Consider the following 69196-nt stretch of genomic DNA (forward strand, 5'->3'; position numbering starts at 1 on the left):
CTAGATAGAAATAAACTTTCACCTCTGGCCCACAGAGACACATACAATCATCACTTTTAGACACTCAGCACCAACTACTACAAAAGCAAAGTTAATATATTATATATATTTTTAGTGGAACAGTGAGGTGGTAGAAAAGGTGGCATTAAAGTTCTTTAATGTACTTTGACAGCTAAAGCACTATAACTTAACGCTTGGTTAAGAATGAAAGCCCTGGGGCTGGAGAGATGGCCCAGCTGTTAAAGGCTAGACTCACAACCAAAAACATCAAAATGAAAGCCCTGGAGTCAGACAGCGGGGCTCAGACAGACCTGCTTTCCTGTGCAGCATATAGAAAGTTACATAATTTCAACAAAATGAAACTTCTTCTTCTACAAAATAGGAATTTGCTAGGTTCCAAAGAAAGCAAACTATATAAAGCAGGGTGAAAAATATCTGTAACACAGGAGAGGACCTGTTAGCCTACTATCTTCCCTATCTCTGCCTCCACAGCACTTATCAAAGAACACACACATCACAGATTACCTTGTACACACACCTCTAGGTAAGACATGTGTCTGGAGAAAGGGTTACTAACTACAGTAAGCACAAACACACCATGTAGTGAAACTCCTGGAAAGAAGGGGTAGCTTGCATCCCAGAACCTAAATCCAAACTCCTTCACCTTATCAATTCAAACCCCTTTTATGGATCTTTTTCCATTGTGTGTGTCTATATTTCATTGCCTAGCTGTGGAGCACCTTGGATTCTACCAAATGATTTGAGTATAAGGAATGTTGAGTTCAGTCTTTCCAAACCAAGAATAGGTAAGCTAGATTTGAGGCAGTGATGAGCAAGTTTCACAGAACAACCTCTAAGAAAGTATCCCAAGCCTGCTACGGGGCAGTGTTTACCCGGCAGACACCAGGGGGTAGCAATATCTCATTCTCTTGGCTCCTGGTCACTAATTACAAGGAAACTGGCTAGTCTAGCTTGGCTGGAAGGTTAGAAAGAGCTCCATCTCTGTGGTTCTAGCCTATGGGTCACAGGGTTCCCTTGCTGCGATACATTAACCCTATGAACAAGAGGGCTCTTCCCATCCCTATGAATTAAGTTTCTCCCTTCTCCAGACACAGCAGAAAAGGCAGAGTTTCTCCTGCGGCGAGAGGTATCACTTGTCACTGAGGCCCTTCCCTCTCCTGATGTTGCCCGGGCTTCGTCGTCTCAGCCTCATAGGACTGTATCCACACTGCACATCTAAATAAACTTCACCCTCAACGTGACAACGCCTTCATGCCCTCTGAGAAGTGGGTAGCTTTCAGATCGCTTCCCAAACTTCCTCTTTAGGACCAGTCCGCTGTGACTCAGAGGAGTGCAGGGCAATCCCTTGATGTGCTGAGGTCCCCCAAGCCCTTCTTGGAGATCCCACCAGGCCTTCATTCCCACGCAGAAGCTATACTCGCAGTTTGGCAGTTTGTTGGTGGGACAGAAAGGCTGAGGATAGAACTTTTTAAAGGAACCTAGCTCCTTTTGTCTGCAGTGTAAGATAATAGTCACCGCCGAGAGCCCTAGTGGTGGTGGGCCACTGTCGCCCTGCAACAAGAAAGATCTAGCTAGCATCAGTACCAAAGCCTGGGGTCCAATCCAGGAGTTGCTGCTTCCCTTCCTCTAACGGAAAAGCAACAGGGGGATAAGGTTCAGAAAAAGGCAGCGAGGAGCAACTCCGAAAATGTTCTTAGACCTTACAGAAGGATCCTGATCCCGGGGCATGACACCCCACCCCCCATGCCAAGCCTTTACTTCTCCGTAATTCCCCCCATCCCCCGCCTTCCCCAGTCAGCACACAGGAGACCATTGTAGTTGCCTGCAGGCTCGAGACCCAAGAAGGTAGAAGGGGAAGAAGGGCGGGCAATCTCCCAAGACTTGGGGGAATCCCCAACTTTCTCTGCCTCCAGCTCTACCTAAAGGGGACCGTGTGGGTCGATCTGGGCCCCAGGACCTTGCCAAGCCTGGCCACGGACGAGAGGGAGAAGCGTCATGAGTCTTAGAGATCGAAGACGGCTTCTGGGCGCCCGACAGCCTCGGTGCTAGGCGGGAGACCTCTGCAGAGTGCAGAGCTAAGGCTGCACCCGATCCCGCAGAGCCAGAAGACAAGACGCGGGAAACCCGGGGCGTCCTCAGCTGGGCGGTTCTCGGAGGGTGCGGGGCGGGGCGGGGCGGGCTGGCAGCGGACAGCTAGAGGAGCGGAGGCGAGGCTTGCGACGGAGGGGGCTTCTCGGCTGGGGTCCCAGGCAGGGCGGGGCGGTGCAGGCGGCCGTCTCGGCCCTCCCTGGCGGGGCCCCGCGGCCTGGGCGCCCGAGCGAGCGGGCAGAGCCGCGGCCGCGGTGCGAGCCGTCCTGCAGCCAGACCCGGCGAGACGGAGAGCCGGGAGGGAGGCGGTGGTGACCCGCCCCGCCTGCCTGAGAGTCGGACGCCTCCCGACGCCCAGCCATGGTGAGTCCCGCGTCGCACCCCCGTGTCCCCTCGGCCTTGGCGCAGCCCGCTCCGGGCCCCCAGCCCCGTGCCTCCCGTGCCCGCCTAGCGCTGATCGGCGCCCCGGAGACTGTCCACCCTCCCATCCCCCCTTCTTTTCTTCTGTCTGCCTGCCCGCTGCCTGCCCGGTCTCCACCGAGTATTGCCGTGACCCTTTCTTTCTCCCCTGTCGCCTCCCCATCCCTCCGTGGTCTTTGCACTCAGCCCACCCCCGGCCTTGTCAGTCCTTCCCAGTCTTCTTTCCCTGGGCTTTCCCTCCCCCTCCCTACCCCAGTTTTTCACTCCTGGGGACCCTCTGCGAGTTGGTATGGCGGCAGGTCTGGAAAGGGCACTGCCTCGGGTCATGAGAACTGACCTGCCTGGAACCACCATTTTCCATCCCTGTCCCCAGCCCGGTGAGGTGGGCCCACCCATCCGGCCCTGAGGGACTAGTCACAGCTGTGGCCGGGCCAGGGCCAAAGGGCATGTCCAAAGGGAAATTCCCTCACAGAAAGGGGGCTGTTTCGAGGGTGGGTAAGGGGTGTTCCGCAGTACCAGTGGGCGTGACGTTTCCAGAGGCAAAACCAGACTTTTGGGACAAAGTTCCCCAAGGCTTACGCCGCTGCAGGGAACAGAAGGCTGCCCCACAGCACTCCCGCTGCAGGGAGGGAGCTGGATGGAATCCTGTGCACGAGGCAGAGGCTCCGAGGGCAGCAACTCAGGGTACCAAAAGCCCATGTCAACGGGATTGAACACTGAGCCTGGAACTTTCCGGCCAGAAGTACTCAGAACTACGGCAGGAGTGGGCTCTGCTAGCGAGGGCGCCCACTGCCCAGGCGGCTGCAGCCTACCGCGCTCACTGCAGAGTGGAGGATGGGGAGAAAGCCTACGGAGAAAGCCCACGAGGCATCTCCCTGCTCAGGGGGTTGGAGCTAGACAGGAACTAGGCCAGTGAGAGCTGACTCAGTCTCGCTCTGTCTTTTTGGTCCCAGCCGACCAGAGGCCTGGTGTCTTGGGCTCCTGCCCACCTCCGCCTGCTCCAGACCCCTCCTCCCCTCCTGCTGAGGCCGTTTCCTGTGGCTGCGACTCTTGTTCAGCCATGAGCTCACCGCCCCTAATGGGTTGCAGCTGCTTCGCTGCTCAAGCTGTAGCGCCCCGGATCCTAACTTCGGAGCCGAGGCCCACTCAACCTCACCCCTACCCTTTTTCCCACCCACGTACTCAGTCCCGGCAACACTGAGGGGTCTGTCTGCTCGCCCACACCTTGGGGCCGAGTCTGCGCGCTGATAACACAGAATGCTGGTCTCTGGGGTGACTGAATACCCTAATCTTCTCAAACAGCCGCGATTAAGCAACTCTGGCTGGAGAGATTTAGGAGTAAAATAAGCAATTTTTGTCTTGGGGTGAAACCAGGACTGTTTGCAATGGGTAGAGAGCTCGGTAAATATTGCAGAGTTCCCCTTTCCTCATTTACAACAAAGACCTCTGATAAAAGGAACTAAAAAAAAAAATCTTGAAAGACTTGCAAAGAAATAGACCCAAGGAATTTTGTTTAGGGAATAAGGTAAAGAAAGATAGCCCAATGATTCACTTAGAGAAGTGTGTCAGAATGGGACATGGCTTAGTCTTTGAGACAAGGGTCCCAGTAAAATTAAACTGGAATGCATAGCATCAAGATCTCCTCCTCTCCTCTCCAAGAGTTCCGTTTATGCCTCTATCAAATGGCCCCACCCAATTCATTATAGCCAATCAGACAAGCTCTGTAAATGGAAGAAAGGAATACTACAAAGACCTGAGATAGCCACAGTCTTCCTGTCTTTTTTCTTCTCACCTGTCAATCAACCATCTCTCTCTAGGATGCAGTGTTTTGTGGGTGGGCACATCTCTACTTATGAAAAAGGTATCTGGATGATGAGTTCTGGGAGAATCTATTGGCAAGATGGCTTTGTAGAAACCTCATACCCTATCCCTCTACCAGAATTCTTGACCATCAGCTGGCTCCAGTGGTCCAGTGCAGGAGAACTATGCAGTCACCCCAATTTACAATCGTGATCAGAGTTACACATAACAAATTCCCCCTGGATCTCTAAAGCCAAGGCCTCAGAGCTTAAACGGGAAGCCATGGGAAGCCTGTATGTACCAACTGGCCAGGTCCCCACTCCTATCCTGGGCTCGTTCAGCCAGCATTTTCTGATTACCTGCTGTGCTCATATGATATAGGACATAGCTATCTGCAGAGCAGACAACTCCCAAGGAGCCACACTGTATAATCTCTAGTTATCTATAGCTTGGTATTGTCTCTCCCAGGAGCCTGAACCAGTGGAGGACTGTGTGCAGAGCACACTCGCTGCCTTGTACCCACCCTTTGAAGCCACAGCCCCAACCCTGTTGGGCCAAGTGTTCCAGGTGGTGGAGAGGACTTACCAGGAGGATGCACTGAGGTACACGCTGGACTTCCTGGTACCTGCTAAACACCTGCTTGCCAAGGTCCAGCAGGAAGCCTGTGTGAGTGGCTGTCAACCCTTTTCTGCCAGGCTAATTTCCTCTCACTTAGAGACACAGGCTTCCCAATACTGTTCTCCACAGGAAGCCTTAGGTCTCATTTGCCGACCTCCCCCTGATTGTGATTACTCAAACACTAACACATATGCAGGTGTATGCATTTTCCTTAAATATTGACTCTTAACAAACATTGACTTTCCCCGAAAAGACCCTGACTTTTCCAGAACAAGTTCCAAACATTACTCCCCGTGAATGTCTTACTCCCTCAGACTCAGACATGATTCAGAAAACAGTCTCTGCTTCTGCAGATAGACCAACAGCATCTGGGCAACCTCCTAGGCAATGGCATCTGTTGACCAGGTCGTAAGGACCATGACTGGGTCCTTACCTTCCCACTAGGAAAGCTCCTTCCACCAAAGGATCGATGATTTCCATTCTTGCCTCTGCCATGTGACCTCCTTTCCTGTCCCCTAGGGGTTTTAGCCCCCCAGATGTAAGGCCAGCCCTGCCTAGTGTGGCTTTACTCTCGTAGCGCCTCACCCCCACCCCCTTGCTGGTTTCTTCAGCAGAGGCCTTGAGTATAGCCTCTTACTTCTCTCTCCAGGCCCAGTATAGTGGATTTCTCTTCTTCCACGAGGGCTGGCCACTCTGCTTGCATGAACAGGTAGTAGTGCAGCTAGCAGCACTTCCCTGGCAGCTGCTGCGCCCTGGCGACTTCTACCTGCAGGTAGTACCTTCAGCAGCCCAAGCTCCCCGTCTGGCACTGAAATGTCTCGCCCCAGGAGGTGGGCGGGTACAGGAGCTGCCAGTGCCCAGTGAAGCCTGTGCCTACCTATTCACACCCGAGTGGCTACAAGGCGTTAACAAGGACCGGCCAACGGGGCGCCTGAGCACCTGCCTTCTATCTGCACCTTCTGGAATTCAGCGGCTGCCCTGGGCTGAGCTCATCTGCCCAAGATTTGTGCACAAAGAGGGCCTCATGGTTGGACATCAGCCAAGCACACTGCCCCCAGAACTGCCCTCTGGGCCCCCAGGGCTTCCTAGCTCTCCACTCCCGGAGGAGGTGCTGGGTACCCGGAGTCCTGGGGATGGACACAACGCTCCTGCAGAGGGTCCTGAAGGTGAATACGTGGAACTGTTGGAGGTGACACTGCCTCATATGAGGGGAAGCCCCACAGATGCTGAGGCCTCGGGCCTCTCCAGGACCCGCACAGTCCCTACCCGTAAGAGTACTGGAGGGAAGGGCCGGCACCGGAGACACCGGGCATGGATGCACCAGAAAGGCCTAGGGTCTAGGGACCAGGATGGGTCACGGCCACCTGGTGAAGGGAGTAGCACTGGGGTCTCTTCTGACTCACCCCCAGGGGCTGAGGCAGACCCAGATACAACAGTCCTGGTGGCATCTGAGCCCCCAGCAGAGGCTCTGGGGGAGACCTCTGAATCCTGCCTCCTGTCAGGCGAGGCTGGGGGAGGAGTGGGCCAGGGGACTGAAGGACCACCTGGTACTCCTCGAAGAACAGGCAAAGGGAACAGAAGAAAGAAGCGAGCTGCTAGCAGAGCTGCTGTAAAAGGGGAGAGTACTCCGCTCAGCCCCAGGGACAAGGAAGAGACTAGACAGCAGGAAGTCCTTGTCAGTCTGCCCTCACCCAGTGAACAGGAACCTGCAGAATGCAGCCCGGTTAAGGAGGAAGAGGATTCTGGGAAGCCAGAGTCTGAACTAAAAGAACTCAAGCCAACAGACGAAAAAGAGCCTGTACCCCCAGAAGACTGTGAGCCTCCAGAAGAGGGAATCAGAGAGAGTGAACAAAAGGGATTGATCCCAGTGTCTACAGCAGGTGAGATGACAGTGAGCTCCAGCGACAAGGGCCAGGGCACGCTGGGCCTAGGGAAGGGGACAAGCAGAAGCTGTGGTTTGACTGGGAACAGAGTATAGTAACTCTGCTTCTATCTATCTGCACAGGATCCACAGGTCCAGAGTGGCTTCCATCTGACCCCCCAACACAACCCCTGGAGACTGTGCAGGATGTAAAAGGAGACAGCATCCCAGAAGAAACTCCCGAAGTTTCCATCTTAGACCACCCACTTGTAGCTTGGGACTTGATGGCATCTGGATTCTTCGTTCTGACTGGTCAGTGGGCATCTGAGGATAAAAAGAAAGGGGCTGGGGAGATGACTCAGTAAAGTACCTGCTTTGCAAGCAGGAGAATTGAGTTCAGATCCCCAGCATCCACCTAAGAGCTGGGCCATGGCATGGATCTGTCACCCCAGTGCTGGAAAGAGAGGGGAAGGTTAAGACAAGCAGGTTTCTGGCAGTCATTGGCCAGCCAGTCTAGCTGAGTCAGAGATTTTCCAGGTTCCGAGAGATCCTGTCTTTAAAAAAATAAGGTGGACCCAGGCGATGGTGGTGCATGCCATTAATCCCAGCAGTCAGGAGGCAGAGGCAGGAGTATCTTGTGAGATCAAGTCCTGCCTGGTCTACAGAGTGAGTTCCAGGTCAGCCTCCAAAGCTACGCAGAGAAACACTGTCTCGAAAAAATGATTGACAAAGATCTTACATTGACCTCTGGCCTCTACACACATGTATACATGTGTACTCACACACAAACAAGGACACACACGGTAGCTGGAAAGGGGCTTTGGGAAAGTGGAGCAATCCAAGTGGACTTGGGAAGGAGGAAAGGTGGAGGGGAGGTAGTCAAAGATTGCTCCCAGCCAGGACAGCCTGGCCATTTTCTGTCTTCAGGGGGCATCGATCAGACTGGGAGAGCTTTGCTGACGATCACACCACCGCCTCCATGCCTTCCTGAGGAGCCCTCACCCTCCCAAGAGACACTCAACACTGCTCTTCGTTACCTCTACTCACTGCTCAGGTGAGCATGCCAGACTTCAGCACCCTGGGCGTTAGCTTGTACTCGAGACCTGCTTTCTTTCTCAAGGCACTGGCCTACTACTTCCACCCTCAGATTTTCAAGCCATCGACCTTGACCTTAGCAATTCTGACTCCCAGGTTATCTTCATGATCTTTAAAAATCAACACTGCTGACTCTAGGTACTCCACGATATCACCCAGATTATCAGTGCACAGACTCATTCACCCACAAATACTTTGTGAACACTGAGTATCTATCAGACAAATGCTCAGGCCTTGAACGTATACCATTCTAGCACATAGAGTTCTAGTCCTCTGACCCAATAGCTATGTCAATGTAGGTTCTTGATTGTTAGGTTGCCTACTGGGCACATGTCCCAGACATCGACTGTTTGCTCATTGCTTCCCAAATATAGTAGTACTAATGTCTAAAGACTGTTAGCACTAGGCCAGAAGATCTGTGTTCTTTCTTCCTTGTTCTCTCTTTGCTGTCTCCCCAGTGCCCGTATGTGCAGACACACAGAGATATAAACACACACACACACACACACACACATACACACACACACACACACACAGCTTTGGCTCTTCTTGCCTCCACAGGCCTGATTTGCAGTTATTGGGGCTCACTATCCTGCTTGACCTTCGCAAGGCACCCCCACTGCCTCCAGCACTTATTCCTGCCTTGAGTCAGCTTCAGGTAATCAACTCCTTGAAACAGGCATGTCCCGTAGGCCCCCACTTTTCTCCAGTGGCAGCCATTCCGGGCCATCCAACTGTACAACGTTTAGGGGTTTTCTTCTTTGCGCTTAGGACTCAGGCAACCCTCCGCTTATTCAGAGGCTAATGATTCTCATTCATGAAGAGCCTCCAGCTGAACTCTGTGGATTTCAGGTAGGTTCTCCCACCAGCCCCCTGTCAGTCATGGAAAGGGGAGGGAAAGCTTGCTGTTCTCTCATATTGGTATGAATCACAAGAGGCCTGTGCAGAAAACTCCAACTTTTCATGTGTCTCCAGGGAGCTGAGTTGCTGTCAGAGAAGGACCTAAAAAGAGTGGCCAAGCCAGAGGAGCTGCCATGGGACTTAGGAGGTCACAAGGATGTCTCCCCCAACCACTGGGTAGAGATACATCAGGTAAACTCCTTCAGCTCTTAGGAACCTGGCAACTGGAAATCTAGGAGAAAAGACAAAGACAAACATAACCATGGGGCTGGGAAAGGTACAGTTCCATTCAGTTCAGAAAATAGTTCCGACTCGTGAGCCTTGAACAAATATTGTTAGCCATTGGGAAGATGGGAGGAGTTTGTTAAATTCTTTTTTATTTTTTAGCTTATGTATATGACTGTTTTGCCTGCATATATGTATGTGCTTTGCATACATATATTTTTGGGTACATATGTGCCTGGTCCCAAAAAGTCAGAAGAGGGCATCAGATCCTCTGGAACTGGAATTACAGAAGGTTACAAGCCATCATGGACTGAGAACTGAACCCCAGTTCTTTGCAAGAGCAACAAGTGCTTTTAACCTGTGAACCATCTTTCCAGTTACCACCCGAATTTGTAATATTCTTTTAAAATTTTTTTAAGGTTTTATTTTTAAGCATGTATATATGTCTGTGTGTCTATGTGAATAAATGCCATGTGGGTGGATGTTCTTAGAGGCCGGAGGCATCACAACCCCTGAATCTGGAGTTACAGGCAGTTGTAAGCTACATGTGAGCACTGGTAATCAAACTTGGGTCCTCGAAGAAAAATGCTTACTCTTAACCGCTGAGCCATCTTTCCAGATCCTTGCCCCCTGAGTTTGTCAAATTATTAGTAGGACATTAAGTGATGTGTGCTTTCCAGTGGGAGCCCTTAAGGTATCATGAAAAGGTAGAGAAGGGTTTGTGATAGCTTCGTGGGTTTCTAGAAAATGATGAGAGTTGAGAGGTTGGCTCCATGTGGCCTGGCAAGTTACTTTCCCTCACTTCTGGCGATGGTGCCCTTGCTGGATCTGCTCCCTACACCAGCATCCACAAGCATAGGCTTGTCACTCACCAGATACACCAGTTGTGCATGGTCTCTACAGAGCTTCCATCACTTACATGCTTCTACAAACCTAAGTGTAGTGAGTATTTAGGAATGGAGCAATCAACGTGGTCACAGCTGACTACAAACAGGAGTCCCTAGCGAAAGCAGATAGGGGGAGCTGGAGGTGGGGCTTGGCAAGGATGAAGACCAGAGGCAAGAAGGCAAAGGAAACTCACATACTAAGCTGTACCGTGTGCCACAACCATGCTCAGTGCCAGGCTGATATCATTTCCTTAAATTTTACAAAATCTTCTTTCATCCTAACTTCACTGTTAAATAAAATGAATTTTAGGGTTTGTTGGCTTGTCCGATATTGTATGACTTAGAAGCAACAAAGTCAGAAACTAAGCCACCATTGTTTTCACAAGTCTCCAGACTCCCATCTCCCTCCTGTGGCTGACCTAGCTTGCGCTCTCTCTCTCTCTCTCTCTCTCTTCTCTCTCTCTCTCTCTCTCTCTCTCTCTCTCTCTCTCTCTCTCCCACTTTCAAGGCAGGGTCTCTTTTCATAACCCTGGCTGTCCTGGAACTCACCATGTAGACCAAGTTGGCCTCAAACTCAGAGATTCACTGCCTCTGTCACCCGAGTGCTAGGATTAAAGAAAGCCCACCACCACCACCACCACCACCACCACCACCACGCCAGGCATATTTCTTATCCTAAACCCTGACCCTTTAACTCCATCTCTGTACGTGACTTTCAGGAAGTGGCAAGGCTGTGCAGCTTGTGCCAAGGCGTGTTGACCTCTGTACGTCAGGCCATTGAGGAGCTAGAGGGAGCAGCGGAAGCACAGGAAGAGGTGTGGAATGAGGTGGACTAATGTCAGGTGTGAAAGGGATGGGACTGGGTGGGCACCCTAGTGGAACTCCAGATGTGTTTCCTTGTCCCAAGGAGGCGGCAGGAATGCCTGAGCCCCTGCAAAAGGTGCTGGCTGATCCTCGGCTGACAGCACTACAGAGGACTGGAGGCGCCATCCTGATGCGGCTGCGATCCACCCATAGCAGCAAGTATGAGACGGGTGTGCAGGGGCAAATGAAGGGGAGATAGCGGAGAGCTGTCCTAAACCTTAAGTGACAGATAATTCTTACTCTGTACTTATCTGGGCGAGATACTGTGCCTTTACACTTATAAGCCTCACAGCATCTCCATGTGCTAGTTATGATTACAGATGTGGACTCGAGGACCAGAGATACTAAGTGTCTCAGCCAAGCTAATTCATTGAGGAGAGTTACAGTGCAAGTCTGATTCTCACTGGCATGCCATCTCTGATGTTTGCATCCCTGAGCATACAAAGACAGAAGTAGAAAGCTTGACAGGGGCAGAGACTAAAGGTAGCCTCTTTTTCCCCAGGCTAGAGGGTCCAGGCCCAGCTGTGTTATACCAGGAGGTAGATGAGGCCATCCACCAACTCGTGCGTCTCTCCAACCTACGTGTGCAGCGGCAGGAACAACGCCAACGCCTGCACCAACTCCAACAGGTGAGGAGATTCCCCCCATCCTTTCAGGCTGGGAGTCTAGCCCCTGATTAGCAGCATCTCTGCTGATACTAAGAGAGGATGGCATCCTTCCAGCTTCCCTGGTTTCTCCCCTAGAGGTTTGTCATAGAAGTGTGAGATTCAGCATGAGGGCAGGAACATCTCAGCACCAGCAGAAAGAAGCCTGGAGGTCAACCTTCTGCCTAACTTTGATCAGGATCATTAGATACTATGGGAAATGTTCATTACCCAAAGGGAACTCTGGAATCAGCTGGGTGGCTCAGGGTACAACCTCCTCAGTGTAAAGATAATAAATGTTTTGTTTTTGTTTGGGAGTTTTCTGAGACGGGATGTGTTATAGCCCAGGTTGGCCTGGAACTCACTATGTATCTGGCGCTGGCCTTGAAACTCCTAGTGCTCCTGCCTTCAGTTCCAGGCCTAACCGTGAATAATAAATATCTATTGATAAATTTCTATTGATAGAGCTCTTTGGCTCCACACTTCTTATGCATTATCATCCTCGGAAATGGAGGCAAAAAGGCTCGGTCTCCTCCTACATTGCCAGTCACTGAGAGGAACCACGGGCCTCTTAAGGTTCAAGAAGCAGACTGGCCTCTCTGCACCTTGATTGTCTCTTCTGAACTTCAGCCCTGTGGGAGATTGTCTACTCACTGTTAAGGGAAGGGGGACTTTAGAATCTGGTTGTTTTTCCTTAGCCCCTGCTGTTGTGAATGTATACCTCACAGACTGCATGTGGGTATGAGAAGGGTCATCCCAAAGTCAGTGCCAAAGAGGAGCCAGGGCTTTGTGTTCTGGGGCTGCCAGTTGGCTTCTGCTGTTCCATCCAAGGGGCGTCTCCTACTGAATAGATATCCCTGCCGGCTTAAAAAACGATTTTAAAAACAGAATTTGGAGGTTAAAGTGCTTAGCTTTGAGATCTAGCTCTGCTGGGTATTAGATGTTGCTGCTGAGTTACCCATTCCTATGCAAATAGTACGACACACAGGTGGGTAGGATGGGAAGTGAAGTCAGCAGAGGACTCTAAAAGTGGCTATTGTTGGCACTGCCTTGTAGGAACATTCTGAGACTTCTCATTTTCCAGCTGCTCCACCCAAGCTTCCAGACTTTTTTCAGAGGAAAAAATTAGTCAAACATTTCAGAACAAGTAGGATATTCCCTACAGTAGGAAACTTGAACTGGATATCCAATCACACAAACACCATCTCCTGGGCCATCCTTTAGGCCTGGTGCCTAAGTTTCCTGCTCACCACTCGGCAGGGCTCATCGGATATGGAATTTCTCTCAGTCCTGTTATCCATGTTACTTTCATCCTCCTTTCTTTGGTTCATGTCAGTTTTATCTGTTTCCTCATCCTGGCCTGGCCCTGGCACAGTAGCCTGTGTCTCCTGCCAGCTCTGTCCATACGGCACTTTACCAGAGATGGAATAATACCCAGTTTCTCATTTGACCCTGTGGGAACTGTTGTCAATCCCTCAGCACCAGTGAGACAAGATTGGATGACCAAGGTTCTCAACATTTGGGGTGATGGCAGCTGAGTGGATCTTATCCACTTCACAACCTCTCCTTTCCTCACAGCCTTTTACTCTGTCCCAGGTGTTACAGTGGCTCTCTGGCCCAGGGGAAGAGCAGCTGGCCAGCTTCGCCATGCCTGGGAACTCACTCTCAGTCTTGCAAGAGACAGAACTGCGATTCCGGGCTTTCAGCACTGAGGTGCAGGTAAGGACAGAGAGGAGATGGGGGCGGGGTCACTGGGAGAGGACCAGGTCTGAGCATAGACCCTTCTCCAGGAGCGCCTAGTCCAGGCCCGGGAAGCTTTGGCCCTGGAGGAGGACATGGCCTCCCAGAAAGTTCTGGATATCTTTGAGCAGCGACTGGAGCAGGTTGAGAGTGGCCTCCATCGGGCTCTGCGGCTCCAGCGCTTCTTCCAGCAGGTGGGTGCAGAGCATCCTGCTGAGCCCATATTCTGTCTTCAGCCTGGAGCAGTTACTTGATCAGGCAGTTGCTAAGAGTGGTACCTTAGAAATCCATCTCCTCGGCTTTAACTTTTAGCTTGCTCAGGCTGAATGACCTGAGACCTGAGATAGGTCCTTTGTAGACATTTGCACATCTGCTGTGAATGTTAGATGAGGCACTGTGTGGAAGCAATTAGTACAGCCTGACTCAGTGCTGTGTGTATAAGTACTAACTCCACTGCGCTCATGCCCTCTCCAAGTAACATGGTTATACTGTGATGCTGGGTCAGAGGAAGGACAGGTAGGTGATGACCCCCGGGGAGCCACTGGCCATGGGATACGTGTTTGGGAGTGGTATGTGTCCTCACCATTTTTCTCTGCCTCCAACCTGTTTGGCTTTTGTAGGCACACGAATGGGTAGATGAGGGCTCTGCTCGGCTGGCAGGAGCTGGGCCTGGTCGTGAAGCTGTGCTGGCAGCCCTAGCCCTACGGCGGGCCCCAGAGCCCAGTGCAGGCACTTTCCAGGAGATGCGAGCCCTGGCCCTGGACCTGGGCAGCCCAGCAGTCCTTCGAGAATGGGGCCGATGCCGAGCACGCTGCCAAGAGCTGGAAAGGAGGATTCAGCAGCAGCTGGGAGAGGAGGCCAGTCCTAGAGGCCACAGACGACGACGGGCAGACAGTGCCAGCAGCACAGGGGCCCAGCATGGAGCCCATAGCCCTTCGCCCAGCCTCAGCTCCCTGCTTCTTCCCAGCAGCCCTGGGCCACGGGCAGCCCCATCACATTGCTCTCTGACCCCATGTGGGGAGGACTATGAGGAGGAAGGCCTTGAGCTAGCTCCAGAAGCAGATGGAAGACCCCCACGGGCTGTGCTGATCCGAGGCCTGGAGGTTACCAGTACAGAAGTGGTAGACAGGACGTGTTCACCCCGAGAACATGTGTTGTTGGGTCGGGCTGGAGGACCAGATGGGCCCTGGGGAATAGGTACCCCTCGAATGGAGCGCAAACGAAGCATCAGGTGAGAGTTCAGACCAATCGTTGTCCAGGAGGCAATCGGGAAAGAACTGTTGGGGGTAGTGACTCTTTTCCATGCCAGAGTGACACCTCTGCTACTCTGCCGTACCTACAGTGCCCAGCAGCGTCTAGTGTCTGAACTGATTGCCTGTGAGCAAGAATACATAACCACTCTGAATGAGCCAGTGCCACCACCTGGGCCCGAGCTGACTCCTGAGCTTCGGTGTACCTGGGCTGCAGCCCTGAGTGCCAGAGAGAGACTTCGCAGCTTCCACGGGACACACTTTCTACAAGAGCTTCAGGGCTGCACCACCCATCCTCTGCGCATTGGGGCATGCTTCCTTCGCCATGTAAGCAATCGCTAAACTTCCAAACCTGCTCCCTTCCTGTGTTCTGCCCTATCCATCACCCCCCACACACACACACACTTCTCTGCCTCCTACCCCTCTCCCTCTTGTGGTCCCTCAACTTGGCCCAGGTGAACTTCACTGTCTCTTCAAAAAGCCTTTATAATCCCTGGCAAGTGGAATGCTGGAATGCTGCCTGCTTATCCCCCCCCCCACACACACACACGTGGACAGTGAGGATGGGAGAAGAAATGTGTCCACAGGTTCCTCACCAGGGACACTTACTGCCTCTTCCTTACTGGCACAGGGGGACCAGTTCAACCTCTATGCACAGTTGGTGAAGCACAGACACAAACTGGAGAGTGGTCTGGCTGCCCTCACCTCCTCGGCCAAGGTAAACTTTTCTTCAGCTCTCAGAAAAGTGGGTGGATGAGATGGCCTAGCAGATAAGGATGCTTGCCTCTAAGACTGTCAGCTGAGTTCCATCCCAGAAACAATATGGTACAATGAAAGACCTGACTCCTGCAAATTAGGTGTTTTCTGACTGACTGGGGTGGGGGGTGGGGGGGGTGTGAATACACACCCCCACACCCCCACACACACAGAATAAGAAAATGTTTTTTTTTAAGAGAAAGGACCAGGAAGACCTAAAAACTCACCCCACCTTGAACTCTCAGAGAAAACAGTCTTTCATGGATGTACCTGGGAACATTCACCGAAAATCTCCAGTAGCCTCTCTGGCTGCCATCAGAATCTGGGAATCAGGAGGGTCTCCTAGCATTACAATGAGAGCCAGAGGAGGCTGGGCTCTTACCCAGATCTCCACACAAGGGAATCGGGGTAAAACTCTGATTCCTTGGGCCTCTGTTTTGTTTTTGTCTTTACTTAGTTTTGTTAGGATTTATTTATTTTTGTTTTATATGTGCGACGGTCTGCAGGTATGTATGTGTATTGCACTGTGCCTAGTGTACAAGGAGGCCAGAGGAGGACTATCAGATCACCTGAAACTGGAGTTAAAGACACTTGTGAGACACTGTGTGGGTGCTGGGAACTGAACCCAGGTCCTCTGCAGGAGCAGTAAGTGCTTTTAACTGACCAGCCATCTCTTCAGCCCCTAAGCCTGTTTCTACATATGGTAAACAAGGGCAGTATGAACTTCGTCCAGCTCCCTGGGAGCTTGAGAGCCAAAGGATTTCACGTGAAAAGATGTGAAAGTGACTATAAAAGCCAGAGGGAGCTGGGCATTGGTAGCACACGCCTTTAATCTCAGCACTCAGAAGACAGAGGCAGGCAGATCTCTGTGAGTTTGAGGCCAGCCTGGTCTCCAGAGAGAGTGCCAGGATAGACTCCAAAGCTACACAGAGAAACCCTGTCTCGAAAAACCAATTAAATAAATAAATAAATAAATAAATAAATAAATAAATAAAGCCAGAGAGCATTAGCTGTTATTACCTAGCTCCCTCTTCAGCCCAGGATGGCTGCATCTCCTAGGGGTCCCTGCCTCTGTGTGTGTGTGGTGTGTGTGTGTGTGTGTGTGTGTGCCAAGCCTTTAAGGACAATTCACAGGAGCTGGTTCCCTCTTTCCACCACCTGGGTCTCATGGATGGAACTTGATTCCCAGGCTTGGTGACAAGTTATGTTAGCTTCTGGACCATCTCTTTGACCTTTGCATTTTTTCCCTTTAAAAAAATTTAAATTTACTAATAATAAAAACAAACATTAATAATAAAAAGCTAACACACACACACACACACACACACATATTCATGCACACTGGTGTCCCTGTGGCGGTCAGAGGAGAAACACCATTGAGTCAATTCTTTCTGCCATGTGGGTTGCAGGGATTGAACTCAGGTCATCAGGATTAGTGGAAAATCACCTCTACCCACTGAGCCATCTTGCAGGCCCCTTTCTTTCCCTTTAAGAGTACCTGGTCTTCCTCTGTTCCCCAAAGCCTGTACCCAACCTATGACATTCCTGTCCTCAGATTTTGGCCCCTACCAGCCCTAGCCCTCTTCTCATCCCAGGCTATGGTTCCACCCTAGGGTTCCATGGAGAGCAGCCCTTGCCTGCCCCGAGCCCTGCAACAGCCCCTGGAGCAGCTGGCTCGGTATGGACAGTTCCTGGAGGAGCTCCTGAGGGAAGCTGGGCCTGAGCTAAGCTCTGAGCGCCAGGCCCTCAGGGCTGCTGTACAGTTGCTCCAGGAACAAGAGGCCCGAGGCAGGGATTTGCTCGCAGTGGAAGCTGTGCGAGGCTGTGAGGTAAGGTCCTGGCTTCCACTGACTCTTGCTCAAACTGTGTAACTCTGTGGCCTTAGAAACAGTGTAGGCTGGTGACCATAAAACTAGACCTGAAGTCTGAGGGCTCTAGACTCTGTCTAGCCCTTAGTTGCCTCATCTAAATCCAGCATCCTGTGTTCTTCCCATGTCTGCCTTGTGCTTGTCTGTTTCTTTCCTAATTCTTCCATTTCTGCTTCTTCCTTTCTAGCCTACTGTATTTTCCTCAACCTAATCTCTTCCTGACACTGATTCCAGATAAGGCTGGAATTGTACTCTCTCAAGATCAGTGGTTCTCAACCTGTGGGTCGAGACCCTTACCCTTTTATGGGGTTGCCTAAGACCATCAGAAAACACAGACATTGGGGGCTGGAGAGATGGCTCAGAGGTTAAGAACACTAACTACTCTTCCAGAGGTCCTGAGTTCAATTCCCAGCAACCACATGGTGGCTCACAACCATCTGTAATGAGATATGGTGCCCTCTTCTGCTGTGTAGGCATACATGGAGTCAGAATATTGTAAACAAACAAATAAATAAATAAATCTTTTTTAAAAATTTAGAAAACACAGATATTTACATTATGATTCATAACAATAGCAAAATTACAGCTATAAAGTAGCAATGGAAATAATTTTATGGTTGGGGGTCACCACATCATGAGGAACTGCATACAAGTGTCTTGGCATTAGGAAGGTTGAGAATCACTGGTCTAGATGGACCTAACCACGTTCTTTGCTGGTTCTCTTTCTGCATCTCCAGTATGCAAAGACTTCACCGTGGCAGGCTGAGTACCAACTACACAGTGCATCTTTCATCTTTAAGGAATGACCACTGCTAGACAGTTGTGCATGAGAAGCAGTGGATAGGGTTAGGGTGAGGCCCTCCCTGACTTCCAGAGCCTACCAACAGCCAGTACATTGGGTCCCTTTCCCTCTCAATCTCATACATTCCATAACTTCACAAAGGCCCCCTGGACCAGCTTTCCTTTCTCCTCTCTCCAGATAGATTTGAAGGAACAGGGACAGCTCTTGCATCGGGACCCATTCACTGTCATCTGTGGGCGGAAAAAGTGCCTCCGCCATGTCTTTCTGTTTGAGGACCTGCTCTTGTTCAGCAAGTTCAAGGGCTTTGAGGGAGGATCTGAGACCTTCGTTTACAAGCAGGCTTTCAAGGTATACGGCATGGTGTGGGGATATTGTGCCATGTATGACATGAGAACTCAGTATGTTCTGGAAGTTCAGCCTCATCACCTAAAATAGGTTTTGGCCTCTAATTGGTCATCAATTTTAGGGTATCGGAAAGTGAAAGAAATCCCTGTCCTTGGTCAACTCCTTTGGGTTTTCCATATAATTCATGCAGAACACTTGAGGCATTTCAAGACAAAATGGGAAATGACCTTCCCAATGAGAACACACATGCCTGCTGGACAGTAGGGGCTCACACCTTTAATCCCAGCACTCATGAGGCAGAGGTAGGGGGATCTCTGAGTTCCAGGCCAGCCTGGTCTACAAAGCCAGCCCCTCAGGACAGCCAGGGCTACGCAGAGAAACCCTGTCTAGGAAAAAAAAAAGCAAAAACCAAAAAACCCACCCGTCTTTTGAGTTAGAGGTGGTCCCATGTATATAAGGAGAAAGGACACCACACACACACACACACACACACACACACACACACACACACACACACCTTAACTTCACTGAACTAAATAGAACTTGCTTTGGGCATCTAACCAGAAACAAACCCACAATCCTGGATCAGGTAGAATGATAGGGAAGGTTTCCAAACTGTCCTAGTGTTAATTCCAACTCTGCAGAGGTAGAACAGAGGGAGGGGTCTGCGTTTGGAATAGACATGGGTTTGAGTCCATACTAAAACTCTGGTACGCTCTTGAGAAAGCTGCTTCTCAGAGAGCCTCCTTTTCCCTCTGTAAATCAGGGCTGTTGTGCAGACTGTGTAGAGCACCTGGTATCTGACAGATGCCGAACATCTACCAAGCTAAACAGTGCTTGCCAGTGTGGTGCCACCTAACGAGGACACCTCTATCTTCAACCCTCTCTCTTGTGCCATTCCTCAGACTGCTGACATGGGGCTGACAGAAAACATCGGGGACAGTGGACTCTGTTTCGAGCTTTGGTTCCGGCGGCGGCGCGCACGAGAAGCATACACTTTGCAAGCTATCTCACCAGAGACCAAACTAAAGTGGACAAGTTCTATCGCCCAGCTGCTATGGAGACAGGCAGCCCACAACAAGGGTAATGGGCAGATCATAGAGGGGTTGGTGCTTGGGTTGGGTTACAGGAGGTTTGCTGGAGAGTATGGAGATGGAAGGAAAGATGCCTTAAGAGACAATTCAAGGTCTGGTTCAAGAGATATAGCTGAGACAGAATTAGCCAGAAGGAAAGAGAAAGCTCCAAGGTCTGCGCAAAAGAGTTGCAAAACTGCTTACTGGATTGGGCTTTAGGAGGACTGGTGCCACTTACCTGCTGTGTGACCTGACTAATAGCTTTTCTTTGTTGTTAGTTGGTACTGGGTTTTGATTTGTTTTGTTGTTGTTGTTGTTGTAATTCTCTGAATCATTCTATTAATCTGAAAAAGGCACAGCACTTTCTTCATCTGTGTGATAGGGAGGCTGGAGTAGGTCAATACATACAGAAGCACTTTATAAACCACACAGATGTGCAAAAGCATGACTATTGCTCTTAATGTCCATGACAGAGGGAAACTGAGTGTTACATGAAGTCACTGGCCAGGAAGATAGCTCACTGGGTAAAAGTGTTTGTCACGCAAGTGTGAAGACCTGAGTTCAAATCCCCAGAACCCACATAAAAGCCAGCAGTACTGTAGAAGTAGAAAAAGTAACAGGAACATCTGTAATCTCATCACTGCTACAGAGCACATGGGAGGTGAAGACAGGAATTTCCCCTAGAAGCTTGCTAGACAGCCAGCCTGGCACATGCACACCAAAATGACCAAGAGGTCAGCCATAAAACAAGGTGGAAAGTGAAGATCAACCAACACCTAATGTGTTCTCTAACCTCCAAATGTCCATGCCTACCTTCACACACATCAGTTACACACACTAATCAGGTGGTTAGGAGGCCAAAGCAGGATGAAATATATAGCAGAGAACTGATGCATGTCTGAAGAGGTCAAATATCACCCTCACAATCCATGCCATGACAGTCAAGGAAGGGGAAATGCCATAAGAAGGGAGGCGTGATTAAGAGTTGGGAAAGAGAATCAACAGGGATGTGCTAACACTGAGGCAGGAGGGCCAAGAGAAGGTTGCAAACAGGGTCTCTGTTCCCTAGAGCTCCGAGTGCAGCAGATGGTTTCCATGGGCATTGGCAATAAACCTTTCCTGGACATTAAAGCCCTGGGGGAACGGACACTGAGTGCCCTGCTCACTGGAAGAGGTGAGGTCCAGGGTGCTGGGGGGGTGCTCCCAGAAGTCAGGCCTTGACTAATGATATAAAAACAATGGGGAGATGTCAGGAAGGATACTGAGTGCTGACTGGGCATCTCTTCCCAAAATGGGGACTCCCTGGGAAGCCCTTTGTGAGCTATTCCAGGGAGCCAGGAGGACTTCTCCACACCAGCACCCCACCACCCCAACTCCCCACTCTCTGCAGCCGCCCGCACCCGGGCCTCCGTAGCCGTGTCATCTTTTGAGCATGCTGGCCCGTCCCTTCCCGGCCTCTCACCGGGAGCCTGCTCCCTGCCTGCCCGCGTCGAGGAGGAGGCCTGGGATCTGGACGTCAAGCAGATTTCCCTGGGTGAGGCACCTCTCAAGGGGTGGCCCCCAACCGCTGGGTCATGGTGATGTTCAGGCTGCCTATTGCTGAGCAATTCCTGTTTCTAGCCAAGTAGCCCAGTTGCCATGACAACTACATACAGCTTCCCCATTGCTAAAAGAGCCTTCCATCTGGTTGCTAGGGAGATGCTTACAGCAGCCTTTTGCTAAGAAGCACTTATTCTGTACCTTTCTCTCTAGCTCTCCTTGAGTTTCTATGGAAACTGCCTCAGCTTCCTGTTGTACCCTCCTGGTTCACCACGGCAATTCTTAGTTTCCTGTCGCTTCTCCCTGGTTGCTCTAATGATGCTGCTGACAATTTCCTGCCTCTTGGTAGGGGGGTTCTCTTGCAACTGGATTGCTATGGTGACTCACAACTTCCTGTTGCTATGGAGCTTCTTCTTCCCTGCCGGAGGAGCTTGGTTATTTAAGGTAATCTGGAAGAGTTTTATACCTTAGTCTCACCCTAGCTTCCCCTCCAGCCTCAGAAACACTTGACTCTTCGGGAGATGTGTCCCCAGGACCAAGAAACAGCCCCAGCCTGCAGCCCCCGCACCATGGGAGCAGCACTCCCACCCTGGCCAGTGGAGGGATCTTAGGGCTCTCCCGACAGGTAAGTCACTGCAATAAGGCTGGGAGCAGGTGGTCTCTTTCTGGGTAGGCTTTTCTGATCATTTGACAAACTGGGGAGTAGAGGAACTAATTATTACAACTCTCAGCTGATGCCACAGATTGGATTTATTATCCAGTCTGCCTTTCTCCTCTCCCCTAGGCCTGGCTGAGAAGCATCAAGGTCAGAGGTAAAAAAAAAGCCTTAAGAAGCAGGGAGAGACATGCCCAATAGAGAACATGTCTAAACACACTGCAATTTCTGTGTCCTCAGAGTCATTCCCGAGCCCTGAGTGACCCCACCACGCCTCTGTGACCTGGTAAGTCAGCACCCCGTCCCCCCACATCCAGCATGCCTTCCCCTATTTTGAGGACCTTCTTTCCTGACCTCAGATGCATGCGAGTCAGCTTCTTGCCTCTCCCAACCCATCTCCCTCTTCTCTCCTGGCTTCCAGAGAAGATCCAGAACTTGGCTGCAGCCCCTTGCCAGCACTTTTAGGCTGGTAAGCCAATGGGACATAATGGAGGACTAAGCTCTCAATTTCCTCCCTCTACTTCCTGGACAGAGAGGAGGGCAAGGACCAGAGAGCGTCCCCTGTCACTGCTATCTCTAGCTCTCCCCTGCTTGGTGCCTTCTGCTGCAGGAACCAGAGTGGCCCTGTGTGCTTGCCTTTATGCCCTGGGGGCAGGGACCCATCCCTCCTCCAGTCCCCCCCCCATCCTGTGCTGCTGCACAACCACAGGACGCTCACTGCTGACAGCCTGCTTCTCTTCCCATCCCCTGACTCTCCTGGAAGATTCATCTCTGCCAGGTCGGATGGAATTCCATTCCGGGGTATCATGGGACATGACGTGTTCTAAGCCATTGAAGGAGATGGGGTGGGCGTTGCAGACTTTATATATGTAATTACTGTTGTTATACTATTGTTATATTAAATGTATTTACTCTCACTGTGCCTCCCAAGGGCCAGAGCAGGCCTCTGGATTAAGGTGTCTGAACGAACTTGAATACTTCCCTACAACCACTAACTAGGACTCAGAAAATAAAACCAAGGCCAGAAAGTAGCTGTTCTACCCTTTCCTGGCCCAAAACTGATAGTGTATGAATGTGGGAGGAGGTGCCTCCCCCTCAGAGGCTCTAAGCTCAACGAACTCTTTGAAGTTCCTTCTCCATTTTGCAGCCACTTCTTAAGGCTGAGATGGTCAGACGGGTCCAGCATAAGGCAGCAGTTGTCTAGTGAGGTCCTCGGGCTGGGGGGCAAAAGAACCCCTTAGGCTACTTGTTTGAATGCTAATTCTTAGGGCCCACTCAGAGTTACCTATGAATCTGAAGTCTGGAGGTAAAGCAAAGTTTTGCATTCTTATCAAGCTCATTGTGACCAAGTGCCTAGGGAGACCAAAACACAGGCAGACACACAGGGCCTTGTGCCTCAAGACACCTGTTTATTGGGGACATGACTCTTCAACAGGGATGACAGGAATCGTACCAAAAATAGCAACGTCTACAGGGCCCCTGATAGGGCTAGAAGGGTACAGTGCCCCCCACCCCCACCCCTTATACAAAAATAAACTCTCATGCCTATGGACCAGCAGAAACTGGCAGAGTGGCTCCTCAACGGGAACACATCCTCTACCAGCCCTAGGACCCCGTTCTTTGACCCTCACCTCTGCCACTTCTAAGGCACTGTGACTCCCCTGGGCTGGGTGGGTACTGCTTGCCCCACCCTCCTTCACCCACTGTCCACTTTACCTCTTGGTCCACCTTGGGCTGGGATACGGGTCCCACACTGCTCCCTGCTGGCTGCTCTACCCAACTACCTCTAGCACTTCCCCGCTCCTGCGGGGTAAGCTTACTAAGCTAATCACTCCTAAGGGGGCTCCCTACCGTTCTTGCCCCCCAAGACCGGCCTCTCCAGATCTAGACAGCCCGGGGCTGCCCTCCTCTTCTAGTGGAGGGCTGGGAGGCGTTTCTCCTGATGGTGCTCGGACATAGGGTGGAGATGTATCAGCCCGGGGCTGCCGGCGGCCCCGAGCCCGACGGCTGTGGTGTACTTGCAGATGCAAGGCCATGAGCTCAGGAGCTCCGGTGGCAAAGGGGCAGAAGAGGCAGCGGTGAAGGGCACCCCCTGACCCGGCTTCACCTCCCGGGCCTGCCCGTAGGGACAGGTCCAGGGGTTCGGCCTCACCACCTCTCCCGTTGCGCAGGGTCCTCCCAGGGCTGGCAGGCTTCCTACGGGACCCTGCTCCGGTGCCGCTCGAAGAAGGCCGGGTACTTGCAGTGCCCTCCACCCAGGTGGCAGAGGCCTGAGTTGGCTTAGCTCCTGACTGCGGCTGCAGTGAGGCTGCGCCCCGCGGGGAAGGGGGCGGGGGTTCTGGAGGAGGCCCAGGACCTGCACTGCTCCTCTGCTCTCGGTGGTGACGCTGAAGGTGATACTTGAGTGAGCCAGACTGGGTACCTGCATAGTCGCAGTGTGGACATTTGTAGGGACGCTCACCTAGGAAGAGTGGGTTAACATAGGTCATGGGGGTCACTATCACTGCGCGCGCGCACTGGCATTTTGCTCAATTTGCAAACTTCATCCCAAGGCCCAGGAGCAAATGCTGATTCCCCAATAAGTGATTTATATGAATCTGAAAGCTGGCCAATCCGAAAGCTGCCCAGCATGCCCTCCTGCCTTCTGGTTGCTCTCACCTTTCTTCTAGCCCCCCTCCCCCACGAAGAATACTTCCTCACCTGTATGTACTCGAAGATGCACTTTCAGGTGATGTGCCGAGCGGAACGATTTTCCACAGAAGGGGCAGTCCTTGCCAGTGGCCCCACGGCCCGCTTCGGATCGGGCCCCTCCAACCAGCAGCCCATTTTCTTCTGGAACACGTTAAAAGGAAGTTATAGGGTCTCACTGTCTTGTCCTGGCCAGGTACCCATTATACCCATCATCTCTCCGGGCTCAAGAGGAAAGAGGTTTGGGGGAACATAGATTTATTTGTTAAAGAAATAACACCCTTAAGAAGCCACAAGGCTTCCCAGTAGGAAAAAGAAAAGCCCAGAAGACATCCTAGACAGGTCTTTTAAAAAGGAAACTGCAGGAGTGGTGGCCCAAGTGTTGCAAATCAAATGCAGGCAACCCAGAGAGAAAAACAGTGCAGACATACCTTGGGTGCCTGTAGGTCTTGCCTGGGCCCCTACGGCAGGTGCAGATTGTCCTGACCCCTCACCGGGGTGGGGGTGCAGGGAAGTCAGAGTGCCCAGCGACCTGCCCCGGGCCCAGCTCTCCTCTTCCGCCTCCACCACCTCTTCTTCCTCCTCTGGTTCCTCTGTACGGTGTCGCCTGGCCCGATTGGGAAGAGCTGAAGGCAGCGGGCGGAATCCTCCTCCATAGCTTCGTCCAGCTCCAGGGTCGGCACCCTCACCATTGGGTCGTACTTCCCCAGCTCTTACACTCAGGTAGCCTAAGAGGCTCGGGGGCTCTCGGCGCTCAGCTGGGGTGGGTGCTGGGGCCAGTAGGAGTGCAGGGCCCAGTGGCTCATAAGCCAGCAGGCTCATGTCAGGAGGCTGAGGGGCCCTGGCAGGGGTAGAGCCAGGCCCCGGGGCACGCAAAGGACCCAGCTTGCTGGTGTGCACCTTCATGTGGTTCTTAAGGAACCAGGGCTCCTTGAAGCAGCGACCACACACGGGGCATGCATGATCAAAAGAAGCCTTGTGCTTGCGCATGTGACCCTTGAGAAACCAGGACTGTGTAAAGCTCTGGCCACACACCTGGCAACGGAACTCAGGTGGCGCAGGGGGTTCCTCCGGGGGTGCAGGAGTCGGGGCAGGGTTCGCCTCATGTTCAGGCTCAGGCCTAGGTTCAGGTTCTGGCTCAGGCTCAAGGGCAGATCTGGGTTCTGGCTGGGGTGGAGGCTGGGGTTCGGGCGTCGAAGTAGCCGCCAGAGGGCGCTCGGAGGCCCCGTGGGCCGTCAGACTGTGGTGCAGCAGCTCCTCCTCCTGGCTGGAGCCAAAACTGCACAAGCTGCACTTCCAGGGCCTGTGCAGGATATGCAGGTGGCGTTCCCTCTCCGCTGAGGTGCGAAACTTGCCTTTGCAGAAAGGGCAAGGGAAGGCAGACGAGGAAGGAACCTGAGGGCGCGCCAGGCCCTCTGTGGCTGGGGTGGCCTGCATGCCCCCTGAGCTTCTGGCTCTTCCCAGTTGGGCTTCACGTAGCAGGGCGCGTTCCTCCAACTCCAGCAACAGGCGTGCAGCAGGGCTTCGTGGACGCTCGGGCTGGTGTGTTCGGAGATGTGAGCGCAGCAGAGCCCGCTGCGCTGCACGATGGCCACAATGTGGGCACTGGAAGGCTTGGGCGCCGGGGTGGGCTCGCAGGTGCAAAGCCAGGATGGAATTGAATCGGAAGCGCTTTCCGCACACAGGACAGGGGAAGCGCCGTTCGCCTGCACGAGTCTCAGACCAGCCCACTGCTCCCATTCCAGGCGACCCGGTGCTCACACCTGGTCCGTTGGAGTAGTGCTGCAGATCCAGCTCGCCGTCGAAGGCTGGTGGGGAAGGCTCTAGGTGGCCGACCAAGATGCGGGGACGTGAGCCCTGTAGGGAAAGATGCACGTAGAGGAGAGGGTGGAAAGGGCCTTTCTATGGAAAATGCAAAGGTATCGAGGGCACGAAGAACGGAAAACGAGAGTGTGTAATAGGCTGGGGCCTGACCTGGGTACACTGGTGCCTCTCACCTCCAGAAGTTGTGGGATAGACGGAAGTTAGATACTGGGGCCAAGTTAATAACATATATTACTATAATAAGAAGTAAAAACGTAGACAGGAGAGGGAGTACCGTTGAAGGTACTTGCAGGTCAAGGACAGAGCTTCACTCACCTCCATGGACCCCCTTCACATTCTTTGGTTCTGAGGATTGGAAGGAGGAGGAAGGAAAGCTGCTAATGAAGGCAACAGGTGCGGAGGTGCTAAAACAAGACAGATTGATTGGAGGAAAGATGAGCCCTGGCTTTCAGCAGTCAAGTCACCCCACTTTGCAGCCTGTATTCTTAAAACCCATCCCTTCTCCCTACTTGGATCTTGAGGTCTCGCATGCTTCCTATTTGCTGTCCTCAAAACTTGCACCCCTTTATCAGCCAATTTGTATGACAAACCCAGAATTCCTCCCCCAAATGATGTTTTAAACACCTAGTCCAGAAACACCATCACCGCGCGCGCGCGCGTGCGCGCGCGCGCGCACACACACACACACACACACACACACACAATCACAATGTGGGAGGCCATTATAGTATACCCCTCTTCCACTTGCATTGGGCTGTGCCACTGGATAAACAAATGTGGAGGGCTAGCCATACTCCTGTTATCCAAGTGGTACCAGCTCCTCTCAGACCCCGGGCCAGCCAGCCAAAATCCCTCCAGGTTCCTCCTCCTCGCTTTTGCCGGCACCCAGTCTTCTGGTCTTTCCTCTTCCCCCTCCCCCTTCCTGGATTCCTGATCCATTCATTTCCATTCATTACAGAGACTCATTCATGCATGGGAGAGAAACACCTCCCAGCAGCAGAGTCTGGAGACGGAGGGGGAGGGGCGTGAAGGGAGAGCCAGCTACAGAGGGAATGAAGAGAGTTGGGGGAGGCGTGGAAGTTAAGGGGCACTACCAGCCTAGGGAAGGGGTTAAAAACTGCAGATCCCATTTAGGTTTCACCCCGTTTCAAACCTTGGAGCCAGTGGTTTGATGGGGCATCTCAGCCCCTTTGTCCAGAGCTGTTCCGAGGCAGGCTTTCCTCCTCTCTGCAGGGGAGAGGCTTCCTCACACAAGAGGAGGATTACACTGGCTCTGAGCTCAAGAGGCTGGAGTGAGGGACGGGGGGCGGGGCCTTGCCATCTGCACAGATAGGGGGATCCACACATGCTCTGAGCAGGAAGGGGTTAAAATTCTCCATCTAAAATTCCCTATCCCTGACAAGTGCTGCACAGGGCAGGGAGGAGGAGAGTTGAGGGAGAGGATGGTAAGGGGCGGGTCTCCTGACAAGGTCATGGAATTAGACTTCAGTGGATGGCCAGAAGTCATCCTCTCTGCCTTCTTCCCTCCACACAGAACTGTATCTTGTTCAGGCTAGATGAACTTGGGCCTAGCTTTTTTTTAACCTCAGACATAATATTTGATAAAGGACTTCCTTACAATGAGACTTATGAAACTGAATTACTAAGAAAGAAAAGGACTCAAGCATTACTTTACTTACAAATCTTTAATTGAAGTGAACTGGGCCAGGAGTGAGCCCCGCTTATCAGCAGTGATTTAAAGCGTCTTTAATTTTCAACATCGAATGGATGTGGCAAGACTCTATGAAGGGGCAAACACCTGTTACACGCAGACTCTGACCTTTGAGAGCATTGTCAGATACATTAACAAAATGTCCTGCTCAAGTGTCACTGGACAGCCACTGATACTTAATATGTGTGTTTCTGTGGGTCCAAATTCAGGCACCCATTCTTGTCCTATGGATCCTCCACATAAATTGGGACCAACAGTCTGACCGGGCTCACTGAAAACTGCATAAAGGTGAATTAGAATAGAACTAAGGGGTACAAGGCCATTGTAAGCCTATGTCTTACATCCCTGAGTAAATCACTGAATCTCTCAGTTTGCCATCTCTGAAAATGAGTTATAATAAATTTACAGTTAAAGTCCCTGCCAACTTGAAAGTTGCCTGGTTTTAAGTCACAAGACTCTTCTGGACCCCAAGAGATGTTAAAACAAATGGTCATTCCTTCAGTACCATGGAGAGTGCAGTGGGCTACTAGAGCCACCACTTTGGCTACCTCAGTATCACAGATAGAGCTAGGAAGTGCTAGAGAGGCCACATTGGCCATTTTAGCACCAAAGAGAGGACATGGAAACTAGCGGATGAGGAAAAAAATCCTATTTGGGAACTATGGGGGCGTATCAGAGAAACTATGGAGGGGAGGATACTTTGGCCTTTTGGACGTCATTGAAAATAGAATAGAAAATACACATACCTAGAAAAATTTTAATTAGCTATACAGAATGTCATAACAGTTACAGTTTGTACATCCTGGAATGAGTTACTGAGGCATCGTATTTGAGTCCATCACATTCTGTTGCTTTCCTGGGGATTCCCGGAACATCCTGGTGTACAGCCAATCTGGTATATTCAGAGGAAGCAGATGGCCAGGAGGGGGGTGTGTGTGAGAGAGAATACTGCATGGTCATAGCTGACTAACCTATGGGCACATATTCTGATCCTGAGGAGATTCTAGGGCCTCTAAAATTGCTTGGTAAAACACCACGCAAAATGTCTCAAAGGAAAATGGCCTAATATCTGAGGCAAAAAAGGAGCAGAAACACAGCAAGGCTTCCTCCCCCGAACAACAACAGATCCCACACTTTTTGCATGTAGCAGTTTCCAGGATGGAAAGCTGTGATACCTAAGAAGGCAAAAATGTAATCTGAATTTCTCCTCAGGGGAAGCTTCCCAGAAGGTGGCCTAAAATCAGTAAAATCCACCGGGGACCTCCTAGGCCCAGTCAAGATGGCTTCCGTCATCTTTCCATCAAACCAGGTCTCAGGCACAAGAGCTCATAAATCACTCTCAATAAGGGAGAGCACCAACAGAGTGTCTGTGACCTGGTTTGGAACCTAAGTCAGACATGTATTGTCTGTGGACAATCCTCACATTTTTCTATACTCAAGGCTTAAACACCACCCCTGAGCCTTGGCCAGAGAGTAGCACTGACCTACTTTCCACGCCCAGTGGGAATCAGGGGTTATCTTGCTCCTGTTTGTATTTCTGCAGAGATGCAGGACCAGTGTTACAAATTAGGAATATTTCCAAAGCAACAGGCCAATTACTTTTGCATGCTAGGAGAGCTGATGCACAAGGCGTGTGGACCACCAAATCGTATGGAGGATGAACGGATGGTGAAAAGACAAAAAAAAAAAAAAATCAGCTAAATGAAGGACCGAGAAGATTCTCCCACCCCCACCCCCACCCCAAATCTTGTGATTCGAAATATTTTAAGGTCAAGTGTTCAATAGCAAAGAATCAGGGTCTCTGGGGCCTAGCTGTAAGTAGGCCTCTGCCTCTGGTCATCCCCAACACATGATTTTTTTTTTTCCTTTTTGGCAATCTCCCCTCTCCTAAACCAGCTAATGAATATGAACCACTTCGACAGATGAAATTAAATGGGCAGGGAGTTTATTACACAGTCCAGAGTCAAGACCACCCGGAGAATGCATACATGCCAACAGCTCACTTTTAAGGTCTCTACATGGCTCTGTGAACCTCACTGCTCTGAAAGCTGCTTCAAATCCACACTACACTGAACCTTGACACCTTTTAGAGTGAGATAGGGGGGCATGAAATTTCAGTCATGGGCTCCCAAATAACTATCGAGAGGTTAGTGGGCGGTACAACCCCCACACACAATCTTATCCTAGACCCATGTTCTAGCATGTCCTAACTTGACCCCAATTCTGAAAGTTCTGAGGAGCCTGGATGGGGGACGGGAAGGGGGGGGGGTGCGCACATATATACAGCCTTAAGTCCCTTTAACTAGAGCTGGCCCTAAAAAAGTCAGTGTTGGTGCCTGTAGGAGCCTCGGTTCTCAGGCTGGGAGGTGGGTAGGAACCCCTCTGGCAAAATAGACCTCGCAAAAACTGGTAGGCAAGCAGAGCAGGACCTGTGATCTCACACGGGGGACTCCAACAGCACACCCCACACTCCACCCGCGGAAAATAATCCAGGATGGTGGGGGCAGGGTCGGGAGATAGGGAGGCCAGAGCTCAGCTACCCCGGGCCAGGAGAACAAAAGCAGAGTTACAGCCGCCTCCGCGGCTGCCGCGGGCCGAGCTCTTTGTGACACTTTGTTTGGGACACAGAGAGAAGCACCCCCATCCTTTCCCCTCCCCCCCGCCACCCCGTGCCCAGCCCGGTCCCAGAGAGTTTGGGCTCCTTCCCCCACCCCCACCGTCTGCACCTGGGCCCGGGGAGCACCTCCACTCTGCTCACCGTTCTCCCACCGCGCACCCCCAGGCCCCCAGCACCCCAGGCCGCGGCGCCCGGCCTCACGGCCCCTACAAAGCCGCGCGCCCCCGCCCCGCGCCGCGGCTCGCCCCTCCGTGCCGGGCTCCCGGCTCCCCCCACCCGGCCCTCTCCCCGGACCCCCCCAACTCTCACGCCTGCCCCGCCGCCCCCACCCCGCCCCCGGAGCTGCGGGCGAAGTTTGCCGGGGCCGCGCGGCGCCCCTCCCCCGCCCCCGCCCCCTGCACCTGCTCCGCGCGCGCCCCCTCCGGGAGGGGCGGGGAGGGCGGCGGCGGGGGGGCGCGGGGGAGCGGCTACTCACGAGCCCCGGCGGGCGGCGGCGGGCGGGCGGCGGGCGCGGCGGGCCGGCGGCGCGGGCGTCAGCGTTACGTGGGGCCGGGGGAGATGCGCCGGGCCCGGCCCCCCCGCCCCCGCCCGGCCCCCGCCCCTCCCCGGCCTCCGCCCCCGGCCCGGCCCGCATTGTGTACGGCGGGAGGCGGCCCGGCCATTAGCATGCGGGGGGCGGCGCGGCGGGCTGCGCGCTCGGGCTCCGGGGCCGGGGGACCCCCGGAGCGGCAGGAGGCGGCCGCCAGGGGGTGCGGGTCTTGGGGGGGCCGGGGCGTCGCGCGAGGAGGAGGGGGCGGGGGTGGGGCGCGCAGACCGTTCCTCGAGGGGACTGGAGGAGATTGTGAAAGGTCATCTTGTCCTTCCCCCAGCCTCCAAGCAGGACTGCCCCTCCCACCCTAGACCCGGACATACCAGGGAAGGAGTTGGCTCTGCCGCTGCTTCTGCCCCAACATGCACAGGCTCGGGAAGTTCTTCCTGGGGTTTTATCTCAAAGCCTCTCCCTTACAATTTGTCTCTCTTTTGGGAGAGGAGGAGGGGCGATTATAGAGATAGTTAATGTCTGCCGTACAAGAAACATTATTAAAGTTACTCTTCCGCCTTTGCCGTTCTTGATAAACACTTCTCACTCCTGCCTCACGAATTCTATTTTCCGTTCTTTAAGACACTTTAATGGCTCTTCAATGCAACAATATTTACTGAGTGCTTACCAAGCACCGGGCGCTGTGCTCAACACTGGGGGAGATGCAGACGGGAGGGGGATGTGATACTTTCTCCCGACGCGATCATAGCCCAAACAGTGGCTGCACACTCCTAAGTGGCATACTCAGATTTAGTCAATATTTACTCGATGCTTGTTCACGTATTTAGCAGAATGATATCTTTCCAGTAATCCCCTAATATAAGCTCCCATTTACAGGTAAGAAAAAGGTGCTTGAGATCCTTCCTTCCACTGACCTGCGAATTCAGAGATCCTCATCGCAAGGCCTACATCTCAACCTTGCCATTAAATAGAGCCAACCCTCTTGGTGATTGCAAAGAGAGGAACCAGGCACAAACAGAAGTCTGGTTCCCTTTAAACTGCGATTCCCGGTGCCCAAGAAATCAGCATGGACACAGTGCTCCTGTGATGTTGGCTCAGCAGTGAGTAGGGCAGAAGTGGCTCGTGAGGAAAGCCACTTTTCTTCCCTTTCTGCTGGGCCTCAACTCCCAGGGATCTTCTGACTCAGTTTTTTTTCCCCCTCCGGTGGTTATAAATAATAATAGCCACCTTTTTTTATGGGTATGTGCTGGGTTAAACTAATTCATAAGCATTTTCTCTTAATGCTCAAGGCAACCCCATGAGATTGGTATTATTAATTTCTCTTTATAGATAAGGAAACGGATTAAGCAACTTGACTGAGGTCAGCCAGAAAGATCAGGGACACAAACACAGGTAGTCTCATCTCGAGACCTCAGACTCTTTCCTGTATTTGATCTGTAAAGCAAACATTCTGGCCAGTTGGTTCTCTAGTGTGGAAATAACTTTGGAGTAAGCCCTATAGAATATGGGCAACGAGTAAGTCTGTTTGGCCGTCTCAGCACCTGTAGTGGTGCTCCAATCACCCAGGAATCAGCTACCCTTCAGGGGCATATTGTTGTTAACTCTGCTTTCTCAGGGAATAAACTAAAGTTCAAATAGGTAAATTAATGTCACAATAATGCAGCCAGGATCACCAACCTGTAAAAGTGGCAGAACTGAGGTTCTAGCCCAAGCTACAGGAACCTTTTTCTCTCAAAAACATTGTTGGTGTAGTATCCTTTTCAAGGCTGTACACTTGGGCACCTGGGTGTTCTTCACTGAGTCAGAAACAACCTGCACTATATACAGGCATTTCCCTCCATTTAATCCATTAGTCAATGTCCAATTCATACAAAAGGAAAAAAAAAAAAAAGCCTTCAAGAAAAGAAGGAGCAAGAGCTGAGCTCCGTGGTAAAGTGCTTGCCTAGAGTTCACAAAGCCCAGGGATGGATCCCCAGAAGCAAGGAAGAGGGAGAAACTCCAGAAAAGCCAGGGAATGCAAACTGCTCTGGAAACAGAGTTCCAGGAGGAACAATCCAGATTGTAACACCAAATCTCACTAGGGCAGAACATGTAATTTGAGGAGGGAGCCCAAGAACAAAGACTAGATGGAAATAAGGGGAGATTGAGGTCTGGGATGATTATGTACATAGGGATGAAGTAATCGAACCCTGAAGAAGATAGGGAGAAATAGGGCAACTGGAACTGGGAAGGAAGAGTGAGGCGGCCTGGGTGGCTTGTGGGGTGAATCGAGGCTGATGTCTACGTAAGGCCACTCCCTGGATCCTTAGGCCCTCATAGTGATCTTTGCCCCACCACACCTCAGCTCTGACAGACTATGTGCCAAGAAAATTTTGCACTGAGCTACCAAGGTCCTAAGGAGTACTGGGACCCAGACGAGTTCCAATCCCTTGGAGTGGCTGCTTCAAACTAGGTAGGTGTAACATTCTGGTCCTCAGCTCTGAATTGGGAGTAGGCACAGGGGTAAGTGAAAGAGATGTTGTGTGTTCTCATTTCCTGAATGGTCCCGTGATGAATTTTTTCCAATCCAGGAAGCACCACTCACATAGTCAAGGGAACCATGGATCATACAGCTGACCTGCCAAGGCAGGAGAGACCCAGCCTTCGTCTGGAAAAGCTACAGCACTGGGCAAGACACAGGCAAAGTGGACACCTATTGGTGGTGGCGGTGAGGCCAGGATGCCCTACTTCAGGCTTTGGCTAACTATACCCAGTTCAATTCCAATCATATTCAGTGAATACATACCAAGTACCAGATACAGTGCTAGGCCGGGGGTGGGGGTGGGGGTGTAGAAATTAACAAGGTAAAACCATACATTTCCAAGTAGCTTGCCTTTGGGGAAAACATAAAGGTAAGTAAACTATAAAATGAGGCAGAAGAAAAAAATGGCATCTAATTTTTAAATTTCACCTTTTTAACTGCCTTTTTAAACTTTCCTCTATCGTGCGTTTATCCCAACTACTGGTATCTAAAGGATGAAAACATTGTGAGGAGGAAAGAGAATCTGACAGTCCCCTCTAATGACCCAACTCTGGCCTCCAGGTGAGCCAGCTATGGCTGGCAATAGCCATGGTGCCCTTTACTATCTCAGTTGCGTGCTTGAGCTCTGCTTGTCATATGGCCACAGCACTACCACTTTGGCCTGGAGCCTCGGTAAGATCTACCACAAAGGGTGAAAGGAAGGTCCTGGGAACCCATCTCTAATAAGACTGGAGTTCACAAATTGCCCTTCTCACCATTTAGGGTTTCCTCACTGGGATTATCACCCTTGAGCTTCGGAGAGCACCTTGCATCTGGAAGGTGAGGAAGAGGAGAGAACACAGGCCTGTCCCCCTACTGCCCAACACACACACACACACACACACACACACACACACACACACACTCAACCCAAAGAGCAACTTATCCTCTCAGCTGTTTGTACCTGACCAAAGCAAGAAAGTAAAAATGTCAGAGGCCTGATGGTCCTGTTAGAATGTTAGAAGGGAAATAGCAGGATTTTGTTAGTTTTTTTTCTGCGTGTGTGTGTGTGTGTGTGTGTGTGTGTGTGTGTGTGTGTGTGTGTGTGTGTGCTGTGGATTGAACCCAGAGCCACGTGCACAACAATAGGCAAACACTACCCCTGAGCTAAAGCCCTAGCTCCCCCCCCCCAGTAAGTTTACTCAGTATGGTCTTGAACATATTCTGGAGTCCAGTCAGGCCTAGAACTTTTGATCCTCCTGCCTCAGCCTCCCAGGTGTCAAGGATTACAGGCCTACCTATACCACCAGTCCTGCCTCTGAGTTTTGTTTTCAGCTAGGCTGTAGGTGGAGTCTGAGCTTGGCATGAGTCCCCTAGGCTGGGCAGGGCTGAGCTGGCTCACTGGTAGGTGCGGGCCATGATGATATCCAACACTTTCAACCTGATCTTGGGCTTCATCGTGGTGGTGATCGAGGTGATGAAGACAGCACTGGGGCCTGCTCCTACTGCCCCCTCCCAGGTACTGGTGAAGGCGAAGAAAGGTACAGGGGAGAAGAAAGGGCAGAAGGAAATAGGGATTGTACCCCCCAAAAGCATCCTCACCCTGCTCCTGCAGTTGACAGGGTTGCTGGTGCTAGAGCTCAGCGCTGAGGCCTTCGCCCTAGGAGGAGTGCTGGTCTCAGCATATGCCTTATTCTTGCTGAGCCAGAGGAAGCCAGGATGCTTCACAAGGTCAAGTCTGCACTACCAGGAGCTACAGGAGGTAGGGAGTGCCGGGAGGAAAACATGAAGAAGCAAGCTTCCAGCTAATTTTTCTTCTGGCTGTACTAGTCAGTGCCATTTAAGGGCAAATAGTGAGGCAGTAGGGAAATGAAGGGTTGAAACTGACTGGCTTTCTGGCATTGGATGTTAGTCCCCCAAATGATGGATGTAAAGGAATTGGGTATTTAATGACTGGGACTACACGAGTGTGCAAACATTAGTAAGCTACCTTAATGTATTACTGGAAAGACTCGAAAAGCTGGGTTTTGCTTCTACCTGGGGTTTCTCCTTTCTTGACCCTAAAATTTGCTCACATCTGTTTTTCAGGGTCTCACTGAGGTGGAGGAGGTTTCTGGTTTGGAGAGTAGTCCCGTGGTGGCTAGCACAGGAAACAACAGATGAGTGAGTGGTCAAGACAGGTGCCACTGTCCTCCTACGCCAAGGGGGGCATTCTCCAGACACTTCTGCGTTGTGCCCCTCCCTCGGAATATAACTGAACTCCCCCAAGATGTGCATGAAGCCCGGAGGAGTGCCCTCAGTCTCCCTTCAAACCAGGCCCTTATTGTCAAGCTGCTTCCTCCCTTGCATTCTTGGCCTTCTTCCTCCCTGCCTCTCCATCCAGCTTCACATCTGCCTCATCTCACTGTTTTCGTCTGTTCACCTTTCACAATCCCATCCACTCCGAGCCCGGTTGCTGCACCCGCCAACCCGGAATCCGCGTCGGTTGTGCTCCAGGTCTCCCTTGGATCCGGGTCCTGCCTAATTCACCAGACTACAAATCCCAGGATGCCCCGCTACCCCGTGACCTACTGGAAAATAAAGGGCCTTCCCTCGGCGGCGGGGGCGCTGTGCATCTGCTGAGTGACGCGAGGCGCTGGGAGCAGGGCCTAGCCGAGTTTCCTCGGACGCGACCACTGGCCCCGCGTGCAGGGAGGAGCCGGGCGGGCCGTGGCGCACAGGGGTGCCGCCACCGCGGCCAGGCAACCGCAGCCTGCTGGGGGTCTCTAGCCCTCCCGCCTGCAGCTGCGGATACTGGCAAAGGCAGGGGGCCGGCGCCTGGCCGAGCCGCACTTCCCCAGGTGCTGCCGCCGCGCCCCTCGCGCCAGTGCCCAGGTTCAAAGTCCTGAGACTTGGAGCGCGCGCGAGAAGGGGGTTGGAGATGATGAGTCAGTGGCGCCGGCCCTCCTCGCCCCCTCCCCCCGGACCGGGCGCTGGAGAGGACAGGCTGGCTGGGCAGGCGGGGGTACCGACCTAGGACTTTTCCCGCCTCTAGCGAGCACGCTGGTGGACCGAGCCCGCGTGGCCGCCACCCTTTCCAAGGCGGGAGCAGGACTGCGCAGGCTCAGGCTCTCAGCCGCCCCCGGCGGGCCTTTGATCCCTGCAGCCGTTTGGTCGCTGAAGCTCTGCTTGCACTGAGCCCACACCGCTTATGACCTCTGCAAGTGTACAAAGATGACAGGCTCGGTGGTTTGGGGGAAAGCCCAGGAAAATGGTGGATCCCGATAACACCAGGAGGCAGCTTAGGAGCCGCCGAAAAGTAGAAATGAACTAGGCCTAAGAGAACTCACCCCAAATTCACATAGTGCCCGGGATGGGTGTTCGCCTCACATCATTTTTGTTCCCACTTGAGAAGGCTTCTTTCCCCTAGAAAATGCTGCTTCTCCGGGCTCAGGCAAGCCCAGGTACCAGTGAGGCTAGAGCGCAGCCTGGCTGGCTTGCCTTGACATTGCAGTGGCGCCAGCTGCAGATCCTTTCTGTTTGTGACACCTTGGGAGTGGTAATAGTCGCCCTATGACAAAGTTACGTGTGAGTATTAGTGGGTGGAGACAGTTCTGGGATCAGGCTCTGGAATGGAGAGAACCCAATCTGGGCCTCCCCCATTTCTTCTCTCCCCCAATCAAACTGCAGGAATCATGTGTGAAGGGCTCTGAAAAGAATATTTTTCTTCAAAGTCAGGACGTGGTGGCCAAAGAAACTATAGAGGGAATCAGCAATTTGCTGTCCTCCAGCCTTTACTGTTGTGACCGGTAGCCTGGAAATTGCATTCCGGATCTTAAGAGATGCTCAATGAACGTGTTGTCTCTTAACAATGCTGAATAATCAAGGCCAAGACCCCAGTGGTTTTATTTCTCGTTTATTGTCCAAAGTAACTGGCAAGGGGCTTTGCTCGTTGTAAATTATTAAGATCCCTTAGATGCTGAGGCTCCCTTTTTTATCTTCTTATTGGCTGCCTGGAACTTGCCATGTAGACCAGGCCCTGCTTGAACTCCCATTTGATTCACGTGTTTGTGAGTGATGGCATTAAAGGCATGAGTCACCATGAAGTTTGCACACACACACACACAGTTACCAACAATGTGAACTAAGCTTGAAGAATTGTTCGTGGATTCTGCAGTGGTTTTCCCCAAATGGATGCATGTTAACTTCCATCACAACTCATTGGTCAAAGCAAATCATAAAGCCACACTCAATGTCATAGGAAAGGCAATGTGGAAAATGAAGGGAAGCAGAAACAATTTAAGGAAAAGGTTAGGAATTTGAACCTTGAATCGATAAGTAGTTGGAATGTGTCTATTTAGCAGTTATACCCGTTTCTAATTGTTTAGTTCAGCCAACTTCTACGTGAAATTCTGGATGGGAAAAATTAAGACTGGGTGTCAGGAGAACCTAGATGCTAGTTCTGTTGCTTGGGTAAGTAAAATCTGTCTGGACTATACTTTGTTCACATAGCCATTATAGCCTATTTAACCTCTTTACCTTTCTGATGCACAAGGCTGAAATAGTGTCGCACAAGGAAAAGTACTTTAAAATTAGGAGGCACTTGAGAGGTCAAAAATACGTTGTCTAATAAGGTAGATAACGGTGTGGTGTAAATGAGTGAAGTAGATAGGGACTAAATGACAGGGTTGGAGGGAACGCATGGCACACACTACAGGTGTGAAAGGGTGTATGTACTCAACACCAACTACTGCCTCGTATGGCTGTGGGAATGCCACATTTTTTAATGGAAGTCAGAAATTCTGACTTTATGTGTAAAAATTCTGATTTTAAAATATTAATGAAACATTTTTTAATTCAAGGGTCACATTCAGCCTGGAGTTCTGTAGATTTAAACGTCAGTTTCTGCATTATGCAAATAATGTTGCAAGAATTTGGTTTGAATCCCAGCACTCAGGAGGCAGAGGCAGAAGGAACACTGTGGGTTTGAGACCAGCTTGGTCTACAGAGCGAGTTCTAAGACAGCCAGAGATATTCAGGGAAACCCTGTCTCGAAAAGCCACCACCAACAACAACAAGAAAAAGAATTCTGGATTGGGGTGTACAACATGGTTTGTGTAGCTCTTGTGAAATACAGGAGTGTTGGAGGTGTTAAACATGAAGTTACCTCTCCACAGCGTTTTGCTTTTCAGAAAAGGGTCGTTTTGCCTGCTGGGGATATTTTGCATATTTGAAGAGATTTTTGGTGGTCAGCCGAGGGTGGGGGTGGTAAGGGAATGTGGAGAGGCAGGTACATTGGCATGTAAATCAGGAGCTTGCCACTAACCCCCTCCTCTAGCCATTACCTTCTGCGTCTCTCATGACTTCCCCCCTCCACACTGACTGGCCAGAGTCCCTGACTGCTCTGGAACAGCATTCTGCGTTTCGGTCATGCTCCTAGTGACCACTCCGTCTGCACCGATCTGGCAGCCTCTATGGAGGTCACCCATTTTATTTGAATCAGAACTTAACAAAAAGAGATTGTGACAAGGCCCCTGCTGACGTCAGTTTTTAAAGGTCATGACCCCCCCATTCTCTGCGTTTTACCCATTGAGGAGATAGTTCATGTTGGGTGGCTGAATTCATAGGCATCTTAAGCCCGAGAGAGTTGGGGTGGGGGAACCCATTCTGATGAATGTTACTCTCATTTCTTCGAAATTCAGCCGTTTATTCTAACTTCGAATACACTGGAATACAACGGACGATATTTCCCAACTGAGTTCTTTTCCGTTTCTCGACCTGTTTTTTTGGCTCGGATTTGAAGTCTCAGGTTGAGTCCTCTGCTGCCATCTCGTGGCCTCACGTTGCCTGGGTCGAGGTCTCGCGAAGTGTCTTCCTTCTAGAAATGGCGTTAGAAAGTGGCTTAGCTGGGGCAAAGAATTTCCTCTCCACTTTGTGAAGCCTCAGCAGATTTCCCCACCCCCATCTCACGAGCCACTGGGCTGCGGGGAAACCTGGCCTCAGCAGGGGCTGGTACAAGAGGCACTAGACCTTCCGATCATCCGCACCCCTTTGTGCCTCCGGTCGGCTCTACATTTCTGGCCTCTAGATCAGTAAACTCAGATGTCCAGCCGCAATGGACGGTGGACCTGCCTGTTTAGTCTAAGTAAGGCGCCTGGAACGGGATTCTCCTCCTCCTCCTCCTCCTCACAGTGAGAGCACCCCCGTGTGGTGTCTGGCGCCATGTTATTGTCTAGGACTGCTTATGCCCATGTCCTTCATCTGGGCTGGCCCAGCTGCTTCCGATTCCATATTCTGTCGATGTGCTGAGCAGGATGGTAGGTAGTGGAGTGGTCCCACAGTACCAGTTAGTACAAAGGGGTCTGCAAAGTAGTGATTAAGGTCTGTCACCAGGGAACTGGGAGAGTGCCCTAAGCTGGACTGCAGGTCAATCGTCAATGACTCCATTTCTGAGAGTGGGAAAGTGCTATTTCTGTTTTCATTATAATATTCAGATAGCATCTAAAATGCCAGCATTCAAAAAACACCAGTTGCTGGGGCTGGAGCTAGTGGTTAAGAGTGCTCATAACAGCACATGCATGGTGGCTCGCAACTGCCTGTAACTTTGGTTCTGCACATGGTTCGTGTGCAGGCAGGCTCATACACAGACACATAAATGAAAATGAACAGCTTCTCCCCCCCCCCAAAAAAAAAAGCCGGGCGGTGGTGGCGCACGCCTTTAATCCCAGCACTCGGGAGGCAGAGGCAGGTGGATCTCTGTGAGTTCGAGGCCAACCTGGTCTACAGAGCGAGTGCCAGGAGAGGCTCCAAAGCTACACAGGAAACCCTGTCTCAAAAAAAAAAAAAAAAAAACTTTAAAAAAAAGTTACTAACACAGTCTCAGAACTGTCCCCCGCTGACTCCTCTTACTGCCCATCCCTCATCATAAGCTAAGTGTGGCATTATGGGCCTGAAATCCTAGCACTCAGGAGCCTAACATAGGAGGACCTTGAGTTCAAAGCCAGGTTGGGCGATATAAACAGAAGGTGGGTGTACATGGATGTCTGTCTTACCTGTTTTCTCTTTATAGTGAGAGGAAAGGGCCTGCTGGTGTAATTTCCTAGGCCCCTGGACAGGAGCGAGTAGCCATAACTAGAGATAATTTGCTAGGAATCTTTTGTTTGTTGTCCCACTATCTAATAATACAGAGGTCGAAAAGTGGCCGGAGCCTTTAATCCCAGCACTCAGGAGGCAGAAGTAAAGCAGATCTCCGAGTCTGAATTGAGTTAGAAGCTAGCCTGGTCTACAAAGGGAGTTCCAGGACTGCCAGGGCTATACAAAGAAACTCTTATCTCAAAACAACAAAACAAAATAAAAATTAAAAAACTACACTTAAAAGATAATATAACTAAAAATAATATATCCAGTAGATGGGTATCATCTACTGTTCTTTTGTTTTCCTTCTTTCCCACCTTATTTCTGTACATTGTTAATAAAGTTTCTCTGTTGATTCTTATCCCAAGTTATAATTTGTTTCGCAGCTTCATAATTACTCACCCCCCTTTGTGTACAGTGTAATGTGTCTGCTCCTAAGCCTCAGCATGCATACCAAGCACAGTGCATAAGAGAAACAAGACTTTTGCCTTTGTCAGCTTCAAATTATGCTGAAGAGAAACTGTCCTTCATAAACCTAATATGTGAAGTTCTAATGGTTACTTACTATAGAGAGACTAGTTTTCAGCCAAAAAAGGTAAGAGACAGAGCCAATATCCAAAGAGGGGCTTGCTTTGAATAACACATGGCTAGGCTAGGGTTTGTACAGTCTACTTCCTCATGCATTAACAGATTGTTAAAGCAAATGTTCATTTCTCTTTCAACACTCAAGCTCTATTGGTTCCTCAGTAGTGTTTAAGTTTTTTTTTTTAAAGATTTTATTATGTGTACAGTTATCTGCATGTATACCTGCACACCAGAAGAGGGCACCAGCTCTCATTACAGATGGTTGTGAGCCACCATGTGGTTTCTGGGAATTGATCTCAGGTCCTCTGGAAGAGCAGTCAGTGCTCTTAACCTCTGAGCCATCTCTCCAGCCCTTTTTTTAAGTTTTTAAGAAAGGGTATTATTGCCGGGCAATGGTAGCACAAGTCTTTAATCCCAGCACTCAGGAGGCAGAGGCAGGCAGAGGCAGGCAGATCTCTGTGAGTTAGAGACCAGTCTGGTCTACAAGAGCTTATTCCAGGACAGCCTCCAAAGCTACAGAAAAGCACTGTCTCGAAACACACACCCCCCCCCCAAAAAAAATAGGGTGTTATTGCCCTGACTGGCCCAGAACTCACTCTGAAGACCAGGCTGTCCTCAAACTCACTGTGATCCTTCTGACTCTCATTTCTGAGTGCTGGAATTACAGGTGTGCACTATCATACATAGTTGGTCATTTTTTTAAGATGTGGTCCCACTGTGTAATTCTGACTGGTCTGGAACTCTCTATATAAGCCAGACTGGCCTCGAACTCACAGATATTCATTTGTCTGTGCTTCTCAGGTCCTCTGTAAAAGGAGCAAGCACTCTTTTTTTTTTTTTTTTTAATTTAAAGATTTTATTTATTCATTATGTCTTCTGCCTGCATGTCAGCAGAGGGCACCAGATCCCATTCAAGGTGGTTGTGAGCCACCATGTAGTTGTTGGGAATTGAACTCAGGACCTCTTGGAAGAGCAGTCAGTGCTCTTAACCACTAAGCCATCCCTCCAGCCTAGGAGCAAGCACTCTTAACCTCTGTTTTTGCCTGTTTGTATATGTATATGTATATGTATATGTATATGTATATGTATATGTATATGTATATGTACCATGTGTGTGCCTGGCACCTGAGGAGGCCAGAAGAGGGCTTCAGAACCCCTGGAACTGGAATTATGGATGGTTAGTTGTGAACTGCTATGTGGATAGTTGTGAACTACTGTGTGAGTACAGGGAGCTGAAGCCAGGTCCTCTGGAAAAGCAGCCAGTGCTCCTAACTGTTGAGCCATCTCTCGGGTTCAATATTTTTCAGTTGGTGCTCCCATGCTCTCCAATCAGAATGACTGGCCCTGGGCAAAATTGTAAATCGAGGTGGCTGGTTCTCCTAAAACAGTTTCTCATTTTGACATTACTGTATTTGGATTACAGGCTGCACTGTGCTGGCCCTCACCACTCTCCTCTACCTACTTGCCCCCCCCCCCTACTACTGTCACAAGCAAAAATGTTTCCAAGCTTTGCTAGTTAGTGACCAAAGGAGAAGATCACTCCACCCTGCCTTGCAATGTCATGTCCTAGAAGGATATAAGAAAGATGTTACCGGTCTCAAAATTCTTGGTATGTAAAGAGACATACAAGAACGAACAGTGCATCCAGATGTCTTCATTTCCCCTCTGGCTTCTGCTGCTGTTCCTCCTTTTTGTCTGGTTTTTTTTATTATTTAAATTTTTGTTTTGTTTTTCAAGACAGGGTTTCTCTATATCATCTTGGCTGTCCTGGAACTCACTCTGTAGACCAGGCTGGCCTCAAACTCAGAGATCCACCTGCCTCTGCCTCCTGAGGACTGGAACTAAAGGTGTGCACCACCACCATACCCAGCTCAGAACAGACAAGTGAACACATAAAAATAAAAGTTAAATATTTTAAAATTATTTTTATATATGCCAAATACCTCTGCCTTATCTCTGTCCCTTTTTGATTAGTTCAATGATGGTAACAGCAGTGACTCAGCCACAGGCTGGGGGGGGGGTCAGGACTGTTTGTTGCATATATTAGAGAGATGTTAAAACAAAACACTAGTGGGAAGTCAAATCATGTCAAAATAGCTGACTCAAAAATTCTCACTTTGCATATATGTTTACTTCCAAGTCTTCCTCAAGCTGTTGTATCCAGTCCTAGCCAGTTAGCAGTTGCTGTTTCTATCCTTCAAGGCTCCATCTGCTCAGTCCTCATCCACTTTGGGAAGCTCCCTTGGCCTCTTGCAACACCATGATTATGCTACTCAGCTCCCCTTAGTGTTCCATATACAGTTCTAAACTTACATTTTATTAGAATTACCCATTATGTACTGACAGAAAGAACCTGCCTGTTTATTTTGAGACAGGAACACCCTATGCAGCTCAGGCTGACCCAAACTAGCTATGTTTACCTTTTATTTTATTTTATTTTTTTATTTTTGGTTTTATGAGGCAAGGTTTCTCTGTGCAGTCCTGGCTGTCCTGGAACTCACTCTGTAGACCAGGCTGGCCTCAAACTCACAGAAATCCACCTGCCTCTCCCTCCCAAGTGCAGGGATTAAAGGAATGAGCTACCACACCTGGCTAAGAATTCAAGGCCAGAGGGATGGAGAGAGGGTTCAGTGACTAAGAGCACTTGATACTCTCCCAGAGGACCTAAGTTTGATCCCCTGCACCCACATGGCACTGCTATTCTAAAAATGTATGCCATCACACCCAGCTTACCTTTTATTTCTTATTTTTATTCATTCCTTTGATGGCATTCACTTCCCTAACTCTTCTTCCCAGATCCCACCCTCTTCACTATCCACCTACATTCTCTCTCTCTCTCTCTCTCTCTCTCTCTCTCTCTCTCTCTCTCCCTCTCTTTCTCTGTGTATGTGTGTGTCTGTGTGTGTCTCTGTCTCTGTCTCTGCACCTCTGTCTCTCTGTCTCTGTGTCCCTGTCTCTGTGTGTGTGTCTCTCTCTCCCCATAAAGGCCAATTTGTGCCCCTCAGATATTCTTGGATATGTGGTCTTCTACTGGAGAGTGGCCAACTTACCAGGGACTAAATGCTTAGAGAAAATTGTCCCTCCCTCCCCCAGCAGCTAATAATTGCTATAGCTCTATGGCTAGAGGTGAGACTGTGTGCCCAGCTCCCCCTCTTCATGCTGGGATTTGTTTCAGCTTGGGCTTGCACAGGTTTTGTACATACCGTTGGAATCACTGTGCTTCATATGTTCCCTTATAGTCATACACCAGCTCTGGCTTTCGTTCTTTTTGCCTCTCTCCTGCAGTGGTCCCCGAGCCTCGGGAGGAGGGAGTGAGGTATATATGGTCATTTAGGGCTAAGGATTTGGCAGTTTCTTCTACCCCATATCTTGGTCATTTGTGTGTGTGTGTCTGTGTGTGTGTGTGTGTGTGTGTGTGTGTGTGTGTGTATGTGTGTGTGTGTTGATCACTGTATACTGCACGCAGAAGCTTCTCAGATGAGGGATGCATTCATTTTTAGGTACATTGGTAAGTCATTAGGAGTCAGTTTAATGCTCCATAATATAGTAGTTTCTCCCCTTAGGCCTATAATCTGTCTAGCCATGGGTTCTTGGACCTGATAGTGGTATGGGTTTCATCTTATGGAGTGATCAGAAACTGAATGATCACTCTCCTGATATTCATGCCACTATTACACTGGTGGGCATGTTTTGCCAGGCCAGCCGTTATTGCGTAGGGTTCACATCTAGGTATGACTGACGGTTACTTGTTTCCTTCAGTAGTATATCACCATCTAGCACTATGAAAGCTAGACAGTTGGAATGAAGCTTCTAGATCACTACCTGCTTAATTTCTCTACAAGAACCCCAGTATGTGGTGTCTTCAGCAATAGCATCATCTCACTGTCACGTTCCAGAGGATAACCAAGAACAATGGCAATGTGTGTGACTGCTTTGTTTGCATGTGTATAAGTTTGCCGGGTGTGCCTGTTGCCCAAAGAGGTCAGAAGAGGGGATCAGACTCCCTGGAATGAGTTACAGAGGTTTGTGAGTCTCTTCATTGGGTGCTTAACCACTGAGCCATCTCTGCAGCCCTCTTTGCCTTCTCTTTTACTTCTGCCATGTGAGGACACAGTGTTTATCTTCTCTGGAGGACACACCAGAAAGGTGCGGACCCTCACCAGACACCAAGCCTGTTTGTTGCTCAATCTTGGATCCTCCAGCTTACAGAACAATGAGAAACAGATCTCTGTCATTTATAAATTACTCAGAATTGAGTATTTTATAACAGCAAAACACACTCACAGAGAACCTTAGAGAGACTCAGGCATATAAATTAGAAAATTCTTGTGGCCAGGTATTGCAGCACACTCCTTTAATCCCAGTACTCAGGAGGCAGAGGCAGATGGATCTCTGTGAGTTCGATGCCAGCCTGCTACATAGTGAGTTCCAGGACAGCCAGGAAGGCATAGAGAGACCTTGTCTCAACAAAACAAAAGGCAAAACAAATAAAATTTTGTGTGTAAAATTCTATTGTCAAGTACATGCCTAAATATTGATGATAGCGACACCACTGGGAAAAGAAGTATTCAAGCAGTAGGTGGCTGGATTAGAACTGTAAACTTCACTAGAATGGATGTTAGCAGCTCTCGATTTCCAGAACCACTATTTCAAGATTTACCTTGGTCTCAACCGTTATTCTAAAACAAATAAAGCAAACCCTCTAACAGTGCCTTAGCCTGTAATTCCTGAGATAAAAACATCCTGACCAAAAGCTGCTTGGGGACTAATGGGTTATTCCCATCTTAAACATTTCAATCATCGTCTATCATGAAAGAAAGTCAGGGAAGGACCTCAAGGCGAGAACCAGGGACTGAGCAGAGATCATGGAGGAATACTGCTTACTGACTTGCTCCCCATGCTTTCCTCAGCCTTTTTTTTTTTTTTAAAAAAAAAAAAAAAAGATGTATTTATTTATTAGGTAAAGTGTTCTGCCTGCATGTATGCCTATGGGCCAGAAGAGGGCGCCAAATATCATTATAGATGATTGTGAGCCACCATGTGGTTGCTGGGAATTGGATTCAAGACCTCTGGAGGAACAAACAGCCAGTGCTCTTAACCTCTGAGCCATCTCTCCAGGCCCCCTGCTTTCTTATATAATCCAGGGCTACCTTTCAAGGGGTGGCACTGTCCATAGTGAGACCCTCCCACGTAATCATTTATTAAGACAATGCCCCTCAGATTTGCCTACAGACTGATCTTATTGAGGCATTTTCTCAATTGAGTTCCTCTCCTCTCAAATGAGTCCCTAGTTTGCATCAGGTTAACCAAAAAAGAGAAATACACACACACACACACACACACACACATATAGAGAGAGAGAGAGCTGAAGTTCAAGGCCAGTCTGGTTTACATAACAAGTTCTATGCCAGCCAAAGCTGCATAGTAAGACCCCCATCTTAAAAACTGAAAAACCATGAAGAAAGAAGAAAAAGATCATAATCCAACAGGAGCTATTTGATCATAATCCAAATAGCTCCAGCACATTTGATGGAACTATTTCCTATTGGTTAATGATCGGCTCATTTTAAAACATGATGAGCAGTGTGGGAACCACTAGATAACTAGGTATACATCAGATAATCTGTGCCTCTCCCACAAATTCTGCACTAGAAAGTTCTAGATGTTTAAATGAAAAAATATATAAGAATATAAGAAGTGTTGATGAAATATTCTGGGGGTAAATGAGAGCTTTCTAAGGAAAGCAGTAGTGGTGAAGACAACCAATGAAAACTGAGATAGTCTACACTAAAATTTTCCTCTGAAGCCAGAGATGCTGACATAAGAGGCTTTTGAGTTCATGACCAACCTGGGCAGCACACTAAGTCTGTGTCTCAAAATAAGCAAGGAAGTAAAGAAAGTTTTCATTTGATTCCCTGCATCAAAATAATTAAGTGTCACAAAGATGAAACGCAAATAAAAAGTTCGGTAAGGTCAAGGGTGATGGCACACACCTGTGATCTCAGCACTTGTGAGTCCGAGGCGGGGGATCAACATGAGTTCAAGGTCAATACAACTTCCAGGCTAGCCAAGGCTACTTAGTGAAACATTTAAAAAAGAAAAATGACAACAAAACAAACAGGCAAACCTATCCCATCCTCTAGTGATTATGACTCATGCAGGGAATTTGAAGCAGGGAAGCAAGGGCTAGCATATAGTAGAAGACAGCTAATCTTAATACTGGTGAGACTAGGAACCCTGCGGGAAAGCGGCTGGAGCAGAAGAGATGGCTCAGCGGTTATGGTCACTTGTGCTGGGTATAATTCCTATCACCCACATGGTAGTTCACAGCCTTTCATGGCTCCTGTTCAAGGGAATCCGGTGCCCTCTTCAGGTCTCTGCTGGCAGCAGGCATTCACTCATTGCACATACACTTAGGCAAAACACTCATATACATAAAATAAATTTTAAAAATTTAAGGGAACAATTAACTTATCAAAAAGAAATTAAAAATTTTAATGCCCAAAAATCTATGAAAATTTTATACTCACAGTATTTTTTGGTTTTTTGGGGGGGTTTTCAAGACAGGTTTTCTCTGTGTACCTTTGGAGTCTATCCTGGCACTTGCTCTGGAGACCAGGCTGGCCTCGAACTCACAGAGATCTGCCTGCCTCTGTCTCCCAAGTGCTGGGATTAATGGCGTGTGCCACCAACGCCCGGCTATACTCAGAAAATTAAGTAAAGTGCAATTTAAAACCATAAAATGCCATTTTATACTAGTCAGGTTATCAAACTTTTAAACATGTAAAACTTATTGTTGATAAGTATTAAAGGAAATGCACATTTTTAAAATACTTCTAGCAAGACAAAACTAGTGGGTGCATCCATAATAAGAAACAATTTATCAACATAAGCCAACAGTTTAAGAAACATATTCTGTTCCTATGCGTGGAAATACAAACCTATAATCTAGCATTAGGGAGGCTGAAACAATGGAGTCTGAGGCCAGTCCGGATTATATAGTGAATCACAGGGCAGCCTTAGCTACAAAGCAAAACCTTGTCTCAGAACCAAAAGCCAGGGGCTGAGAAGATGGCTCAGCTGGTAAAGTGCTTGCCACACAAGCTTAAGGACCTGAGTTCAGATCCAGCACCCACATAAAAGACAGGACCTGGTGGTGGCACAGGCCAGTAAACCCAGTGCTGGAAACATGGGAATTCAAGAATCACCAAGACACCCTAACCAGCCAGCCTAGTCAAACTGGTGAGCTCCAGTTTTAGTAGAGGCCCTATCCTAAAACAAACAAACAAAAATGAGGAGACTAATTGAAGGAGGCACCTGGTACCCCTTCTGCCTTCCATCCTCACACACATATGTGTGCACATACACACACATGACTTATTCTTATACCTAGCAATTCTGCTTTTGAGGAAATTTTCTTGGTCTTGAACCTACACATAGAGGTACTTACTGAAAAGTACATTATTGCATTAATTTTAAAGCTATAGAAGTACAAGGTAAATATCTAGAAGTCAAGAGATTTTATTTATTATTATTACTGTTATTATTATTATTATTATTATTATGCTTTTCAAGACAGGGTTTCTCTGTGTAGCTCTGGCTGTCCTGGTACTCACTGTATAGACCAGACTGGCCTCGAACTCACGGATCCACCTGCCTCTACCTCCTGAGTGCTGGGATTAAAGGAGTGTGCCACCACCACCCAGCAAGATTTATTTTTAAAGTATAATACACTTAAAGAATAAACTATTACACTGGGATGAAAATGAGCGATTAAGATATGCATTTCTATGCTGAATGATGAGGAGAAGGAGGCAGTTAGGCAGATGGCTCAGTGGCTAATTAATTTGATGTATAAATATGAGAGCTATCATCCCAATATCCAGAATCCAGGTAAAACATGATGTGGCCCCAAATGTGTAATCCCAGTGTGAAAGGTTCAGGCATTATGCTGGCCTGCCCCTGTTACCTGGTGGAACAGGCAGTACTCTGGTCAGCCTAGGGTTCCATGGGAACTAAGTCTGCACGCAGGTACAGAGGACCCCTTTAAAAGACAGATCCCTGCCCATTTACGCTCTCTCTACACTCTCTACTCTTCTCTGTCTGCTTCTGCGTCTCTTCTCTGCCTCTCTATGGCGACCAACCATGGCGGTCAGCCATTTACCCTGTTCCTCTTCTCTCTTAGTCTCCCTACTCTGCCAGGCCTATAATAAACTGGTTAACATGTCTCATCTTGCATCTTCCTCCTCTTCTTCTTTATCTTTAATTTAAACAAAAATTTAACACAGTGCCCTACGGTGAAATAGGAGGCAAAACCAGGAGAATCCCCAGAAACTTGAGTGCAAGCTAAGCTGGTGCACATGTCTAACCTACTATATGCAGCCAACCTGGTATATAGAGGTAGCCTGGTGCTTGCAGCTAACCTGGTAGATGAAGCAGAAAAGCACCAAAGCAATCCTGCCTTACACAAGGTGGAAGTATGGACCAGCACCCAAGGACATTTTTGCCACATGTTCACCTTGGCATACATGTACTCCCACTCCAAGCCCTGCTTGCACGCACACATCATATATTCCAAAAGATTTTAATTTAAAACGGTACCTTCCATCCAACTTGAAAGTGAACAAAGGATTGAATAGACATTCTTGAAAAGTTTCTACACCCCAGTAAGCCTCTCTTCCGATGCAGCAGTCCAAATCAGACCAAATCAATCCAAATTAGAAAAAGCCCACATTTAGCCAGGCGTTGGTGGCACACGCCTTTAATCTCAGCACTGGGGAGGCAGAGGCAAGTGTATCTCTGTGAGTTCAAGGCCAACCTGGTCTACAGAATGAGTGTCAGGATAGGCTCCAAAGCTACACAGAGAAACCCTGTCTCAAAAAACAAAAACAAAAAAGCCCACATTTAATGGATACAACACTCCCAGATGGCTTTCCAGCCCCCCAGAAAGGAGACGGAAAAGAGAGACCAGAAAACCACATATCTTTTTTCTGGGGGACAGTTTAAATACCCTGTGGGAGTGGACTTGAACTTCTCTGGGGAAGGGTTCATCATTTGGTGGGCTTTCTGAGACGCGGCAGGGTTTGGAAAGAGATAGGGGAGGGGGCTTAGGGAGGAGCTTCCACCAGAACATCCCAGACTCTTTGGGTAAAGGGCTGGGGTCAAGCTTCCACCAGAACAAGTCTGTGAAGCAGACATACAGATGGCTAACGAGTTCATGAAACATGTATAAGGGCTCCTCTCTGCCTGTGTCTTTTGTGTGTTTGTGTTAGAGGCTCAACCTAGTGTATCCTAGGCATGTGCTGTTTCTTTTCTTTGTTGGTTAATTTTTATGTGTACAAGTGTTTGCTGACGTGTGTATCTGTGCACTCTGTGTTCATTGCACAAAGAGGACAAAAGAGGGCGTTAGATCTCCTAGAACTGGAGATACAATGATTGTGAACTACCATGTGGTTGCGGGGAACTGAACCCCTGTCTTCTGCAAGCACTCTTAATGTGTGAGCCATTTCTCCAGCTTTGTTTGTTTTCTTGATGTTAGTTATCCTTTCTAGCCAGAGCTGGACTCTCAGCACAGTTTGGCTTGCATTTCCCTGGCAAGTAAAGGCAGCAGTTTCTTCATAAATTTATTGGTGGGGATTCCTCCTCCTTTTCCCTCATCCTTACCTTTCTTTCCTTTTTGTTTTTGTTTTCCAGATAGGGTTTACTATGTCTCCTAGATTGGTGTTGTGCTTAGCTCGTAGAATAGGCTGCCTCGTGCCTGTAGACCAGGCAATGCAGGAACTACCAGTGTATGCCACCACACTCAGCTGTGTCTCCTTCTTTTGAGAACTGTCTCATTTGCCCATTTATTGGTTGGGTTCTCTTCTCTCTCTCTCTCTCTCTCTCTCTCTCTCTCTCTCTCTCTCTCTCTCTGTGTGTGTGTGTGTGTGTGTGTGTGTGTGTGTGTGTGTGTGCTTAAAGTTTCCAGTTCTTATATATTGGAGAGCTGACAAAGATTTCCTCCCATTCAGGAGGCTGTCTTCTGTCTGTAATTGTTTTCTTTGTTACAAGAAACTTTCAAACTTGATGTAATGCCCTCTGTCAATTCTTGTGCTGATTATTTCGGATGGAGCTCCATTCACAACCTTGCCTATGCCTGAGACCCCTAGCCTTCCAAAGCCCTACATAAAGTTCCTACATTAAGGGCTTTGATAAGTATTGAATTCGTTTTTATGCAGGGCAAGAGGGACCTATTTTCACCTCTTTTGTGTGTGAATATCCCATTTCCTCAGCATCATTTGTTGAAGATGTTGACCTTTTCCCAATGGGTATTTTTGGCTCCTTTATCAAGAATCAGGTGGTTGAGCTGGACCCGGCAGGACACACCTAACAATCCAGCCCTTGTTGAATAAAGCTGCCCTGGAGAAAGCTGGCTGCTCCTCCCACACACCCCCAAGGTCCTGAAGCACTGGAAAAGGTCCCATGGGGGTGCGGGGGTGGGGTGGGGGGGTGGGGGTGGGGAGGTGGTCCCAGGGAACTACTAGGAAAGAATTTGCAACCTCCCTTCCCCAACTTGCCACAACTCCAGGAACACTGAGACTGCTCATCCCTCATCCCTCATCCCCAGGGCATAGCACCATGCAGCCTGCTAGAGCCAAAGAGATCTGAGCACTTAGTCTTTCAGCTTTGCCCAGTTGTGCCAGCAGCCTATCCTGGCACTCACTCTGTAGAGCAGGCTGGCCTCGAACTCACAGAGATCCGCCTGCCTCTGCCTCCCGAGTGCTGGGATTAAAGGCGTGCGCCACCACCGGGCCAAGTCTTTCTTTACCATACCTTCCACCCATGTACTTTACTGCTTCTCTTCTACTTCATGCATATTCTTGTTCTTTCCTTGTTACTGCATCTCCTCTTGCACCCTTAATTTGTCCTCTTGCATTTTAAAAATTATTTTTTGGATTCATTTATGTTACAGAGTTTGCCTGAATGCTTGCCTATGTACCACGTGCATGTAATGCCTATGGAGGCCCGGAAAGAGTATTGGATCCCCTGCAAATGAGAAGGGCCTCAATAAACTCATGTGTTTGAATATTTGGGCGGGTTGGTGGAACTGTTTGCAGATCAGGAGGTGTGGCCTTGTTGGAGGAGGTGTGTCACTGGGGAGCAGATTGGGGTTCCAAAGGATTTCCCAGTTAGCTCTCTGCCCCTGCTTGTGAATCCGATGGAAGCACTCAGCTACTGCCCCAGCGCTGTGCCTGCCTGCCTGCCTGCCTGCTGCCTGCCTGCCTGCCTGCCTGCCTGCCTGCTGCTATGCTGGTCAGGGACTTTAATCCTCTGGAACCATGATCCCCAAATTAAACATTTTCTTTTATAAGTTGCCTCTGTTGTGGTGTCTGTCACAGCAATGGGAAACAACTGAGACATGGGGGTGCTGGGAATAGAACCCAGGTCCTCTGGAAGAGCAGCCAGTGCTCTTGACCATCCCAGCCCTCTTTTACCTCCCGACTGTCCTGGACTGGAATCCACTGTGTAGACCAAGTTAGCCTCGAGCTCACAGAAATCCTCCTGCCTCTGCCTCGTAAGTGCTGGGATTAAGAGGTATGCCACCATGCCCAGCCTCTTTTTACTTCTTAGCTATAATCTTCCATAGCTTTAACAATCTCTGAAATCCTCTTCTAGCTACTTTAGCTATCTCAATCTTTTTCTTTTCAAAATTAATATAATACTTAATCCTTATCTTTACCCGCCCTCTATCCCTCCTGCTTTTGATTTTATTAACTTGAATGGGAGCACACTCCCTAGTATCCTTAGGTGTTTAACCTCCAGCAGTTATTGAAGCCAGGAGCCACCAGCACTAACTGGTTAGGAAAATATTTGCATGGTGGGGATATTCAACAGCTGTCGTTGCTCTCTCAATCACATCTGCTCAGGGACTAATATAGAGCTTACACCAGGCACGTAGAGTTCTCGGACTGAGGAAGTATTCTCTGGTCTACTCACTCAATTGAGCCACATCCAAGTCCCACGTAAACACAGCAAACACTTTCACTGAAACAATACAGCTGATTTTAAAAAATGGACCAAGCAAGGAAGTAACACCAGATGCCTAACTCCCAACTCAGTAGTGTAAGAAGCATAAAACCCAAGACAAGGTAACTCCTCCAAAAATTATTGCTGTTTTGCTGAATTGACACATTGTCAAACTACCTTCTATATTTCTACTTTTACCCATAGATCACTGTATGTGTTTTTTATAACAAATATGTAGAATATATTGTATAGACATATAATAATATATAATAAATATATAATCTATATTTAAAGGTAAGCTCTTTGACATAAATGTGAAAAACAAAACCTTATAAAAACTCAACCTCTATAGCCAGAGAGGTGCTCAGCTGTTCAGGGCACATACTGGTTTTCCAGAGGACCCAAGTTCAGTTCCCAGAACCCCCATCAGGTGGCTGACAACAACATGTAATTCTGGCTCCAGGAGATCTGACACCTTTTTTTCTGGTCTCTACTGATGCCTGTGTACACACACAGAGACACATAAATAAAACTAAATCTTAAACTTCTTAAAATATTCAACATGGGGCTGGAGAGATGGCTCAGCGGATAAGAGCACTGACTGTTCTTCCAGAGGTCCTGAGTTCAATTCCCAGCAACCACATGGTGGCTCACAACCATCTGTAATGAGATCTGGTGCCCTTTTCTGGTGAAAAGGAATACAAACAGAGACTCACATACATAAATAAATACATATTAAAAAAATTCAACATGTCTTCGTGATAAGAGTCCTGAAGAAATTGGGGGCAGAAAGCTCACACTTCATTGTAGCAAAGTCTGTGTTACCACAGAAATGCAGTCTTGAGGTTATTATGAGCAATTATATGAGAGACTTGGGAGCCAGAAGTTAGAGCACATGCCTATAACTCCAGGATTTGGACAGCAAAGGCAGAATCACAAGTTTGAGGTCATCTGTGGTTACATAGAGAATTTAGAACCAGCCTGGGGTACCTGAGACCCTCTTTCAAAAAAGGAAAGGGAGGGAGGGAGGGAGGGAGGGAGGGGAGGGAGGGAGGGAGGGAGGACCCAATAATCTACAAAGAATGAATGAATGGACACAATAAAGAATGGATGATTTCTTACAAATCCAACCTACCAAGATCAAATCATGAAGGAAAAGAGGGCTGTAAGGGTGGCTCAGTGGTTAAGAGTGTGCACTGCTCTTCTAGAGGACCCAACTTCAATTCTCAGCACCCACGTCAGGCAGCTCACAACCACCTGTTACTCTAGCTCCAGGGAATCTGGCACCTCTGGCCTCTGCAGGCAACCACACACATGTGGCTTATTTTCATATAGACATATACACACATGTGCATACACACACATGTACATACACACACATGTACACACACACACATGCTCATGATTAAAAATAAAATAAATCTTTATAAACTTTTAGAAAACAGGAAGGAATAGAAAATATGAACAGACCAACAATGACATACGAGAATAAACTATGATATCTGTGCTGGTTAGTTTTTTTGGTCAACTTGACAAAAGCCAGGGTTCATCTAGCTTCTAGCGTCTCATTGGGTGGTCCTGAAGGAACTTTCTCCTGTCTATGCCAGAATTTTGGCTTCCTTGATGTTGTGGTTGTGAGTTCCTGAGTGTAACAGCTAGATCATGTCCAGAGGACAACATTTCACAGTACTCAGCATCCTCTGGCTTTGCATCCCTTCTACCTTCTTTTCCATGATTCAAACTCTTTTATGGAGCCAGCATTACCCTGGCAACAAAGTCAGACAAAGACACTACACCAAAAAAATATAAGCTAACATCTGTGGCAACTATAGAGGCATACATCCTCGACAAAACGCCTGCAAACTGAATTCCTTAGCACATTAAAAGGGTTATTCACGATGGTTAAGTGGGATTTACCCCTGGGATGTAAGGACATACATAAATCAGTCTGTACAATGTGTCACTTTAACATGCTGAAAGACAAAAACCCCGTGATTATCTTAACAGATGCTGAAAAACAATCAAGATCCTTTCATGATGAAATCTCAATGAATTAATTGTCAGCAGTTTCTGCTGTGAAGGAGCAGGCAGGAGCAAGCTTGCAGAAAGGAGAGAGCACTGCGAGAAGCTTCTCTGGGGCTGAAGAGACGACTCAGTGGATCATTCGCTCACTTGTACATGCAGAGCGTTTGGATTCTGTTCTCAGCACCCACGTGGCAGCTCACAATCCACAGCAGTCGCTCCAGTTCCAGGGGATCTGTGAAGGCACCAGGCGTGCAGTTGTTGCCTGTACAAGTGTGAAGGCAGAGTACACAGAAAGTAAATAAATAAACAAAAGTTTAAAAAGAAGCTTTTGCCTGCCTATCCTCCCTTTTAATTCCTATCAGGGCCTCAGGGCACCTGCCTCTTCCTTCATATCTTCTGCCTCCCCTTTCCTCACGTTCTAGCTCATCCCCCCCCCCCACACACACACGGGAGGGAGGGAGGGAGGGAGGGGGAGGGAGGGAGGGAGGGAGGGAGGGAGGGATGAATGTGTAGGCAACACATTAGTGGTACCAATCCTAAATAAAATGCTAAGAACAGATTGACTTTACCAAAGTATTAACAATACAGTGACAATCCTAAGGCCATAGAGAGAAAAAAGAAAGCAATAAATGTGTAAACTAGAGATGTTTACAGTTTTAGGCTTATCAAGTCTGAGATCTGTTAATAACTGCTTTCATATTATGGGATGTGTAAATCAAAGTTTATTTTTTTAATTTTTGAAATGGGAATCTCACTATGTAGCCTAGACTGGCAATGAATTCACAATGCTTCTGCCTCAGACTCTGGAATACTGAGATTTACAGACTACAAATCAACTACAAGTGAATTACTTTGTTGTGTAAAATCAGGTATCTACATATTTGGGGGTGCTATTTCTGGGCTCTGTTCTATTGATCCGTTTGCATATACATATATAAGTTTATTTTTAAAGATTTATTTGAGGCATGCAGATCTCTGTGAGTTCAAAGCAGCCTGGTCTATATAGTTTTTTCCAGTCCAGCCAGAGCTAAATAGACCTTGCCTAAAGGAGAAGAGGAGGATAATAGAATAAAGACACAAACCGCCATGCCTGGTCTTTACTGTTTTCACAGTGATGGGACATTAACTCGATTACTGTGGCTTCATACTAAAATGGAAATCATGTAGTGTTAGACCCAAAATTTTGTTCTCCATAGTTCCTTGATATATTTTAGGTCCTATGATTTTCCCATAGGAAAAAATATTTATTTTTTTATGTGCTTGAATTTTTGCTCAAATGTATATCTGTGTATCACATGTGTGACAGTGGAGGCCAGAAGAGGGCATCAGATCCCCTGGAACTGTAATTACAGATGATTGTGAGCCACTGAGTAGGTTCAAACCATCTCTCCAGTCCCTAAACAGTCTTTTCATTTGAATGATGAAATCCACTACTTTGTATGTTAACTTAAAAAATTAATTAGAAAGAAAAGGCAGGATCTGGAAGGAGTTGGGAGAGGGGAAAATGTGGTCAAAATAGATTATATGAAATTATCAAAGAATAAATAAAGACATTTTTAAAAGGAAAGAAAATGAATTTTATTAAAAAAAAAAAGTCAGCATCAAGTCCAATAAGAACATGTCACCAAGAGCTTACAACATACAAGGCCTTGTCCTAAGTGCCTTGCCTATGTTAACTGATTTAATTCTTGTAAAACAGTTCTCTTGGTTTCCGTTGTTGTTTTCTTGAGACAAGGCCAACCCTGGTCTACATAGTGAGTTTCAGGCCAACCCTGGTCTACTTAGTGAATTTCAGGGCAACCAGAGCTACACAGAGATCCACCTGCCTCTCCCTCCCAAGTGCTGGGATTAAAAGCGTGCACCACCACATCCAGCTAAACAATTCTCTGTTATTGTTGTCTTAGTCTTGTTATTACAAAGGAGGAAACCAAAGCCATGAGTGGTAAATAACTACACTCACACAGGAAAAAACAGACCTCAGATTTGAACCCAGTTGGCCCAGCCTTAGTGCCACACAAGGCAGTGACACTAAATTTCCTCTAATAAAATCCCTGACCAGAACTAAGGGAAGTCACTGTACCCAATCAAATATGGTCAGCACAAACACAGGAGGCCAACAAAGAGCTTAACTATAGAAGATGAATTCCAATGAAAACCCAGGCATAATTTCATTGTGATCTTTCTGCCTGTGTATTAAACCATCCTTAGCTTCCTGGTTCTCAGTGATACAGGAAGGATAGGGGAAGAGTGTCAGTTGCATGACTGAGAAGGCCACTCTGGAGTGAATGAATCAGACTAAATTGAAGAATCACGTGGTTTTCATTGACTTGGTCTTAATGACATTAGATCAAGGAAGGCCAAAAAAAAAAAAAAAAAAAAAAAAAAAAAAAAAAAAAACAAGAAAATGTCACTTTCTAAGGGCCAGTGAGTAAAGGGGTCCAGCCCAATAATATCCTGATTGGGCTCCCATTGTAAGATTCTTCTTATTTAAAAATAGTCACCATGGGGCTGGAGAGGTGGCTCATCTGTTAAAGGCACTACTCCTCTAGAGGTCCCTAGTTCAGACCCCAGCAACTACATGGCAGCTCACAACCCTGTGACTCCAGCGCCAGGGGATTCAACACCCTCTTCTGGTCTCTGGGGGTATTCTCACATACACAGAAATAAATGCAAAAATAAATCTTTTAAAAAATAAGTAAAATAGTCAATGCAATTAATTGAACTTGGAAGTTGGCAAATGCCAAACAAGAACAGGGAGAGCAGCTTGTCCCCAGTGGTACTGGGAAGATGGCCAAAAGTGGCAAGAGGGTGAGGGATGGATAAAAAGCAGAATGAAGGTCAAAGGTGGTTCAGCTGTAACAAGCATTTGCTGAATTTGGATCCCAGCACCCACACCATTCAGTGCCTGTAACTCCAGCCCCAGGAGATCCATCGCCCTCTTCTGGCCTACATGGGTACCAGCACTCACATGTACGACCCACACAGACACACACAAACAAAAATAAAAATAAACCTCTTTTTTGGATGCTGTTTTGTTTTTGTTTTTCAAGACGGGGTTTCTCAGTGTAAAGGTCCTGGCTGTGTTGGAACTCACTCTGGAGACCAGGCTGGCCTCCAACTCACAGAGATCCACCTGCCTCTGTCTCCTGGGTGCTGGGATTAAAGGAGTGCGCCACCACATCCAGCTAAATAAATCTTTTTTGAGAAAATCGGGTGAGGAAGTTTACCACCAAGTTGGCCAACCGCAGTTTGATCTCCAGAACCCTCATGGTGGAAAGAATCAACTATGGCAAGTTGCCCTCTGACCTCTACTTATACACCAAGGACCGTGCCTATCTACCATAGGTAAACAAATAAATGTGATACACACCTATAGATGAAAGAGACACACAAAGCTAGAATCCCTCTGACTCAGAAAATAACTGGACCAATTCATCCAGTTTAACAATAGCCAAATTACTTTTTTTAAAAGTAACTTTGCAAATTGAGAAGCTAACAAGTGTTCTAGCTGTTTCTTCAACCCAAACCACAAACTGTGTAGTAATGGAACCTATGAATAACATGTTTAAATCCAAAAAGTTTGAAATTAGGAGGGGGAAAAAAGGTCTCATAGCCAATAAGTAAGGGAGTCTGGCTCCAAAAGCCAGTCCTGGTGGATGTGTGGTCCTAGCACTTGGGAGGCTGAGTCAGGAGGATTGGGATCTTGAGGCTGCTAAGGATACACAGTGAGACCTTGTCTCAAAAAACAAAACAAGGGGAACTAGAGAGGTGGCTCAGCAGTGAAGAGCCAACTTTTGGGTTTTTTGTTGTTGTTTGTGTTTTGTTTGGTTGGTTTGGGTTTGGGTTTGGGTTTCTTTTGTTTTTGTTGTTTGGTTTTTTTTTTTTTTTTGGCTTTTGGCTTTTGGCTTTTGGCTTTTGGCTTTTGGCTTTTGGCTTTTGGCTTTTGGTTTTACAAGACCTGTGTATCCCTGGCTGCCCTGGAACTTTCTCCATAGACTAGACTGGCCTCAAACTCACAGAGATCCTCCTGCCTCTCTCTTCTGAGTGCTAGGATTGAAAGTGTGCATCACCACCACCCAGCATGACGGTTTTTGTTGTTGATGTTTTGGTTCTATTGTTGTTGTTGTTTGTTTGTTTTTCAAGACTGGTTTTCTCTGTGTAGGGCTGGCCATCCTTGAAGGGACTCTAGCCCACTAACACATGTGGCTCTGTCAGGCCTTGCCCTTCTCCCCAATTCTCTCTGCCTTGCTAAAAACTGTTAGATTATGTTGCTGAAGCTAGTCCTCAAGGTCCATTTCTTTATTTGGCCACTCCCCACTTCTGAGGCTGACTACCAAGGTCCATCTATCAAAGTATTGAAATCAGCAATCAAAAGCCCCTTTTAATTAATATGCCCAACTAAAATTAAATACCTCATCCTAACATGAGGCTTTCCATTTTACCTTCATAAACTGCCATTTTCCTAAGTGCCACATCTGTCTCCTCTCTATCCAGAGGCAGTCAGTCCTTTGTCCTCTGGGACAAACACCCCTGCTCCCTTTCCCTTGTTCCCTTCCCCGTCTCCCTCTTCCTCTATCTCCTGTCTCTGTTCCTTATTCCACCCTCTTCCCTCTGGGGCAAACAAATCTCCTTTATGCTGAGAATTTGGTCTGAGAACTTGATCTTGGGGTCCTGAGCCGATACTTTTCCTTTCAATCCTGGAACTCACTCTGTAGACCAGGCTAGCCTCGAACCCAGAGATCTGCCTGCTTCTGCCTCTCGAGTACTGGGACTAAAAGAGTGTACCACCACTGCTTGACAAAAGAGCCAACTTTTTTTTTTAAGATTTTATTTATTTATTATGTATACAGCATTGTGCTTCCATGTATACACCAGAAGAAGGCACCAGAACTCATAACAGACGGTTGCGAGCCACCATGTGGTTGCTGGGAATTGAACTCAGGACTTCTGGAAGAACTGTCGGTGCTCTTAACCTCTGAGCCATCTCTCCAGCCCCAAGAGCCAACTTTTATAAAAAGGAAATTGTAAAGAACCAGAAGAATTCTCCCAAGGACTCAAGGTTTTCAAGATAGTTAAGAGAATACCATTTTGTGTGAGTGGTTTTTATTTTATATACATTTTATTGACATATTCATCATGGATAGTGATGTATATAATTTTGATACATGTGTATTATATGCTCTGATCATGTTCATTCTCCACTCTACTTTCTCCGTTTCCCCTCCCTCTGTTCCCATTCATTTCCTCAATCTTGCTTCTACCTTCATGTCCCCCTCATATGTGTGTGTGTGTGTATGAGATTTGATATATCTCATATAATTTGATATATAAATTATATGCTTGCCAAAAAAAAATAAGTGACACACTGGAAGACAAATGTCACACAATTTCAATTTTATGTGTAACGTAGAAATGATGAACTTATGGGAACAGAGAGCAGAATTGTGGCTATTAGGTTTCAATGTGAGTCTTTTAACAATGGGGAAACGATTGGTTTAAGGATATAAAACTGCAGTTGGACAAGAGGAATAGACTCTGTGAAGTCCTGAGGTCTACTGAAAGCATGATAAATTGGTTGATAACAATATGCTATATTTTAAAAGTTGTGAGATAGTATACTTTAAGTGTTCTCAAAACAAAAATGATGAATATGTGTGATATAACATGTTAATTGGTTTAAATTAGCCATGCCATTGTGAACATACTGTATTGTGTATCATAATTGTGCAAGACTTTATTTATGAGCTAAATAAATGAATGGAGAAAAAAAGAGATTTGATATATCTACATAAAATCTGGGGTTTATGAATGAAAGATAGCATGTAACATTTGTTTTTTTATCATCTGATTACTTTGCTTAATTTGATGATCCCCGGTTGCACTGAGTAACTGAGGCTGGCCTTGAGTGTGATTCTCTTCCCAATGGCTAGTATTAAAAGTGTGAGGAGTTGAGGCTGGAGAGATGGCTCAGAGGTTAAGAGCACTGCTTGCTCTAGCAGAGGTCCCGAGTTCAATACCCAGCAACCACATGGTGGCTTACAACCATCTATCACGAGACCTGGTGCCCTCTTCTGGCATGTAGGCAGAACACTGTATACATAATAAATACAAATAAAATTTTAAAAAAGTGTGAGGCCTCACTATACCCCGCTGGAAATAACCTTAATCTGAAGAACAAAATGTCTGTTCCTAATAGGAAAATAAAGTATTCACAAATTTCAAACTATGGATGAAATATTAGAACAAAGACATAATTAGCCCTGGCCAATGAGTAAAAGGCCTTTCTAGAGTCTTAGTCTCTATAAAACCAACAGTTCTTCTGGTAGATAGTTCCAGAAGCACTGCAGACCAGCAGGCATCCCATGGTTCACAGGGCGAGCTTGGGAACAAGTTCAGGGTGGCACCACAATGCTTTCTAAGGACGCATGAGTCTATATGATCATTCTATTGATCTCCAGCCCCAAACCTTCCTTAAGGCTTCCTTCACATCCTTGTTTCTCAAAGAGTAGATTAAAGGATTCAACATTGGGATCACCACTGTGTAGATGACAGCAACCGTACGGTCCTGGGTCAGGGAGTAGCTGGACTTTGGACGCAGGTACATAAAAAGTGTTGTGCCAAAAAAGAAGCACACAGCAGTGAGGTGGGACGAGCAGGTGGAAAACGCCTTGAACCTGCCCTGGCTTGAGTTCATTTGTAGGACGGTGATGAGGATTAAGAAGTAGGAGATCAAGATGGTGAGAGTGCAGCTCAGAAGGTTGAAACCGGCAAAAATGAAGAGCAAAATCTCACACAGTGAAGTGTCTACACAGGACAGGGACAGGATGGGTGGTCCATCACAGAAGAAATGAGTGACCACGTGAGCACCACAGAAGTTGAGACTGAAGATACAGCTTGTATGGATGAGAGAATTAAGAAATCCTGCGCTGTAGGAGCCCACAATCAGAGAGGCACAGACGTTAGGAGACATGATGGTTGGGTAGAGCAGAGGATTACAAACAGCCACATATCGATCATAGGCCATTGCAGCAATGAGATAGCACTCACTAGTGGCGAAACCCGCGTAGAAGAACATCTGAGCCATGCAGCCAAGGTAAGAGATTACCTTTCTCTTAGCCAAGAAGTTCATCAGGGTCTGGGGGACCACCGTAGAAGAGTAGCAGAAATCCAGGAAGGAAAGGCTCTTGAGGAGGGAGTACATGGGTGTGTGCAGAGTGACACTCACATGGATTAGCCAGAACATGATCAGGTTCCCCAACACAGTGATGGAGTACATGGCCAGGAATACCACAAAGAGTAGCCTTTGAAGCTGGGGGTCACTGGTGAGGCCCAAGAGTTCAAACTCCATCTCTTGGCTCAGGTTTGTCCTTTCCATATTTGTTCAGTGCTTTGGGGGTGTAGATAGACAGATGAACTACAGAAGTCAAGTTGAACAGACAGGCCTCACAGCACTACTTAAGGACAGCCTTCTGGAGATTAGGGTCTTCTGAAGAGATCTGGCTTTGTAGACAAGGATGCCATAGGAGAGGACCTTCTCTACTGGGTTGGTCAGTTGATTAGTAAGCTTTACAATGGGAAATGTGACAACTATATGAAATTAATCCATTTGAGATTGTAGAATTTTTAAATAATGAGACATTCACTCTTTGAATCCACATTTAGTTTTCTGTCTACATGACTGTGTTCCCCTCCCAAGAAAGTCTAGAGTGCCTGATGGCAGGGAGTTCATAGGCTATGGGTAATATGTTCTGTGTAAGCACAGAGTGAGCATGGCTTCATTGCTGACCATGTATGTCACCTGTGGGATGGACTTAATGGCTCTGAGTCCCAGTTTTCTTGTCTGTAGAAACTGCTGTGAGAACAGCAATTATCTTAAAATATTGTGAAAACTGAGAAAGTAAGCTGCAAATCACTCAAACACAGACCAGCAGCACACTGAAGAAACTCAAGGGATGCTTGCAATCGCTGTTCTCACAGGGGCGATGGACCTATTGCATAAATACATGCGATAAATGAGATAAAGCAATAGCAAAATTTAACATGGAACCTACCACCCAATAGTTTAGATGGGAACACACGCTAAGCAAGAGCAACTGAACAGACTTTCTGGGGAGCTGAAGGTAGTTCGCTAGCTGGGTTGGACATCCACCCCTGTGGGTGCAGCATAGTCTAGCTCTAGCTGCCATGGTTCCTAAAGATGATGGCAGCTGAGGATATGGAGAGATGTGAGTGGTATAATGGGCCAATTGACTTTGTTGATAAGGGAATCATCCAACAAGGGAAGACTCCCACCCATGTTTATGAAAGTACCCATCATTTCCAGTAAACAAAATTATCCTGAATTCAGGGGCTATTCATAGACAAGGACCAGGCCCCCTCTAGGGCTGAAGTCTGTAAAAATGTCTTTCCTACTTAAAGAGTGTATCCTGTGAACACCACCCTCTCCCTGCTCTATTGGTCCTCTGCTGTCACTCTGGAATTATGTCTGGGTCCTGGGGTGGTTTCGGTACCCAGTGCTTTAATGAGAACCCAATTTTTCAGGCATTGAAGCCAGCAGGCATGGCTAGGTAGGACAAAAACAGCAAATGTGAGGTCCTCTCCCTGTCTTTCAGGGAGAAAGTGATGCATCTGTAAAGATGTTGGGAGGATTCAGAAGTATGTAGAGTTGTACTGACTACACAGAGACTGGTTAATCCTACTGCCAGAGTTTCCAGGGACTTGACAGTAGCAGGGCAGAAGAGTCGAGATATAGATAACTGAACTTAGCTGTGGGTTAGTAACTAAGAGACCATGTCTGTCAATGGAAGTCTGTGTGTGATATTTAAAAAAGCATTTCGGGGGCTGGAGAGATGGCTCAAAGTTTGAGAGTGCTGAGTTGCAGAGGATCTGAGTTCGGTTCTGAGCACGCACTTCAGACAGTTCACAACCACCTGTAGCTCTAGTTTCAGGGGGTCTGATGCCCTCTTCTGACTTCCATGTACAAAAGTGGCATACACTCATATAAAAACACACACACATATAATAATAATAATAATAATAATAATAATAATAATAGAAACCACTTTGGGTAATGCTCAAAGATAACATGCTCTGTCTGATAAAGCAGACATTAAAAACAGAGGGCAGACTTGAATTCAGAGCTTCTGGAGCAGATGAAGAACAGTGTCTTGACTTATTTCAAGTCACTGGGATACAACATTGAAGCTAACCTTAGCCTGATAGTGGCTACTTTATACTGAACTCTAATACTGCAGAATGTGTGGTTCTGGAGTTGAGCTGCTTGTGAGAAAGTAAGCTGCAAATCACTTAAACACAGACCAGCAGCACACTGAAGAAACTCAACACCATTGGGGTCAAAAGTCAACATAAATCTAAGACAAATTATAGGATTTCAGAGAAATAACCATGAAGCTCCAGAGTGGAAAGAACTTACAAGAACTTCAAGGAAGCCAACAACTGGTCATTTAGAGTACAGTAGAACGTCTTGAAATCTAACTTGGCATCCTCTTTCCTCAGGACGTGTTTTAGTTTAGCAGACAGTCCTATCAGTGTTTCTCTGATTAGAAAAATAGACACCAGAAAAACAACAATGCAAAACTAGGGGTGTGCCCAATGCCTGGACTGGCAGGTGAAGGGGACCCACCAGTGGAGCAGGTTGTCTCTTTCCCTCTCCCCTTTGATTGTGTACCATTCTTCTCCAATCTGCGCTAAATTAAAAATCCTCCAGAATACAAAGAAGTAGTCAAAAAAAGATTATAGAGAAGTTGGTATCTGATATGCTTTGAAATAACCATTCTGTGAATATCAGTTTGTACCTTAGAGGAAGAAAACTTGAAGTGAGCTTTAGTTTTTAAAAGGAGGAGGAGGGGCTGGAGAGATGGCTCAGTGGTTAAGAGCACTAGCTGCTCTTCCAGAGGACCTGGGCTCCATTCCCAGAACATGTGTGGCAGCTCACAACCATCTGTAACTAGTTCCAGGGGATCCAATGCTCTTTTCTGGCTTCCTTGGACACAAAAGTAGTACATAGATATACACACAGGCAAAACATCCATATGCATAAAATAAAAAATAATGGATTAGGAGTAGAGCACCTAGTAGGTGAAAGAGTTGGAAAGGACCTTATTTATACTTGATTCCTCAACTTCCGTCCTGTGACAAAACAGTGAAGACATACAGGAAGGGTACCAGGCCACAACCCAGCCAGTGGTCTTTAAGCACTGGTGGGTCTCAGCAATTTTCAAACAGTGAAGTGTCTTACCTGAGGGTCAATAGGTTCCAACAGCAGGAAAACTTAGCCAATAGGTCTACAAATGAGCCAAAACATCAATGATTTACAACAGGTGGTCTCTGGACCTTAAGAGTCAATAAACCATGGGGTGTTTATTTACACAAGGACACAGACCTTCTTGAACCACAAATCCTTTCCTAACTTGCTAGAATCCTCCGTGTCCTGGATATCTGTAGGATGGTTGTCCTGAATAGTCTCTTCCCTCCAGAAGCTACACCAGTAAGTAATGATTCTCAGACATCTGGTCTACCTGGTGGTCATCCAACACCAGATGAGATGTTCTAGAAGCCAGTTCCTAGCACATGACTTGATAGTACTGGTTTTGCTCTGGAGCCCTGAGCACAAGCCTCAGTGAAAGAACAATAGAGACAAGGGCAGACTTTGTGTCTATTGACTAAATCTGGGGATCTCACAGGGTAAGGAGTGAGGTAGCCCCTTCTCTGTGAAGCCTCTGGTCTTCTGTGGGCAAGAGAATCCCCAGGGTCATCTTTCCCTCTAGACGGCTCACAACTAGGGAGGAAGAATTCATGATGGGATTTTAGGAGGCAGATGAGGAAGGGAGAATAATTGGTCCCACAAGACCCATTAAAGTGTTTGCGACATTGTTATCTCCAGGAGTCTCTGAGGAGTCAGATGACAAAGAAACTGGGGATAAGGGGATGAGTCCTACCAGATCCCTGACAATTTACATATCATCACCCTGAAGAAATGCCTTATATAGATATATACTCTATATCTTTTTTTTCTTAAATGCTTGTTGATTTTTGTTTGGTTGGCTTTGTTGGTTTTTTCAAGACAGGATTCCTCTGTGTAGCCCTGGCTGCCTAGGAAATCACTCTAGCCGGGCGGTGGTGGCACATGCCTTTAAACCCAGCACTCAGGAGGCAGACGCAGGTGGAACTCTGTGAGTTTGAGACCAGCCCGGTCTACAAGAGCTAGTTCCAGGACAGCCTCCAAAGCCACAGAGAAACCCTGTCTCGAAAAACAAACAAACAAAAGGAAACCACTCTGTAGACCAGAGAGCTGCCTGCCTCTGCCTCCCAAGTGCTAGAATCAGAGGCTTGTACCATCGCTGCCCAGCACTGATACTTTTTTATTTTGAAACATACTTTGTCTGTTATTAATAGCCACAACAGGTTTATTTTGGTGTTAATGCTTCATGTCTTTTAAAATCCATTTACAGTTGGACTGTTTACATATTTATAGTGAAAGTATTTCTGGTGGGAAGTAAAAACCTGACTCTTGTGACAATGCAATATTCTAGAAATACCTCTGACATTCTAAGAGACTGGAACTTGTGCTGTACCTCACAGCCACCTGGAAGTCACTTAAGACTGCTATCCCACCTTTACTCAGACTGTTTGTTCAAGCTGCCATTAAGAGAACAGTTTAACAACCAACCTGACTTGCCTTGGATTTCCTATGTAATCAACTTTTAAAATCTAAACTAATGCATAGCTTCAGTCTTTATTTTATTTATTTTTGGTTTTTTGAAACAGGGTTTCTCTGAGTAGCCCTGATTGTCCTGGGACTCCCTCTGTACACCATGCTGGCCTTGAACTCAGAGATGTGCCTGCTTCTGCCTCCCACGTGCTGGGATTAAAGGCGTGTGCAGCCACTGCTGGGCGAATTGCTGCGGTCTTAAATTATGTACTCTTCCATGACCTGACTCGGAATAATGCATGTGTGTCATTTGCTGAAAGCAGTAAATACAGAACTTGAAAGCAACTTCCATATCTACCATAAAGGTTAAGAGTCCCCATCTATTGTTTGGTAAACAATGATGTTTATTATCTGTTGAGCTGGGATTAATTGGAGCCAGTGACTTAATTCCTTGTAAAACTCTGTTAAAGATTTCTGTAAAGAATCCTTCATTCCTTCTCCATGTGATGATTTCTGTGCTTTCAATAAAGACAGAGCAAAGCCTTTGTGAGGGACAGGCAGCCACACCACTCAGACAGACACACACAGCTCATACAGACAAACACAATCACACACAGAAGACATAGAGAGCATGATGTACAGAATTTAAATCTAGGATCACTCTTTTTATTTTTAAAGATTTTTAAAAGTTTATTATGTATACAATGTCCTGCCTGCAGGCTAGAAGAGGGCACCCAGATCTCATTACAGAAGGTTGTGAGCCACCATGTGGTTGCTGGGAATTGAACTCAGAACCTCCAGCAGTCAGTGCTCTTAACCTCTGAGCCATCTCTCCAGCCCCCTAGACTCACTCTTGATTAAACTACTCCAGTGGGAAGTGCTTTTATTTCTTTTCTTAATGTGACGATGATGTATTATTGGTGACTCAGAGTCAATCACTAATGGGAATAATCCACACAGGTTCTTTGTATGTGTGTGGGTGTTTTTTCTGCATGTGAGTGCCTGGTGCCTGAGGAGGCCAGAAGAGGGCATCAGGTCCCCTGGAGCTGGAATTATAGGTAGTTGTGAACAACCATTTGGGTGCTGGAAATTGAACCTGGGTTTCCTGGAAGGGCAATTAGTAGTCTTAACTACTGGGCTGTTCCCCAAGCCCAAACAATTGGTTCTTATTTGATATACTTGGGTTTCAGTTTGTGGTCATGTTGTGGTTTCATGTTATACTCCCAGCTCCTCCTCTTCCTCCTCCTTCTCCTCTTTCTCCTCCTCCTCCTCCTCCATTATTGTGACATTTTATATTCCTTTCTGGCTTTGTGTCTGTAGTTGTTCTGTTACTTTATTTGGAGTTTGGAATGTACATCTGTACCATCACAGTCCAACCTCAAGGGCTGGTGCTTCGGGTCTTCCCAGCAGTGGACTTTTGCCTCTCTGTGGTGTTACACTTGTATTTTTTCCTGTGCCCTAAATTCCACAATGCACTGCTACAATTTCTAAAATACTGTCTAAAATCAATTCATTTTAAAGAGATTTTAAAAACTAGAAGAATAATCTTTTATAATTACCTATGTTGTTAATGTCTCAGTACTTTTCATTCTTTTACTGTTTTCCGTCTGTCTGAATGACTTCTTTAACACTTGCTACAGTGGCAATCTACTAGTAGTGAATTATTTCCATACTGAGCATCTGAAAACATTATTTTATATTTTTAAAGGTGTTTATCAAGTTTAGTTTAGAATCCTGGAGGCAGCTTTCCCCCTTTGTCCACTGTCTTCTTGCTGCCACTGCTCCCTGCGAAAAGTCGGCTGTCGTCTTTGGCTCTCCGTTGTGTAACATGACATTTTCTCTAGCTGCTTTGTCACTTGTTTTGACCAGTTTGGTTGCAGTATGACCTGTGTGGATTTCTTCATTTTTCTTGAGTTGGAGTTTGTTGTATTTATTAAATCTGTGGGTGTATTATTTTAGTCCATTTGGAAATGTTTAAGTCACTCCTTATTTAAACACACTTTCATGCTCTCTCTTTGTCTTAAGTATTGAAGTTGCCTGTACACTGAGCTGTCTGAAGTCCAAAGAAAATGATGCTCCATTTAGTCCATCTACTTGTCTAATTCTCTCTGGGTTTCTCTTCAGGTACATTTTATTGCTATGACTCCAGGTTCACTAATCTTTTCTTTTGTAGTATCTGCTTATTTTTTTACTTTTGGTTTTTCGAGACAGGATTTCTCTGTGTAGCCTTGGCTGTCTTGGAACTCACTCTGTAGACCAGGCTGGCCTCGAACTCACAGAGATCCGCCTGCCTCTGCCTCCCTAATGTTGGGATTAAAAAACGAGCACCACCACTGCCCTGTGGTCCCTCTCATTTTTATCTCTAGATTTTGATTGCATCTTCCTGTGGTTTCCTTGCTCGGTTATTGAACTTTTGTATTTGCTGAATATAGTTGTTTGCGTGCGCTTCTCGGCTAACTCGAAC

The 69196-nt window shown here is 47.9% G+C and overlaps 4 protein-coding genes across 27 annotated transcripts; 2 read left to right on the forward strand and 2 right to left on the reverse strand.

Annotated features, from left to right (window-relative positions):
* The first annotated feature begins 2234 nt into the window (after positions 1–2234).
* Arhgef40 (Rho guanine nucleotide exchange factor 40) lies at positions 2235–22402 on the forward strand. Of its 8 annotated transcripts, none has more exons than XM_027386624.2 (25): positions 2235–2472; positions 4798–4995; positions 5597–6827; positions 6953–7120; positions 7736–7862; positions 8465–8561; positions 8675–8755; positions 8879–8995; positions 10635–10730; positions 10823–10938; positions 11282–11408; positions 13020–13142; positions 13214–13357; positions 13784–14394; positions 14506–14740; positions 15045–15131; positions 16783–16998; positions 18017–18187; positions 19090–19267; positions 20327–20431; positions 20648–20791; positions 21291–21421; positions 21581–21608; positions 21692–21737; positions 21811–22402. In XM_027386624.2, the coding sequence occupies exons 1-24, from the start codon at positions 2470–2472 to the stop codon at positions 21712–21714; spliced, it is 4557 nt and encodes a 1518-aa protein (XP_027242425.1). In that variant the 5' UTR covers positions 2235–2469; the 3' UTR covers positions 21715–21737; positions 21811–22402. The 8 variants fall into 8 exon arrangements, with proteins under 8 accessions (XP_027242425.1, XP_027242426.1, XP_027242430.1 ...); XM_027386625.2 differs by having other exon boundaries at positions 21826–22402; XM_027386623.2 differs by having other exon boundaries at positions 2236–2472; positions 21873–22402.
* A 436-nt stretch (positions 22403–22838) lies between these two features.
* Znf219 (zinc finger protein 219) lies at positions 22839–36871 on the reverse strand. 16 transcript variants are annotated; one of them, XM_035453137.1, is made up of 6 exons: positions 29159–30311; positions 27643–27743; positions 26279–26367; positions 24571–25996; positions 24152–24283; positions 22839–23912 (listed from the first exon to the last, which is right to left on the reverse strand). In XM_035453137.1, the coding sequence occupies exons 3-6, from the start codon at positions 26282–26284 to the stop codon at positions 23299–23301; spliced, it is 2178 nt and encodes a 725-aa protein (XP_035309028.1). In that variant the 5' UTR covers positions 26285–26367; positions 27643–27743; positions 29159–30311; the 3' UTR covers positions 22839–23298. The 16 variants fall into 16 exon arrangements, with proteins under 16 accessions (XP_035309028.1, XP_035309027.1, XP_035309026.1 ...); XM_035453136.1 differs by having other exon boundaries at positions 26279–27284; XM_035453135.1 differs by having other exon boundaries at positions 28421–30311.
* Tmem253 (transmembrane protein 253) lies at positions 32159–35755 on the forward strand. 2 transcript variants are annotated; one of them, XM_035453140.1, is made up of 7 exons: positions 32159–32224; positions 33177–33284; positions 33403–33539; positions 33915–34025; positions 34116–34172; positions 34741–35094; positions 35421–35755. In XM_035453140.1, the coding sequence occupies exons 3-7, from the start codon at positions 33432–33434 to the stop codon at positions 35493–35495; spliced, it is 705 nt and encodes a 234-aa protein (XP_035309031.1). In that variant the 5' UTR covers positions 32159–32224; positions 33177–33284; positions 33403–33431; the 3' UTR covers positions 35496–35755. The 2 variants fall into 2 exon arrangements, with proteins under 2 accessions (XP_035309031.1, XP_035309032.1); XM_035453141.1 differs by lacking the exon at positions 32159–32224 and having other exon boundaries at positions 34741–34851; positions 34948–35094.
* A 24629-nt stretch (positions 36872–61500) lies between the features above and the next one.
* LOC100752638 (olfactory receptor 5AU1) lies at positions 61501–62436 on the reverse strand. Its single transcript, XM_027386498.1, has one exon. The coding sequence runs from the start codon at positions 62434–62436 to the stop codon at positions 61501–61503; it is 936 nt and encodes a 311-aa protein (XP_027242299.1).
* Between the last annotated feature and the right edge of the window lie 6760 nt (positions 62437–69196).

This window comes from Cricetulus griseus, assembly GCF_003668045.3.
Source record: "Cricetulus griseus strain 17A/GY chromosome 1 unlocalized genomic scaffold, alternate assembly CriGri-PICRH-1.0 chr1_1, whole genome shotgun sequence".
In the NCBI taxonomy this organism is placed as follows: domain Eukaryota; kingdom Metazoa; phylum Chordata; class Mammalia; order Rodentia; family Cricetidae; genus Cricetulus; species Cricetulus griseus.

Bases quoted from the DNA above. Each gene is read 5' to 3' on its own strand.
- Arhgef40 (XM_027386624.2), top strand. The intron at 8,562-8,674 runs GTAATCAACTCC...CTTTGCGCTTAG, and splicing joins CTGCCTTGAGTCAGCTTCAG to GACTCAGGCAACCCTCCGCT. The intron at 14,741-15,044 runs GTAAGCAATCGC...TTACTGGCACAG, and splicing joins GGGCATGCTTCCTTCGCCAT to GGGGACCAGTTCAACCTCTA.
- Znf219 (XM_027386638.2), bottom strand. The intron at 24,284-24,570 runs GTATGTCTGCAC...AACGTGTTCCAG, and splicing joins AAGACCTACAGGCACCCAAG to AAGAAAATGGGCTGCTGGTT. The intron at 23,913-24,151 runs GTGAGGAAGTAT...CACTCTTCCTAG, and splicing joins GCATCTTCGAGTACATACAG to GTGAGCGTCCCTACAAATGT.
- Tmem253 (XM_035453140.1), top strand. From the start codon at position 33,432: ATGGATCATACAGCTGACCTGCCAAGGCAGGAGAGACCCAGCCTTCGT. The intron at 33,540-33,914 runs GTGAGGCCAGGA...TCTGGCCTCCAG, and splicing joins GACACCTATTGGTGGTGGCG to GTGAGCCAGCTATGGCTGGC. The intron at 34,026-34,115 runs GTAAGATCTACC...CTCACCATTTAG, and splicing joins CACTTTGGCCTGGAGCCTCG to GGTTTCCTCACTGGGATTAT.
- LOC100752638 (XM_027386498.1), bottom strand. From the start codon at position 62,436: ATGGAAAGGACAAACCTGAGCCAAGAGATGGAGTTTGAACTCTTGGGC.